The sequence below is a fragment of the Schistosoma haematobium genome, chromosome ZW (genome assembly GCF_000699445.3).
Source record: "Schistosoma haematobium chromosome ZW, whole genome shotgun sequence".
Taxonomy (NCBI): domain Eukaryota; kingdom Metazoa; phylum Platyhelminthes; class Trematoda; order Strigeidida; family Schistosomatidae; genus Schistosoma; species Schistosoma haematobium.
The window spans coordinates 37,107,539-37,179,627 of NC_067195.1; the positions used below are offsets into that span (position 1 = coordinate 37,107,539).

The window sequence follows — 72,089 nt, forward strand, 5'->3', positions numbered from 1 at the left end:
TGCAGTAGTTTTATTCTTAAGGTTATATGCTGGTTTTTGTTAGACATACTGCTGTATCAGTGCTTAGTAGGATACATTACTCTTTGTACTGTGAAGCCTAGTGAAGTTAGGTAGTTTATCTACAATGAACAAAAAAGTTTAACCACAAAGTGGTTCTCCAACATACTGTAGTGAAGGAGAACACAGATGAGGACAACTGAATTATATTTAGCACAAAATTACAGAGTTACTTGGTAAAATAGAAAAACCATACTATACTACTTAATTCGCAAAACTTTCAATAATTGTCTCGAACTTCGTTGTTCTTGCATTTCCATACTAATTTCTTTTGTATTCCCGCTCTTCCTTTCTTGATCTTCCCCATCTTCTGCTGCCAGACATTACATTCCTGATTTGTGTCATACACTACTTATATCAATATAAGTAGCACGCACCATAATACTAGGCTTCATTAAAACAACTAAAACCGGAATGATTTAACTGTTCTTAATGACGTTTATTCAGATGGTAGTAAGTTGGCATCTTTTATTTGTTCCTGTTGAGTCACTTCACATACTACGTCAGTTCATCTGAGAGAAGTAATAAACATGAGTAACAGAGCACAATGTTGCAAGAAGAAAGTAAAATATATGCGCATCGGTATTTAACAAACTGCTATTACAACTTACGAGGTACCAAATGCAATGTAATCTGGCAAGGCATAATGTAAAAACTATCATATTCTTATCAAAACTTCGTTTGCCATACGTTTGTCCGGTGTGTGACACTAGGCATGGTAGATAAAATATTGTGAATCTAAAGCTTATGGAAGACGTATCTGACATGAAGATTAGGTTTGAAAATTATGATTCTCATCTTCTTACATCAGCAGGTCAGGTATAAAAAGCTTCTAAGTACAAAACAATAAGTCTATTTCCTAATCCTTTTGCTAACCACAAGCAAGTGAGAAACTGTCACATAAATTGTTGTTTCTACAACAGAAGGTTTCTGCTTAGCAATGTGCAAGCTCCTAACCGTACGAACAGCATTTTTCTTAAATAAACTCGTCTTGAGAACTTAAACAGTCAAACCTTACCTTTTGTCTTTCATATTAGTCTCAGGCACCATATTACACACCAAGATGACCAACGACAACTTTTGTTGTCGACGTAAGTAAATTGCTTACAAGATTACTGAGATATTAAGTTATTGGCTACAGCAGATTTTACTACTTTCCAGTCTGTGCGATTACATTCTTATGTTTTTTTCGCGTATGACATGCTAATATACCTAAAAGCAAATAAAAAAGGTTTTAAAAATGCAAAATAATGATTTTTAGGCCTGCTACTAATATTTTTATTACGTTCTTTAAGCTTTTTGAGCCAACTGCATGTTACTTGCAATTCTTAATCTTTTATAGTTCCATAGTGATATGGCTGACAAAGCTGTTAGTTGTACTGAAAATTAATGTAAACTATTCATTCAGAATGTGAAACCGATCTAAAATGGGTCGTCATAATGGCGATAGAAGAACAATAATTCAAAAAGAAAAACATTTTGCATTATCATGTCCTTAATGCCGTGTGCCCAGTTTTATCATTAAGTCAATAATCTGGGCTATGGTTAAACTAAGTTCACTTGGCTAGACTGTCTCCCTTGATGGATGACTTGGTCTAATATGGATACAACATAAAATTAAAACAATTGTATACGTTTTCAAAACTTTTTAAACAAATTTAGGAACGTAAGACGTGCCTACAAACTACAGTAGTGATCATTTTGAGTTTATCATTAAGACAAACTAGCAGACCTCGTTAGTGAAACTGGATACAGCCCAGATGAAGGCACTCAGTCGTGCATCCGCACCAGATGACGAATGGGTACACCGTGTTACACATCTATTGCAACTACTATCTAGATTAAACCGAATGCCTCTCAACATTTCGACGACCATCTAAATATATCTTATAACTCATTCATTCCTGACTTATGATCTGACTGAGTTAGCATCCCTCGATTAAAAAGATGTTGCAGACAGAAGCGTTGTCAACTCTGGACATATAAGGTATCGTTAACAAGTTAACTTCACACATGTAACATAACGCAGCTGAACATATAGCAGGAAAAAAATTGTCAAATCGTGTAACTTCTTGGGATAAGTTGTGCAGCATATTACAAATGATTCTTTGAATTTCCCCCTTCAACTTTAGAGAGGATAGAAAAGTGCATGGTGTACAGTTTACATGACAACATGTGATATACCTCAACTAGCACACGTCCATGTCGACCGGTTAATCTTTGCCGCTACTTTTAAATGCTTCTCAATTCTAAAAATGTCTTGATTTGACCGCTTCTGAAAATTTTCACGAATTGTCGATGTGATGCACCAGTCATCTTGCGACAGTTTGACCTTCAAGTGCTCGCAACCTTTATGGGTGGACGATACCCCTGAAGCGTTGCCTTGTATGATTCCCAGTTTGGGTTTTGAGTGTAAGCAAATCCAAACAGTCTTATTGACGTTCAACCCTTGCTAGTTCTGTTGTTTACTTCCTTGTAGATTGTTTACCTGTGATCATAAGACCACTTCAGTTGCTGACCGTTTACCTATCAAACAGTTTTCTTACAATTCTGCTAACACCACGACCTAAAATCTTTCAAGTAGCTGAAACTTCTAAAAATTACCAGTCAAATATTAATTTTTAGCAATCATACACGTTCCATCATGCCTAACCCACTGAAAACTCTTTGCACAGTGTTTATGTTCTATTGTTTCTCAATATGCCTTACATTTTTCAACAGCCGTTGTATAAAAGTGCGAAATTTCATCGAATAATTTTAAAAGTTAGGTGTTCCCATATCCACTCTCAATCACTTTACTGCACATGATCATTAAATTCTTATTGTCATGGTTCGTAAGGTGTTCACTATCGTGGTTGTATAACTGTCCAAGAATAGAGCTTCCGTGGGCGAAGTATGTGAGGGTTGTTGCTGTCTCTGGGATCTCTAGGTACAATTTAAAGGCTTGTAAATATTTTGTTAACAAGTGCCCTAGATATTGGTTGTTCAAATTGGAGTTTTGAGTTCATTACAGTATCATTGTATGTTCTTTTGCAAACGGTAATCTTAAAAACTCAGGTACACAATGACAAAATCTACCAGCGTCATTTTTATTGTGATGTTTTCTGTTTTATTAAAACAGGAGAAAAAGGTAGGTTGGTGTGATTCAAATAAACTTTTAGCAACCATCCTTAGCCATCATTGTCGTTCTGATTACCTGTGGGCTTTTTATGTTTTCATATGAGTCTACACAGTTCAATTACATAGGATTCCTTCTTGTTCTCGCAGCGTCATTCCTAAGTGGAATTCGATGGTCTTTCACCCAGCTTGTCTTACAAGGACAATGTTATGGTAAGTTCTCGTACGCTTTATTTTTTCAAGTTTGTTAAGTGATGGCTCTTCAAAAGCGATTATCGACTCACTAAGATCGTTTTTGGGAGTCTCAATAAATTTAAACTAAGGAATCAGACAATCGTAAGATTCAATCTGATAACCGCTTTTGCCTATTATAGTAATAAAATTGGTTGTTTCGTTAGTTACCTTATCAAGTAAACGCAGTTTAAACATTTCCCTTGACTAATGCTTCGCCGGAGAAAACATACAATTTTGATCTAAATTACCGATTTTTGTCCACGATCTGCATCTCTGATATCCAGAGCAACTTGATATCCTTTGACTAGGTACTCCTTCGGGAATTTAAGGCAGTCCTGGGTTGTCATCCATACAATATAAACGGCTGCTGGTATATTAAAGGATATTTTCTCTAAAACCAGCCTAAATGCCCACAGTTTTCTTAAGTTTTCAACATTGTGTTATAATCCAACTCCTTGTCCTCTTACTTCATCCTTTAATATATACCCTAATATCTGTATTCCTATCGTTATCTGTTCTCCGTATTCAAACGAAAGTGTAGCTAATTGTTTCATTCGTTTACAATTGGTCTCATCCTGTGGCATTGGCCGCCCGCCAATGATTTCCAATCAGTCAGTCAGCAACAACGTAGAACTTCGTACGTACGTACATCAGTTCGAGTTGCCATACTACATTAGCACAGAGATGCAGTTATCGACTCAAATCCCCTAGTGGTAGAGGTAGTAAGAGTATAAGCAGTAATCGGAAAGATTAGGGTTCGAAGATTTTATTCAAGGAGTATAATCCAGTGAGATAAATTTGGAAAGAGAAAAAAGGGGACATGAAGAATTCAGACTAGAATTTGGGAGAACACAAAGAGTGGATGCACCTGCACCATTGCAAACGATTTTGAGCCATGTCATTCTGGGTCTCTAACCATCGGTTGCTATCATCTCGTGGTCCCCAACCAGGTAGTCTACACCTACCAACATGGCTCAGTCCACTTGTCAGTGACTTCATGGATTTGTGCCATGTTTTGGTCTGGCCGCCCCTAGCTTTCTTCCAACATACTCCTATACAACAAAACATCGCACATCGAGGCAGTCGGTTGTTGGGCATACGTAACACGTGTCCCAGCCATCTCAACTGATGAAGTTTCACTACGTCATCAATTGATTTGCCATCCTTACCTGGTACCCGTTTCCTAACAACTGAGTTACTTACTCGATGGTCCCAGGATATACGAGCAATGTTTCGGAGACATCTATGATCGAATACTAGTAACCTACGAATATCCTCTACTCTTACCCGCCATGTTTCACTGCCATAAAGTAGGACGGAACGAACTGCTGCGCAGTAAACACGTCCTTTGGTTGATAGACGGATATCTCGACTACGCCATAAATGACGCAAGTTGGCAAAAGCTGGTCGAGCCCTCTGTATCCGTGCTGAGATTCCGTCACACACCAGACCACAAAGGCTGATGAAACTCCCAAGATAAGTGAAGCAGTCGACACGCTCAACTACTTCACCTCTGCACCATGTCAGTAATGCAGAGGTTCGGCATCGTGTGTTCGGGCGCAGAGACGATAGTTCAATTGGTGTCACCATCTTGAAACACCGACTTCGGTGGCTTGGACATGTTCTCCGAATGTCGTCCCAGAGAATTCCACGTCGTGCATTATTTGCCGACGCTGGGACTGGTTGAAAAAAGTGGAGAGGTGGTCAGTATATGACATGGCGTCGTGGTATGAAAGGAAGCTGCAAAGGACTGGCTTCTGTCGGTCCTTCACGACTTCCTGGTTGGGGTCTGAGAGATGGTGCAACACAGTGGCTAGAGACGTTATCAGATATGGCTCAGAATAGAAGCCAGTGGCGATCCTACTGTAATCTTTTACTTTCTTCATAAAAAGTGGTTGTATGTTCCTTAACTGAAAGATTTCTTCTGATTGTACCTTTGCGTTCCCTTATTACTACCACACTACCTTACACCAATCTCTTCGTTATTGTTTTTTTTTCTATTTCTCTTCGAATTTTCATTGTTTTGTGTGGCGCATATATATTGGCGCTCTCTTGTACCAATATTTATGTGTTCAAATAAATAAAAAAATAAATTCGTTATGAGATTCCGTCACACACCAGACCACAAAGGCTGATGAGACTCCCAAGATAAGTGAAGCAGTCGACACGCTCAACTATTTCACTCCCTATCATTAGTTCGGGTGTCGATGGAACCCAATCCTCAAGCAACATTTTGCATTTCGAGGGGGAGAATCGCATCTCAAACATGCTTGCATTGTTGCTTACAGTGGTCAGAAGACTCTGCATTTTGTCAGCGTCTTCACCAAACAGAACTATGTCATCGGCATATTCCAAGTCAACAAGTGGATCTCCCGGTAGAAGTTCAACCCCTGGAAAGTCAGATGCGGAAAGTGTTGTCTTTAAAGGCACGTCAACTACAAAGTTGAACAAGAATGGGGAGAGTGGACAGCCCTGACGAACACCACTTGAGGTAATCAATTCTGATGACAGTTCGCCATAAGCCCTCGCTCGGCCAGTTGTATTCGAGTAGAGAGCCTTTACAAGGTTAATGTACTTCTTTGGTACTCCTTTCAGTGACAAACACTGCCATAGAACCTCACGATCAACAGAGTTGGATGCTGCCTTGAGGTCGAGAAATACTACCATTGTAGGGCTTCTGAATGTGTGTCTGTGTTCTAGAACCTGACATAGTGTGAATATCTGGTCTATACAACCACGTCCAGGTCGAAAACCAGCCTGATTTTCTCTAGTCTGCTCTTCACGAGCCTCGGTTAGGCGTCGAAGTACTATTGAAGCTGGTATTTTAGACACTATGTTAGTCAAACTGATTCCTCTATGATTGTCACAAGAGGACTTTTGTCCTTTCTTATAGACTGGCACAATCAGTGATTGAGACCAGTCAAAGAGGATTACGTCCAGCTCCCAGATTCTACCCAAGACCTCAGTCAATCTGACTACTAACACTGAACCGCCATCCTTAAAAGGCTTAGACGTAAACCTGTCAGGGCCTGCTGCCCTCCCTTGCTTCAGATTTCTTATAGCGTTTTCAACTTCGTAAAGAGTTGGAGGACCTACATCAACTTACCATCCAGGTCGACTGGAGATCGTGGGGAACCGAAGTGTGGCTGAAGACCAGTTGAACTGATCCATAAAGTGTTCTTCCCTCTTCAATTTCTATTATCCCTCGTACATCAACTTTCAACGCTAAACTTCCTTTTTCGGCTTCCCCCTCAAGTGTCACCATAGCCAACGATTCTAGCGCTCAAAACACTGTCCTAGGTCTACTGAAACCCCGCAACATTTTGCATTTCGAGGGGGAGAATCGCATCTCAAACATGCTTGCATTGTTGCTTACAGTGGTCAGAAGACTCTGCATTTTGTCAGCGTCTTCACCAAACAGAACTATGTCATCGGCATATTCCAAGTCAACAAGTGGATCTCCCGGTAGAAGTTCAACCCCTGGAAAGTCAGATGCGGAAAGTGTTATCTTTAAAGGCACGTCAACTACAAAGTTGAACAAGAATGGGGAGAGTGGACAGCCCTGACGAACACCACTTGAGGTAATCAATTCTGATGACAGTTCGCCATAAGCCCTCGCTCGGCCAGTTGTATTCGAGTAGAGAGCCTTTACAAGGTTAATGTACTTCTTTGGTACTCCTTTCAGTGACAAACACTGCCATAGAACCTCACGATCAACAGAGTTGGATGCTGCCTTGAGGTCGAGAAATACTACCATTGTAGGGCTTCTGAATGTGTGTCTGTGTTCTAGAACCTGACATAGTGTGAATATCTGGTCTATACAACCACGTCCAGGTCGAAAACCAGCCTGATTTTCTCTAGTCTGCTCTTCACGAGCCTCGGTTAGGCGTCGAAGTACTATTGAAGCTGGTATTTTAGACACTATGTTAGTCAAACTGATTCCTCTATGATTGTCACAAGAGGACTTTTGTCCTTTCTTATAGACTGGCACAATCAGTGATTGAGACCAGTCAAAGAGGATTACGTCCAGCTCCCAGATTCTACCCAAGACCTCAGTCAATCTGACTACTAACACTGAACCGCCATCCTTAAAAGGCTTAGACGTAAACCTGTCAGGGCCTGCTGCCCTCCCTTGCTTCAGATTTCTTATAGCGTTTTCAACTTCGTAAAGAGTTGGAGGACCTACATCAACTTACCATCCAGGTCGACTGGAGATCGTGGGGAACCGAAGTGTGGCTGAAGACCAGTTGAACTGATCCATAAAGTGTTCTTCCCTCTTCAATTTCTATTATCCCTCGTACATCAACTTTCAACGCTAAACTTCCTTTTTCGGCTTCCCCCTCAAGTGTCACCATAGCCAACGATTCTAGCGCTCAAAACACTGTCCTAGGTCTACTGAAACCCCGCAACATTTTGCATTTCGAGGGGAGAATCGTATCTCAAACATGCTTGCATTGTTGCTTACAGTGGTCAGAAGACTCTGCATTTTGTCAGCGTCTTCACCAAACAGAACTATGTCATCGGCATATTCCAAGTCAACAAGTGGATCTCCCGGTAGAAGTTCAACCCCTGGAAAGTCAGATGCGGAAAGTGTTATCTTTAAAGGCACGTCAACTACAAAGTTGAACAAGAATGGGGAGAGTGGACAGCCCTGACGAACACCACTTGAGGTAATCAATTCTGATGACAGTTCGCCATAAGCCCTCGCTCGGCCAGTTGTATTCGAGTAGAGAGCCTTTACAAGGTTAATGTACTTCTTTGGTACTCCTTTCAGTGACAAACACTGCCATAGAACCTCACGATCAACAGAGTTGGATGCTGCCTTGAGGTCGAGAAATACTACCATTGTAGGGCTTCTGAATGTGTGTCTGTGTTCTAGAACCTGACGTAGTGTGAATATCTGGTCTATACAACCACGTCCAGGTCGAAAACCAGCCTGATTTTCTCTAGTCTGCTCTTCACGAGCCTCGGTTAGGCGTCGAAGTACTATTGAAGCTGGTATTTTAGACACTATGTTAGTCAAACTGATTCCTCTATGATTGTCACAAGAGGACTTTTGTCCTTTCTTATAGACTGGCACAATCAGTGATTGAGACCAGTCAAAGAGGATTACGTCCAGCTCCCAGATTCTACCCAAGACCTCAGTCAATCTGACTACTAACACTGAACCGCCATCCTTAAAAGGCTTAGACGTAAACCTGTCAGGGCCTGCTGCCCTCCCTTGCTTCAGATTTCTTATAGCGTTTTCAACTTCGTAAAGAGTTGGAGGACCTACATCAACTTACCATCCAGGTCGACTGGAGATCGTGGGGAACCGAAGTGTGGCTGAAGACCAGTTGAACTGATCCATAAAGTGTTCTTCCCTCTTCAATTTCTATTATCCCTCGTACATCAACTTTCAACGCTAAACTTCCTTTTTCGGCTTCCCCCTCAAGTGTCACCATAGCCAACGATTCTAGCGCTCAAAACACTGTCCTAGGTCTACTGAAACCCCGCAACATTTTGCATTTCGAGGGGGAGAATCGCATCTCAAACATGCTTGCATTGTTGCTTACAGTGGTCAGAAGACTCTGCATTTTGTCAGCGTCTTCACCAAACAGAACTATGTCATCGGCATATTCCAAGTCAACAAGTGGATCTCCCGGTAGAAGTTCAACCCCTGGAAAGTCAGATGCGGAAAGTGTTATCTTTAAAGGCACGTCAACTACAAAGTTGAACAAGAATGGGGAGAGTGGACAGCCCTGACGAACACCACTTGAGGTAATCAATTCTGATGACAGTTCGCCATAAGCCCTCGCTCGGCCAGTTGTATTCGAGTAGAGAGCCTTTACAAGGTTAATGTACTTCTTTGGTACTCCTTTCAGTGACAAACACTGCCATAGAACCTCACGATCAACAGAGTTGGATGCTGCCTTGAGGTCGAGAAATACTACCATTGTAGGGCTTCTGAATGTGTGTCTGTGTTCTAGAACCTGACGTAGTGTGAATATCTGGTCTATACAACCACGTCCAGGTCGAAAACCAGCCTGATTTTCTCTAGTCTGCTCTTCACGAGCCTCGGTTAGGCGTCGAAGTACTATTGAAGCTGGTATTTTAGACACTATGTTAGTCAAACTGATTCCTCTATGATTGTCACAAGAGGACTTTTGTCCTTTCTTATAGACTGGCACAATCAGTGATTGAGACCAGTCAAAGAGGATTACGTCCAGCTCCCAGATTCTACCCAAGACCTCAGTCAATCTGACTACTAACACTGAACCGCCATCCTTAAAAGGCTTAGACGTAAACCTGTCAGGGCCTGCTGCCCTCCCTTGCTTCAGATTTCTTATAGCGTTTTCAACTTCGTAAAGAGTTGGAGGACCTACATCAACTTACCATCCAGGTCGACTGGAGATCGTGGGGAACCGAAGTGTGGCTGAAGACCAGTTGAACTGATCCATAAAGTGTTCTTCCCTCTTCAATTTCTATTATCCCTCGTACATCAACTTTCAACGCTAAACTTCCTTTTCGGCTTCCCCTCAAGTGTCACCATAGCCAACGATTCTAGCGCTCAAAACACTGTCCTAGGTCTACTGAAACCCCGCAACATTTTGCATTTCGAGGGGGAGAATCGCATCTCAAACATGCTTGCATTGTTGCTTACAGTGGTCAGAAGACTCTGCATTTTGTCAGCGTCTTCACCAAACAGAACTATGTCATCGGCATATTCCAAGTCAACAAGTGGATCTCCCGGTAGAAGTTCAACCCCTGGAAAGTCAGATGCGGAAAGTGTTATCTTTAAAGGCACGTCAACTACAAAGTTGAACAAGAATGGGGAGAGTGGACAGCCCTGACGAACACCACTTGAGGTAATCAATTCTGATGACAGTTCGCCATAAGCCCTCGCTCGGCCAGTTGTATTCGAGTAGAGAGCCTTTACAAGGTTAATGTACTTCTTTGGTACTCCTTTCAGTGACAAACACTGCCATAGAACCTCACGATCAACAGAGTTGGATGCTGCCTTGAGGTCGAGAAATACTACCATTGTAGGGCTTCTGAATGTGTGTCTGTGTTCTAGAACCTGACGTAGTGTGAATATCTGGTCTATACAACCACGTCCAGGTCGAAAACCAGCCTGATTTTCTCTAGTCTGCTCTTCACGAGCCTCGGTTAGGCGTCGAAGTACTATTGAAGCTGGTATTTTAGACACTATGTTAGTCAAACTGATTCCTCTATGATTGTCACAAGAGGACTTTTGTCCTTTCTTATAGACTGGCACAATCAGTGATTGAGACCAGTCAAAGAGGATTACGTCCAGCTCCCAGATTCTACCCAAGACCTCAGTCAATCTGACTACTAACACTGAACCGCCATCCTTAAAAGGCTTAGACGTAAACCTGTCAGGGCCTGCTGCCCTCCCTTGCTTCAGATTTCTTATAGCGTTTTCAACTTCGTAAAGAGTTGGAGGACCTACATCAACTTACCATCCAGGTCGACTGGAGATCATGGGGAACCGAAGTGTGGCTGAAGACCAGTTGAACTGATCCATAAAGTGTTCTTCCCTCTTCAATTTCTATTATCCCTCGTACATCAACTTTCAACGCTAAACTTCCTTTTTCGGCTTCCCCCTCAAGTGTCACCATAGCCAACGATTCTAGCGCTCAAAACACTGTCCTAGGTCTACTGAAACCCCGCAACATTTTGCATTTCGAGGGGGAGAATCGCATCTCAAACATGCTTGCATTGTTGCTTACAGTGGTCAGAAGACTCTGCATTTTGTCAGCGTCTTCACCAAACAGAACTATGTCATCGGCATATTCCAAGTCAACAAGTGGATCTCCCGGTAGAAGTTCAACCCCTGGAAAGTCAGATGCGGAAAGTGTTATCATTAAAGGCACGTCAACTACAAAGTTGAACAAGAATGGGGAGAGTGGACAGCCCTGACGAACACCACTTGAGGTAATCAATTCTGATGACAGTTCGCCATAAGCCCTCGCTCGGCCAGTTGTATTCGAGTAGAGAGCCTTTACAAGGTTAATGTACTTCTTTGGTACTCCTTTCAGTGACAAACACTGCCATAGAACCTCACGATCAACAGAGTTGGATGCTGCCTTGAGGTCGAGAAATACTACCATTGTAGGGCTTCTGAATGTGTGTCTGTGTTCTAGAACCTGACGTAGTGTGAATATCTGGTCTATACAACCACGTCCAGGTCGAAAACCAGCCTGATTTTCTCTAGTCTGCTCTTCACGAGCCTCGGTTAGGCGTCGAAGTACTATTGAAGCTGGTATTTTAGACACTATGTTAGTCAAACTGATTCCTCTATGATTGTCACAAGAGGACTTTTGTCCTTTCTTATAGACTGGCACAATCAGTGATTGAGACCAGTCAAAGAGGATTACGTCCAGCTCCCAGATTCTACCCAAGACCTCAGTCAATCTGACTACTAACACTGAACCGCCATCCTTAAAAGGCTTAGACGTAAACCTGTCAGGGCCTGCTGCCCTCCCTTGCTTCAGATTTCTTATAGCGTTTTCAACTTCGTAAAGAGTTGGAGGACCTACATCAACTTACCATCCAGGTCGACTGGAGATCGTGGGGAACCGAAGTGTGGCTGAAGACCAGTTGAACTGATCCATAAAGTGTTCTTCCCTCTTCAATTTCTATTATCCCTCGTACATCAACTTTCAACGCTAAACTTCCTTTTTCGGCTTCCCTCAAGTGTCACCATAGCCAACGATTCTAGCGCTCAAAACACTGTCCTAGGTCTACTGAAACCCCGCAACATTTTGCATTTCGAGGGGAGAATCGCATCTCAAACATGCTTGCATTGTTGCTTACAGTGGTCAGAAGACTCTGCATTTTGTCAGCGTCTTCACCAAACAGAACTATGTCATCGGCATATTCCAAGTCAACAAGTGGATCTCCCGGTAGAAGTTCAACCCCTGGAAAGTCAGATGCGGAAAGTGTTATCTTTAAAGGCACGTCAACTACAAAGTTGAACAAGAATGGGGAGAGTGGACAGCCCTGACGAACACCACTTGAGGTAATCAATTCTGATGACAGTTCGCCATAAGCCCTCGCTCGGCCAGTTGTATTCGAGTAGAGAGCCTTTACAAGGTTAATGTACTTCTTTGGTACTCCTTTCAGTGACAAACACTGCCATAGAACCTCACGATCAACAGAGTTGGATGCTGCCTTGAGGTCGAGAAATACTACCATTGTAGGGCTTCTGAATGTGTGTCTGTGTTCTAGAACCTGACGTAGTGTGAATATCTGGTCTATACAACCACGTCCAGGTCGAAAACCAGCCTGATTTTCTCTAGTCTGCTCTTCACGAGCCTCGGTTAGGCGTCGAAGTACTATTGAAGCTGGTATTTTAGACACTATGTTAGTCAAACTGATTCCTCTATGATTGTCACAAGAGGACTTTTGTCCTTTCTTATAGACTGGCACAATCAGTGATTGAGACCAGTCAAAGAGGATTACGTCCAGCTCCCAGATTCTACCCAAGACCTCAGTCAATCTGACTACTAACACTGAACCGCCATCCTTAAAAGGCTTAGACGTAAACCTGTCAGGGCCTGCTGCCCTCCCTTGCTTCAGATTTCTTATAGCGTTTTCAACTTCGTAAAGAGTTGGAGGACCTACATCAACTTACCATCCAGGTCGACTGGAGATCGTGGGGAACCGAAGTGTGGCTGAAGACCAGTTGAACTGATCCATAAAGTGTTCTTCCCTCTTCAATTTCTATTATCCCTCGTACATCAACTTTCAACGCTAAACTTCCTTTTTCGGCTTCCCCCTCAAGTGTCACCATAGCCAACGATTCTAGCGCTCAAAACACTGTCCTAGGTCTACTGAAACCCCGCAACATTTTGCATTTCGAGGGGGAGAATCGCATCTCAAACATGCTTGCATTGTTGCTTACAGTGGTCAGAAGACTCTGCATTTTGTCAGCGTCTTCACCAAACAGAACTATGTCATCGGCATATTCCAAGTCAACAAGTGGATCTCCCGGTAGAAGTTCAACCCCTGGAAAGTCAGATGCGGAAAGTGTTATCTTTAAAGGCACGTCAACTACAAAGTTGAACAAGAATGGGGAGAGTGGACAGCCCTGACGAACACCACTTGAGGTAATCAATTCTGATGACAGTTCGCCATAAGCCCTCGCTCGGCCAGTTGTATTCGAGTAGAGAGCCTTTACAAGGTTAATGTACTTCTTTGGTACTCCTTTCAGTGACAAACACTGCCATAGAACCTCACGATCAACAGAGTTGGATGCTGCCTTGAGGTCGAGAAATACTACCATTGTAGGGCTTCTGAATGTGTGTCTGTGTTCTAGAACCTGACGTAGTGTGAATATCTGGTCTATACAACCACGTCCAGGTCGAAAACCAGCCTGATTTTCTCTAGTCTGCTCTTCACGAGCCTCGGTTAGGCGTCGAAGTACTATTGAAGCTGGTATTTTAGACACTATGTTAGTCAAACTGATTCCTCTATGATTGTCACAAGAGGACTTTTGTCCTTTCTTATAGACTGGCACAATCAGTGATTGAGACCAGTCAAAGAGGATTACGTCCAGCTCCCAGATTCTACCCAAGACCTCAGTCAATCTGACTACTAACACTGAACCGCCATCCTTAAAAGGCTTAGACGTAAACCTGTCAGGGCCTGCTGCCCTCCCTTGCTTCAGATTTCTTATAGCGTTTTCAACTTCGTAAAGAGTTGGAGGACCTACATCAACTTACCATCCAGGTCGACTGGAGATCGTGGGGAACCGAAGTGTGGCTGAAGACCAGTTGAACTGATCCATAAAGTGTTCTTCCCTCTTCAATTTCTATTATCCCTCGTACATCAACTTTCAACGCTAAACTTCCTTTTTCGGCTTCCCCCTCAAGTGTCACCATAGCCAACGATTCTAGCGCTCAAAACACTGTCCTAGGTCTACTGAAACCCCGCAACATTTTGCATTTCGAGGGGGAGAATCGCATCTCAAACATGCTTGCATTGTTGCTTACAGTGGTCAGAAGACTCTGCATTTTGTCAGCGTCTTCACCAAACAGAACTATGTCATCGGCATATTCCAAGTCAACAAGTGGATCTCCCGGTAGAAGTTCAACCCCTGGAAAGTCAGATGCGGAAAGTGTTATCTTTAAAGGCACGTCAACTACAAAGTTGAACAAGAATGGGGAGAGTGGACAGCCCTGACGAACACCACTTGAGGTAATCAATTCTGATGACAGTTCGCCATAAGCCCTCGCTCGGCCAGTTGTATTCGAGTAGAGAGCCTTTACAAGGTTAATGTACTTCTTTGGTACTCCTTTCAGTGACAAACACTGCCATAGAACCTCACGATCAACAGAGTTGGATGCTGCCTTGAGGTCGAGAAATACTACCATTGTAGGGCTTCTGAATGTGTGTCTGTGTTCTAGAACCTGACGTAGTGTGAATATCTGGTCTATACAACCACGTCCAGGTCGAAAACCAGCCTGATTTTCTCTAGTCTGCTCTTCACGAGCCTCGGTTAGGCGTCGAAGTACTATTGAAGCTGGTATTTTAGACACTATGTTAGTCAAACTGATTCCTCTATGATTGTCACAAGAGGACTTTTGTCCTTTCTTATAGACTGGCACAATCAGTGATTGAGACCAGTCAAAGAGGATTACGTCCAGCTCCCAGATTCTACCCAAGACCTCAGTCAATCTGACTACTAACACTGAACCGCCATCCTTAAAAGGCTTAGACGTAAACCTGTCAGGGCCTGCTGCCCTCCCTTGCTTCAGATTTCTTATAGCGTTTTCAACTTCGTAAAGAGTTGGAGGACCTACATCAACTTACCATCCAGGTCGACTGGAGATCGTGGGGAACCGAAGTGTGGCTGAAGACCAGTTGAACTGATCCATAAAGTGTTCTTCCCTCTTCAATTTCTATTATCCCTCGTACATCAACTTTCAACGCTAAACTTCCTTTTTCGGCTTCCCCCTCAAGTGTCACCATAGCCAACGATTCTAGCGCTCAAAACACTGTCCTAGGTCTACTGAAACCCCGCAACATTTTGCATTTCGAGGGGGAGAATCGCATCTCAAACATGCTTGCATTGTTGCTTACAGTGGTCAGAAGACTCTGCATTTTGTCAGCGTCTTCACCAAACAGAACTATGTCATCGGCATATTCCAAGTCAACAAGTGGATCTCCCGGTAGAAGTTCAACCCCTGGAAAGTCAGATGCGGAAAGTGTTATCATTAAAGGCACGTCAACTACAAAGTTGAACAAGAATGGGGAGAGTGGACAGCCCTGACGAACACCACTTGAGGTAATCAATTCTGATGACAGTTCGCCATAAGCCCTCGCTCGGCCAGTTGTATTCGAGTAGAGAGCCTTTACAAGGTTAATGTACTTCTTTGGTACTCCTTTCAGTGACAAACACTGCCATAGAACCTCACGATCAACAGAGTTGGATGCTGCCTTGAGGTCGAGAAATACTACCATTGTAGGGCTTCTGAATGTGTGTCTGTGTTCTAGAACCTGACGTAGTGTGAATATCTGGTCTATACAACCACGTCCAGGTCGAAAACCAGCCTGATTTTCTCTAGTCTGCTCTTCACGAGCCTCGGTTAGGCGTCGAAGTACTATTGAAGCTGGTATTTTAGACACTATGTTAGTCAAACTGATTCCTCTATGATTGTCACAAGAGGACTTTTGTCCTTTCTTATAGACTGGCACAATCAGTGATTGAGACCAGTCAAAGAGGATTACGTCCAGCTCCCAGATTCTACCCAAGACCTCAGTCAATCTGACTACTAACACTGAACCGCCATCCTTAAAAGGCTTAGACGTAAACCTGTCAGGGCCTGCTGCCCTCCCTTGCTTCAGATTTCTTATAGCGTTTTCAACTTCGTAAAGAGTTGGAGGACCTACATCAACTTACCATCCAGGTCGACTGGAGATCGTGGGGAACCGAAGTGTGGCTGAAGACCAGTTGAACTGATCCATAAAGTGTTCTTCCCTCTTCAATTTCTATTATCCCTCGTACATCAACTTTCAACGCTAAACTTCCTTTTTCGGCTTCCCCCTCAAGTGTCACCATAGCCAACGATTCTAGCGCTCAAAACACTGTCCTAGGTCTACTGAAACCCCGCAACATTTTGCATTTCGAGGGGAGAATCGCATCTCAAACATGCTTGCATTGTTGCTTACAGTGGTCAGAAGACTCTGCATTTTGTCAGCGTCTTCACCAAACAGAACTATGTCATCGGCATATTCCAAGTCAACAAGTGGATCTCCCGGTAGAAGTTCAACCCCTGGAAAGTCAGATGCGGAAAGTGTTATCTTTAAAGGCACGTCAACTACAAAGTTGAACAAGAATGGGGAGAGTGGACAGCCCTGACGAACACCACTTGAGGTAATCAATTCTGATGACAGTTCGCCATAAGCCCTCGCTCGGCCAGTTGTATTCGAGTAGAGAGCCTTTACAAGGTTAATGTACTTCTTTGGTACTCCTTTCAGTGACAAACACTGCCATAGAACCTCACGATCAACAGAGTTGGATGCTGCCTTGAGGTCGAGAAATACTACCATTGTAGGGCTTCTGAATGTGTGTCTGTGTTCTAGAACCTGACGTAGTGTGAATATCTGGTCTATACAACCACGTCCAGGTCGAAAACCAGCCTGATTTTCTCTAGTCTGCTCTTCACGAGCCTCGGTTAGGCGTCGAAGTACTATTGAAGCTGGTATTTTAGACACTATGTTAGTCAAACTGATTCCTCTATGATTGTCACAAGAGGACTTTTGTCCTTTCTTATAGACTGGCACAATCAGTGATTGAGACCAGTCAAAGAGGATTACGTCCAGCTCCCAGATTCTACCCAAGACCTCAGTCAATCTGACTACTAACACTGAACCGCCATCCTTAAAAGGCTTAGACGTAAACCTGTCAGGGCCTGCTGCCCTCCCTTGCTTCAGATTTCTTATAGCGTTTTCAACTTCGTAAAGAGTTGGAGGACCTACATCAACTTACCATCCAGGTCGACTGGAGATCGTGGGGAACCGAAGTGTGGCTGAAGACCAGTTGAACTGATCCATAAAGTGTTCTTCCCTCTTCAATTTCTATTATCCCTCGTACATCAACTTTCAACGCTAAACTTCCTTTTTCGGCTTCCCCCTCAAGTGTCACCATAGCCAACGATTCTAGCGCTCAAAACACTGTCCTAGGTCTACTGAAACCCCGCAACATTTTGCATTTCGAGGGGGAGAATCGCATCTCAAACATGCTTGCATTGTTGCTTACAGTGGTCAGAAGACTCTGCATTTTGTCAGCGTCTTCACCAAACAGAACTATGTCATCGGCATATTCCAAGTCAACAAGTGGATCTCCCGGTAGAAGTTCAACCCCTGGAAAGTCAGATGCGGAAAGTGTTATCTTTAAAGGCACGTCAACTACAAAGTTGAACAAGAATGGGGAGAGTGGACAGCCCTGACGAACACCACTTGAGGTAATCAATTCTGATGACAGTTCGCCATAAGCCCTCGCTCGGCCAGTTGTATTCGAGTAGAGAGCCTTTACAAGGTTAATGTACTTCTTTGGTACTCCTTTCAGTGACAAACACTGCCATAGAACCTCACGATCAACAGAGTTGGATGCTGCCTTGAGGTCGAGAAATACTACCATTGTAGGGCTTCTGAATGTGTGTCTGTGTTCTAGAACCTGACGTAGTGTGAATATCTGGTCTATACAACCACGTCCAGGTCGAAAACCAGCCTGATTTTCTCTAGTCTGCTCTTCACGAGCCTCGGTTAGGCGTCGAAGTACTATTGAAGCTGGTATTTTAGACACTATGTTAGTCAAACTGATTCCTCTATGATTGTCACAAGAGGACTTTTGTCCTTTCTTATAGACTGGCACAATCAGTGATTGAGACCAGTCAAAGAGGATTACGTCCAGCTCCCAGATTCTACCCAAGACCTCAGTCAATCTGACTACTAACACTGAACCGCCATCCTTAAAAGGCTTAGACGTAAACCTGTCAGGGCCTGCTGCCCTCCCTTGCTTCAGATTTCTTATAGCGTTTTCAACTTCGTAAAGAGTTGGAGGACCTACATCAACTTACCATCCAGGTCGACTGGAGATCGTGGGGAACCGAAGTGTGGCTGAAGACCAGTTGAACTGATCCATAAAGTGTTCTTCCCTCTTCAATTTCTATTATCCCTCGTACATCAACTTTCAACGCTAAACTTCCTTTTTCGGCTTCCCCCTCAAGTGTCACCATAGCCAACGATTCTAGCGCTCAAAACACTGTCCTAGGTCTACTGAAACCCCGCAACATTTTGCATTTCGAGGGGGAGAATCGCATCTCAAACATGCTTGCATTGTTGCTTACAGTGGTCAGAAGACTCTGCATTTTGTCAGCGTCTTCACCAAACAGAACTATGTCATCGGCATATTCCAAGTCAACAAGTGGATCTCCCGGTAGAAGTTCAACCCCTGGAAAGTCAGATGCGGAAAGTGTTGTCTTTAAAGGCACGTCAACTACAAAGTTGAACAAGAATGGGGAGAGTGGACAGCCCTGACGAACACCACTTGAGGTAATCAATTCTGATGACAGTTCGCCATAAGCCCTCGCTCGGCCAGTTGTATTCGAGTAGAGAGCCTTTACAAGGTTAATGTACTTCTTTGGTACTCCTTTCAGTGACAAACACTGCCATAGAACCTCACGATCAACAGAGTTGGATGCTGCCTTGAGGTCGAGAAATACTACCATTGTAGGGCTTCTGAATGTGTGTCTGTGTTCTAGAACCTGACGTAGTGTGAATATCTGGTCTATACAACCACGTCCAGGTCGAAAACCAGCCTGATTTTCTCTAGTCTGCTCTTCACGAGCCTCAGTTAGGCGTCGAAGTACTATTGAAGCTGGTATTTTAGACACTATGTTAGTCAAACTGATTCCTCTATGATTGTCACAAGAGGACTTTTGTCCTTTCTTATAGACTGGCACAATCAGTGATTGAGACCAGTCAAAGAGGATTACGTCCAGTTCCCAAATTTTACCTAAGATCTCAGTTAAGCTCACTGCTTATACTGGACCACCATCCTTAAAAATCTCAGGAGTAAACCTGTCAGGGCCTGCTGCTCTCCCTCGCTTCAGATTTCCTATAGCTTTTTTAATTTCGTAAAGAGTTGGTAGATGTTCATCAACTCGCCATTCAGGTCGACTGGAGATCGTGGGGAACCGAAGTGTGGCTGAAGACCAGTTGAACTGATCCATAAAGTGTTCTTCCCATCGATGCAATCTCCTGAATTGACTTACTTACTTACGCCTGTTACTCTTCGTGGAGGGGCATAGGCCACCCATCAGCACTCCATCCAACCCTGTCCTGGGCAATCCTTTCCAGCTCTTTCCAGTTGTTATTCATCCTTTTAATATCTACTTCTATTTCCCGACGTAACGTGTTCTTTGTCCTTCCTATTTTCCGCTTCGCTTCAGGATTACAAGTTAGGATTGCGTCGTGATGCAGTTAGGTGATTTCCGTAATGTATTTTCTATCCACTTCCAACGTCTTTTCCTAATTTCCCCCTTAGCTGAAAGTTGGTTTGTCCTCTCTCACAGTAGACTGTTGCTGATGGCATCTGGCAAACGGATATTGAGTATCTTGCGTAGGCAACTGTCTATAAATGCTTGTACGTTTTTGATGACAGTTGAAGTAGTTCTCCAAATTTCAGCTCCTTACAATAGAAATATCCTGACGTCCGTAATGGAGATTCTGACTTTGACATTGGTTGACAGTTGGTTTAAGTTTTAGGAATGTGGCCCTTAATTTGCCAATCCTTGCTTATACGTCTACATCAGATCCTCCTTGTTCATCGATTATGCTTCCCATGTACGTGAAGGATCCTACATCTTCCAGGGTTTCTCAAGTAATTGTGATTGGGTGTTCTCTGTGTTGCATTTGAGGACCTTGGTTTCCCCTTGTGTATGTTGAGGCCTACTGATGCAGAGGTTACTGCCGCACTAGTTGTTTACATATGCATTTGTTCGTGTGTATGCGATGGGAGAGCTAGGTTATCTGCGTAGTCCAAATCGTCTAATTGGTTCTGAGCTGTCCATTGTATGCCGTGTTTTCCCTCAGAAGTCCATGTCTTCACAATCCAGTCGACCACCAGAAGAGGAAGGGAGCATTGTCGGACTCCGCTCCTTTCTTGAAATGCATCTATCAGCTGTCCTCCATCCACCACTTTGCACTGTAGTCCGTCGTATGAGTTCCGGATAATGTTGACAATCTTCTCAGGAACTCCGTATTGTCGAAGGTGTTTCCATAAGGTTCTTCTATCCACACTGTCAAATGTTTGGTGACGAATTCCATTCAATTGATTGTTCAACGATGATCCGTAGTGTCGCAATTTGGTCTGTACACGACCAATCCTTAAGGAATCCAGCTTGTTGATCTCGAAGTTGGGCGTCTACTGCATCCTTCATCCGGTTCAGCAACAATCTGTTGAAGACTTTCCCTGGTATTGACAGTAGTGTAATGCCTCTGTAGTTTTCACATTTGCTCAGATCTCCTTTCTTTGGAATCTTGACGAGGTGTCCTTCTTTCCAGTCCATCGGGACTTGTTCCTCCTCCCAAATCTTTTTGAATAGAAGATAAAGCATGCTTGTGGTTGCTTCGATGTCTGATTTCAGTGCTTCAGCTGGTATGTTGTCGGGTCCTGATGCTTTCCCGCTCTTAATTTGCCCGGTGGCTATCCTGATTTCTTCGGTTGTTGGTGGAGTGACATCTATAAGAAGGTCTGTGTGTGCCGTTTCAAAGTTCGAGGGATTAAATGGAGCTGGCCTATTCAAGAGTTCTTCAAAATACTCTAACCATCTGTTCCTCTGTTCTTGAATTTCAGTGATTGGCCTACCTTCTTTGTCCTTGACCGTCCTCTCTGGTTTATTACATCTTCATGCTAGTTTCTCCACAGCGTCGTATAGTTGTTTCATATATTCTTCTCTTGCAGCTTTTTACGCTGTCACTGCTAGGTCTTCCATGTATTTCTTCTTGTCGGCGCTAATGCTCTTCTTCACTTGCTTGTTTGCTTCGGTGTATTCATCTTGTGCCCTGACTTTCTCTGTTTTTGTTCGGCTGTTGTTAATTGCTGTCTTCCTGAATTTTGTGCAGGGTTTCCATAGAGATCCATTCCTTATGATGATGCTTCTTTCGGCCCAGGACCTCCTGACACGTTAAAGTTAATGCTTCCTTGAAACCTTTCCAGTTGTCCTTCATATTAGTTTGTTCTTTCAGTAGATCCTGTAAGGCCTGGAACCTGTTGTTGAGAGCTATCTTGAATTCGCCGAGTTTGTCAGTATCTCGAAGGAAGGCTGTATTGAACCTTTATAGTGCTGTTTGTCCAGTGCTTCTTTAGCTACAGTTTTAAATTGGCCACAACTAGGTGGTGATCTGAAGCTATATCAGATTCTCTCTTGGTTCTCACATCCTCTATTTTCCTTCGGAATTTTTTATTGACGCGAATATGATCTATCTGGTTCTCTGTGTTGTGGTCTGGTGAGATCCAAGTAGCTTTGTGTATACGTTTGTGTGGAAATATTGTGCCGCCTATGACCAATTTGTTGAATGCACATAGATTTGCAAATCTTTCCTCATTTTCGTTTCTCTCTCACAGTCCATGTCGTCCCATGATATGTTCATATCCGTTGTTGTCTATCCCGAATTTGGCGTTTAGGTCTCCCATCAGAATGGTGAGTTCCTTTCTTGGGCACTTTGCTATGATTGATTGCAGCCTATCGTAGAACTGATATTTATCGTCGTCGTTGCTATCATTGGTGGGTGCATAACACTAGATAACATTCATTGTAATAACCTCCTTTGTATTGAATGATGCTTTGATGATTCTGGATCCGTGAGATTCCCATCCTACAAGTGCATTTCGTGCTACTTTGGACAGCATCAGAGCAACTCCCTGAGTATGTGGAGCATTTTCTTCTTCGTGACACGAGTACATCAGCATCTCTGCCGAACCTAACCTTTTCTATCCAGTGAGTTTTACCGATTCCGGGCACCGTAAAATTGTATCTCCTTGTTTCCGTAGCTATTTGATTAGATCTCCCGGTCTCTCACATTGTCCGAACATTCCGTGCACCGATAAAAATTGTTGCTCTGGTTGTTAGAAGGGGCATCGGTCTCGTGACATCCGAAGAATATCGGCTTTTACCATGAGGCGTCATAATTCTTCCAAATGAAGATCCTTCAACTCCTGGGGGAGAGTTTAAATGGTTTGAATTATTTTTTCTGATTAGCGTTTTTTAGCGAGTTAATTTCCTATGGGATTGGGTCGCTAACCCGATGCCCAGCCCTTCTCCTTTACCCGGGCACGGCAGTAACTCTAGAACAGCTACAAGTGGAGTTAGTCAATTACACATCACACTAAATTACTGGGATGAAATTAAACATTGTGATACCATTATATTTACTTAAAAAGTTGCTATTATAATGTACCATAAATTCGAATTACATGTTTAACGGAGGAATATACAGGCAACTGGATGGAGTAGCAACATGTTCGCCAATGAGTCATAAACTAGCCGATATTTTCTCAGCTTAACTGAAAAACGGGCCACTTGTATAACTTACTGATAATTTTTCATTTTACCGTCGATACATAGATGATATGTTAATTTTTTGTAAAGATTGTGACAACTAGTTGGACTTTCAAGAGACTAAGTGATGTTGACTCGTCTGTTAAATTCACATACGAGAAATAAAGCACAGAGAGGAAAGCTTTTCTAGATCTCCAACTGATGAAGAAGTAGATGGATCACTCAAAAGGTACCTTAACAATAAAAGGACTTGGACAACTCAATACCCGAATTCTTAGCTTTTTTTCCTCTACAATGTAAAATAGATACGAAGACTATCGTAGAATAAGGACTATATGTACTCCGGATACAGTTGGGTAAGGAATATGTTGAGTAATACTCAAAACGAAAATGGTAGCTCGGGGACGTTCATGGTAAGCAAAGAATTTTTTTTAGGCGACCATAACTTAGGGGTGACACACCCAGTGAAATGCTAATGATGCGATTATGCTGAACGCTTCACAGAACGCTCAATACGGGAAAACTGCAACTAATATTTTCTAAGCGTCAGATGACAACTATGAGATTGATGGAAAAATTACCTAGACCAGTCATATCTTCGTACCAAACAGTACAACTGGTCTTATGGGGTAAGCTAAATATCCCGATGCCCAACCCTTCTCGTTTACCCGGGCTCGCTATCGACAGGAACTCTAGAAGAGCTACAGGCAGAGTTCTCCTGGATTGAGAATGAATAATATGTCCATCTTTTTGGGAGATAGTTTCGCTAACAGTTGGATTCCTAATACCGGTTTCCTTGACAAGTCTGTACAGTTGTCTGATATTACCTATTGCCGCTTCCTATTATATCTCATGCTTTCGCTACCCACCACTGTTCGCCAAGTTTGGAGCTAGATGGGATGAGTTTTCGAGCATCTATCAGTGCGTCAGATGCCTAACTGTTTTTCTAGTTGCTCCTGAAATATATTCTTAGCTTGGCTATCATTATGTAAGACCCTAAGAAGTTTCCTTGCAGCGTCTTTCCTACGTCCAGTAAGACGCAAACAAATACGTGCTAGCACCAGAGTATGATCTAAATCAAAACATGTGTTTCAGAACGAGCGACAGTCTTCTATTGAGCCCCTCCATCGATAGCTAATAACGATGTGATCTATTTGTGTCCAACGTTGGGACGAATTAGGGGTCGCCATGTCAAAAGATGTTTTTCCTTATGCTTAAAGTTAGTATTTGCTAGGAACAAGCGGTTATCTGAGCATAGCTGCAACAGACGGTCGCCATTATCTGTTCTTTGAGTCACTACGCTATAAGATCCACCCAAATGTCTTTACCTTTCGCTTAGTTTACCTACTTGAGCGTTGAAGTTACCAGCCACTATTACTACATCAGAGCGCCTAGCTTTTCGGCGAATGTCGGAAAGCTTTCTGTAAAAATCATCTTTTACATCATGTGAGCTACAGTCAGTGAGAGAGTAGGCAGAGACAACGAAGAGGCAACGACGAGTGTCCCTATCTTTCCGAGTCCTTAATGTTCCGTTTAATCGGACAGCGCTCAAACGACTATCTACTGGGATCCAGTTTAAGAGGGCTAGTTCTGCCCTACGACTCAATGCTATACCTACACCAGCGAGGCCACTGGAAGCAGCATCGGAACTTCCAGACACACGAAGCGTGAATCGAGTTGGTTCTTTATTTTGATATGGTGAGGCCAAATGAATGACGCTTCTCAGGTCCTGTATACGTGTTTCGGAGATGCAGCATACATTGATGAAGCGGGATTCTAAATCCTAGTTAAGAAAGCCTGTTGTCCTATTTGGCACAGTTTTCGGACGTCAAAAGCTCCTACATGTAGTTTGGAGCATGGTTTCATGAGACCAGGAATAACGTCCGCGTACTTGAATTGTTTACCCTGGCGGTGCGAGGTGATAAAGGGACGTGAGAAGGGATAGTCGTGGAGATAAGAGATGTGTTTGGAGGTGTAGGAAGGATTTGAACGTGACCGACTTGGTCTTGTGTGCTGTTACGGGTATGAAGGCTGATATCACTTCCCGGCTGCCTACACCGTGGGAGGGTATTTCTTGAGGAATTTGAAAAGGAAGTCGGATTAGTGTTGGTCTTAACGACCTGGGAGGGTGACCACAGAGCACATGGGACAACTAATTGAGGTCGGTCGCGCACTTCCTTTTATCGGGAGGTCTTTAATGTGTTAGCTCCGTTTTTTAAAGGGCATTACCGCCGGAGACGGAAATCCGTGAGGTGTGGCATTTTTAGGGTCGACCTTTTCTAACCCATCCTTTCTTGTGAGAAGGCAGCATCGCTGCAGATGCTGGTTGTCCGAGGGAAACACCTTACTGCTGTCACACCTCTCTACAGTCAACAGTACGTCTTCGCCCCCAGACCTTGATTTGCTACTTTTAGTCTTACCGTTCTCCAACCGACCAGGCTGGCATGGTAGGACCTACAGGAACATACATTCCAGCCACTATAGGCAAACCCAACCACCACGTCAAGGTAGCGGCTATGTACTAGGCCTTCCTAAGCGCTGTTCATTGCCTTAGTCTCTACCTCCGATTACCAACCCCATATGTTCTTTGGTCTGACTCTTTTTTTCTTGCCGTGGGGATTCCAACTTACGGCCCAATTTGTAATACAGTGTGACGGTTTTCGAAGTGTCTATCCGCTTTCAGAATCTTTACCTAATTTCCTTTTTGGTTGACCGCTGCTCTTTTCCCCGTCAGAATAGTAAAACTGAAGTATCTTGCGTAGATAGCTGCCTACAAATGCCTGTGCCTTTTTGATGGTGGCTGTGGTAGTTACCTGAGTTTCAACTCCATACAGTAGAACTGTTTTGATGTTATCGGTAAAGATTCTGATTTTGGTGTTGAGCGACAGTTCATTGGAGTTCCATATATTCATCAATTCAGGAATGCTCCTCTTGCTCTGTCAGTTTATCCTCCCATATATGCACCAAACACGCCTTGTTTGTCTTTAATGTTACCCACGTGCATCAAGACTTCCATCTATCCTAGAACTTTCACAAATGTAATTTGGTTGGCAACCGTGGTGTTATACTTCGTGATCCTGCCCTTTTTCCTTGTGAATGCTGAAGTCTAGTTCCACGAGAGGCACCGCCACATTGTCTGTATTCTGCACTTGTTTCTGTGTATATGATGGCAGATCCAAGTCATCAACAGAGTCCGAATCATCCAGATTCGTCCAAGACGTCTTCTTTATTCTCCGCTTTTCCGGATATATAAAAGTCTTCATAACTCAATTGGCAGCTTGTAAGTAGAGAAAAGGCAAGAGTAGACAGCCTTATTTGACACCAGTCTTCACTTGGAATGTATCTGTGAGTTGTCTTCCATTCATGGTTTTGCAGTGGAGTTCCTCATAGACGTTCGTATAATGGTGACGATCTTCACGGGGTTTTTCTATCTACATTATGAAACGCTTTCCCATAATCGAGGAACTTGTTGCATAGTGATGAGTACTATTCATTTGGTTGCTCAACAATGATTAGCAGTGTCGCGATCCAGTCTATGGATGGGCGGTTATTAAGAAAGCCAGCATTTCGATCTAGAAGTTGGACGACTACTGAATCTTTAATTCGGTTCAGTAACACTCTTGAAACATTAGTATGATCCATTCATAGTTTTGTAACTTTTTAAAATGATTTACCACTTTCCAAATCATGTTAAGAGAGCTTGTGTATATACACTTGACTGGAGTTACCTGCTTTAGATCCCAAGTTATACGTTTATCCAATCGAAATTGAACTCATAAGTCTATGGGTTTGGTTGGAAACTTGTGTATCCGTAATTAGTTTCGACCGTAGTCATATTTTATGTAGTGCACTGTAACAATTGTGCCGTTGGAACGAAGAATAATGGTTATTCTTGGATTTTTGCTAGAGGCCTAGTCATACTTTAATGCTTCTGAATTATCCCTATTTCATAGGTCTTTCTCATCCTATTGATTTTATGTTCCACTCACAACCATGGATGGCACTGGCTATTTTGCCCCTTTCTCTTTACATCGAAGGTAAGTTACTTTACGATTGGATCCATTATATCACTTTTCTTGTTGTGTAATCCCAATAATTTCTAGACAATTTTAAGTTCGTTAAAAACAAACTAAATTTATCTTTGTAATGACTGAAGTTTTCAGTACTGTGTGGTGGGCAATATTTATTGTTAATGATTTCTGTGCTACTTATTCTGAAATATATAAAATGTCTCCTTATCCCAAGTAGTTGTGGAGTTTTGAACGTGGAGTCGTAAGGCCAATAATCCTATCTTTATTGATGTGATTTGCAGCTCAGTATGTTGTAGAACATATAAAATCACTGCATCATTTCGACTAACCACTGCCCCCAACCGGATAGAAACATCTGTAAGAAGGATAATAGCTCTGGAACGGACAAGGAAAAGATGTCTCAAAAAATTACTATCTGGAAGTGCTTTGTTGTATTGCTTTTTATTTATATTAGTTACGTCACAGGTTTTGAGACTGTTTTTAAACCGGTTTTACTATCAAAGCTAACTCGACCCCTTATACATGGAAAGCACTGGATACAATGATCCGATTATCTGACTTTAAACCAATGAATGAAAATTATTCCTGAAGATCTAACCATTATTTGACAACTGTAGAATTCTCGGGAAATGCGCGAAATTTTTATGCTCCCTTAAAAATTTTTTTTTCATAGCAACATCTAACAAGATTATGTCGTTTTTCGTCGTAGTTTTTTTTAAGGATCCTTCGACAAATAAATAATCCAAGATAATCAACAAACATTAAGAATATAAGGAATTGTCATTCTTTTGGAATACCTCTGATTTAAACAGTTAAAAAAAGTCATTTGTTTATTTAACCACACATAGCACTGTCAGCATCAAAAACGTTTGCCACACTCTTTATCGGCGTATTCATTTTCAAAGCTGTACAATCGCAAATACATATACTTATTTTTACAGGATGATAATAATACTGATAATAAACTTCTGTTATACATGGTGACAGTAAGGTTAATTTTGGTGGTGTTTTGTTCTCTGAGCTGGATGGTTTGGTCGTGGAGCTTTCATCGTTCTTCTGAACGACATCATCAGCACAAACTTCAGATAGAAGTAAGGTTAAATAAACAAAGGTATTAAAAAAATTTAAAACAAGGAAAGTTTAATAATCGTTTGATTGTTAATGGCTTAAGTATTCATCAAAAGATAGATAGGTAAATTATCATTGGGAAAGGGTGGTTCAGCATGATAAGATAAAATGTTGAAACAGAGATTAAATGTAATCGGAATGATCGTGGAAATAAAAACAAGCCAGTTGGGGGTAGAAGATTTAAGGGGAAGATGGAAGGTGAAGCAGGTGGCTGTAAAGGAACTAGAGTATGAAAAAGAGAAAAAGTTTAATACATTAAGACCATGGTAAAAGAAGAGGTTGTATCAGTCTCTTTTGCACGCACAATCCTGGTTTTTCCAGATATATGGCTATTGCTTCGGCAATGCAAAGAAGATGCAGTCTAATTGTCTTAGGAAGACTTCTACTCACCTTGTAGATGACTTTGAACGCAGTCTGTCTTGATTGAGTGATCTGTGTTCACAAGGTGTTCGATTATAGAACTTCTTATTGAGCCGTTGCCTCCTCTTTTTAGCCACGCCGGACAATGTTCTTGAATTCTTCTGGATAAAGTACACATCGAACGACCTATATACCTAGCTCCACAAGAGCAGGTAAATTGGTAAATGCACATTGAGTTCGTCAGATACGATAATTTATCTTTCAGATTATTGGTGAGCAATGATCGGCTGGAGAATAATATTCTCAATGTTGCTGCGAAGATTGTTCTTTTTAAGGAATCCGAAATTCTCCTCTTTAAGATGTATGTGGCTCTATCACCCTTGAAGTCGATATTCATGTGTAAAGTTTTCTTTTCTACTGCAATTTTTTGTGTTTTTAGCGTTTTCGACCTCATGTTCTTATCAATGAATATCGAAGAATACCCGTTTTTGATAAGTATCTCCTTAAAGAGGCCCAATTCTTCATATACTACTTGGGAGCTACAGATTCTTCGTATTCTTGTAGCGAGTGTTATTATTAAGTTTCTTTTTCGGCTGATGGGAACCCAGCTGTGGAAACTTGATAGTTGGCCATTCCACATGGGCTTCCTGTAGATAGATCTTTTTGAAGTACCGTTTTTCTTTCTTGTCCTTTCCACATCAAGAAAATGAATATTTTGTTTGTTTCCAACTTTAAGTGTGAATTTTATTGATTGATGACAATTATTAAATGTCTTTAGGGGATATTTTAAGTCATATTTGTTGTCACAAATGATAAAGATATCATCTACGTACCTTTTATACAAGTGGAGGTTTTCCATAATTGTTTTGAGTTGGTTATTTTCTAAACTGGCCATGAAGCAATCTGCCAGTAATGGACCAAGTGGGGGTCCCATTGCTATGCCATCCTTCTGTCTTTAAATTACGTCGTTGAATGTGAACTGTACATTGCAAGTGCGACGTAGTAATAGTCCCTTCAAATGATCTTGATCATTCCGATTACATTTAATCTCTGTTTCAACATTTTATCTTATCATGCTGAACCACCCTTTCCCAATGATAATTTACCTATCTATCTTTTGATGAATACTTAAGCCATTAACAATCAAACGATTATTAAACTTTCCTTGTTTTAAATTTTTTAATACCTTTGTTTATTTAACCTTACTTCTATCTGAAGTTTGTGCTGATGATGTCGTTCAGAAGAACGATGAAAGCTCCACGACCAAACCATCCAGCTCAGAGAACAAAACACCACCAAAATTAACCTTACTGTCACCATGTATAACAGAAGTTTATTATCAGTATTATTATCATCCTGTAAAAATAAGTATATGTATTTGCGATTGTACAGCTTTGAAAATGAATTCGCCGAAAAGAGAACTCTTTGCTGGACTAATCTTTTTTATTCAATGTCTTAATGAGTGTATTCCGTTTACACTTTTTATCTTCAAATATTATATGGTAACCTACCTACCAACTAAACAAGACGCTTTTTAGGCTGGTCAGCTACAGTACGTTTTGTGACTGAAAATAAATCTGTACATGCTATATGATGCCGTTCTTTTGTGTAACATATATTACTTGTTAACTTGCTGGTATCAAGTACGGGGTGCAGGTGTTCAGATTTTACCATGAAGTCATCACTATTCTATTATAAAGCTCCACTGACTGCAAAATGTTCTGTCATCGGTCTTATAATTGTCGGTTTATTTAAGCGCTCGAATAAATCAGTATATATTACTACATTGGTTACTCCATCTATTAGGGTAAATTTCTTCAAGAAAATCAGGTTGAATTTCCCTTTTTGTGCGACTTAAATGGTAGTATCATGACATCGAATTGTTTTTGAAATGAGATGCAATTTTGGAACGTCTACTATCCTATTTTAACTGAAATAAGTTAATACGTCAATTGGAGTTGTGTGATTAGTAATCATTGTAAAAATTAGGTAATATAAGGTGACGGAAGTAATAATGTAACTTCTATATAGAGTTTAAGATGAAGTAATTCCCAATTAAATTCCTCATGTATTCGAAGGTCTATTATATTAAAAAGAAATGTGAATAATAACATCGGTTATGCTTGAGTAGGTTATATCTAACATATGGAGACAAAGAGGAGAGCTATTTTTTGCTTTATTTGAGTTTGTTCATCCTACAGTTAGGATACACGTTGGCTTCTGTGGCTTGAGCTTTTACATGATAAAAAAAGGTGAACCTATTTCTTTTGTATACAAAGCACCGGTTGTCAACGCGCATGAGTACTGTTTATTTTTTTAGATGAAGGTAGGTCGCAAATACTTTGATAAACAACTACTAACACTACAAATCACTGTAAACTTGTTCACGCTGACTGTATCGTTAGTAACAATTAGACGAGGATAGGACTGTTGGCTATTTTAAATAGATTTTTTAACCATCCTGAGGTGTGTTTGTTAACACGGGAATGTGAATATCTAGGATATTTAGCTTACCCCATAAGACCAGTTGTACTGTTTGGTACGAAGATATGACTGGTCTAGGTAATTTTTCCATCAATCTCATAGTTGTCATCTGACGCTTAGAAAATATTAGTTGCAGTTTTCCCGTATTGAGCGTTCTGTGAAGCGTTCAGCATAATCGCATCATTAGCATTTCACTGGGTGTGTCACCCCTAAGTTATGGTCGCCTAAAAAAAATTCTTTGCTTACCATGAACGTCCCCGAGCTACCATTTTCGTTTTGAGTATTACTCAACATATTCCTTACCCAACTGTATCCGGAGAACATACAGCCTTCCTTCGAGATACTGACAAACTCGGCGAATTCAAGATAGCTCTCAACAACAGGTTCCAGGCCTTACAGGATCTACTGAAAGAACAAACTAATATGAAGGACAACTGGAAAGGTTTCAAGGAAGCATTAACTTTAACGTGTCAGGAGGTCCTGGGCCGAAAGAAGCATCATCATAAGGAATGGATCTCTATGGAAACCCTGCACAAAATTCAGGAAGACAGCAATTAACAACAGCCGAACAAAAACAGAGAAAGTCAGGGCACAAGATGAATACACCGAAGCAAACAAGCAAGTGAAGAAGAGCATTAGCGCCGACAAGAAGAAATACATGGAAGATCTAGCAGTGACAGCGTAAAAAGCTGCAAGAGAAGAATATATGAAACAACTGTATGACGTTGTGACGAAAGTGGTAGGGATCAAGAGACTGGTCGTGCGCAGATCAAATTGAAATACTACGCATCATCGTTGAACAATTACTGTAGTGAGACTCAGCATTTTACAACAACTTCATCGACTATGAGAAGGCGTTTAATAGTGTGGACAGGAGGATCTTTTGGAAACTTCTTCTGCACTATGATTTGATTTAGATCGTTAACATAGCCCGGATTTAATACGACGGACCCCACTGCAAAGTGGTGCATGGGGGACGGTTGACAGCCGCATTCCATGTGAGGACTGGAGTCAGACAAGACTCTTTCTGCTGCTGAGTGACTGGATTATGAAGATCTCGATATCCGAAGGGAAGCACGGAATATTGTGCACGGGGATTCGGAAGCTGACATCAAAAGAAATAATAGCAACCGGAAAGGATAACACAGTGCAGGGTTCGATTGAGAATCCTGGTGAGTGTTTTATGCTCCTCCACGTTTAGTAACAGAAGTAAGCAATGATTATTTAATGTTTCCATGGATAAAACATCTGTTATTTGTTATGTCGCACCCAAAGATGAAGTAGCGTGTTCTCGGGTGCTTCAATCTTTGGTTGTCTGAGAACTGAAATACTTTTCTGCACTTTGCTTGACAATCTGTTTACGGGGTGGTTTCAAAGTGATCTCTAGTCATTTCTATTTATTTAGATTTCCAAAATTAATGTTAGTATCCAACTTTTTTCTTTAGTTTAGTAATCGAGATGTTATAAACATACTTTTCAGGTCCTCTTAGAAAATGTTTTTCACTTTTTTACCATATTCCTTCGGGGCATAATTTAAAATTATAGAACTTGGTGACTATTTGTGAAAATATTGTTCGTTCATATACCTGTGTTTCCAATATTCTGGGAATTTTCAGTCGAATAATACTGCAATTTATTTTATCATAACTTTCCTAGGTTTTGAACTCATAACAGCAAAGAATCTTTTTCGCACTGATGCATTTGATCAGTTAATAGGCGACTTAGTCCAACTAGGTACTGGAGCTTTGTTAGCATTCGGTCTTGAAATATCAGAGTATCTAGTTGTTGGTGCTACTTCAAGTTTGACTTTATCAGTTGCTGGTATATTTAAGGTTAGTTCCTAATATTTATTTGTAGAAACGTTTTATTGCGTTGTTTCTCCATGTACTTTTCCAAGACTATTCAGATGTGGAAATTATTTATTTATTTGAACACATAAATATTGGTACAAGAGAGAGCCAGTATATATGCGCCACGCAAAACAATGAGAATTCGAAGAGAAAGAAAGAAAAAAAGGTAAGGAGCGTGAAAAAAATAGAACAATAACGAAGAGATTGGTGTAGGGTAGTGTAATAATAGTAATAATGAGGGAACGGAAAGGTACAATCAGAAGAAATCTTTCAGTTAAGGGAGACACAACCACTTTTTATGAAGAAAGTAAAAGAAGATTACAGTAGGATCGCCACTGGCTTCTATTCTGAGCCATATCTGATAACGTCTCTAGCCACTGTGTCCCACCATCTCTCGGACCCCAACCAGAGAGTCGTGAAGGACAGTGACTAGAGAACGTTTAGATAGAGTCGAATTTCCACCAAAGACGAGTCGCTGTATAAGTAGATAGAGGGTGAATAATGTGGTTAATAATAATAATAATAATAATAATAATAATAATAATAATAATAATAATAATAATAATAATAATAATAATAATGACAACAGTAATATTAGTAATAATAACCATTTGAATTATTTGATTGTTATTCGAAGCGAGATAAGTAGTCTCCATAGATATAGAGAATTCATCATTTGCGTGTGGGCTGCGATACTGTCCGGGTGCCCAGACCGAAGCAAGTGGTTATCTTAGGGGCCACACCCCGAGCCTTTGACCTAAAGGTCTAACCCACATGGCAGTGGAGCATCGTAAGGAAATGCAGTCCCATGGAAGCCGGTGACCAACGATTGGTTCGTACGCCATTTGTTCCAGCAGGATACTGGAGCCCATGTGCACCATTGGTTTGGAATCCGGTCAAAGTGCCGGACATTCGCTTTTCGTCCTCTCATTTTCGTAAACAACACGAAGGCACGAGAAGGCAACAAGTAGGACTTCCCTGGCAGAGGCTGTATACGCGTGGCCGTATGAGAGTATTTCGAGAGGGATAGCGGACTCTCCCCACTCTCGGCCGTACCAGGGCATTTGGGGGTGATGTGGAAATTATTAATGACTAACCGTATTTCCTTATTTTCGTTATCAAAGCTCATACTCAGGTAATCCATAATTCTATTTCTTCTGATTTAATACTTTCTGGGCAAATGTTCAATAATCTCTAGTTAAGTTTGTGTCCTATTATTTTGTTTAGGACAAAAACGGTTTGCAATATAAGATAAATCTTCCTAAATTTATGATATCTCACAATTTCCAAACTACATGTCTTAACTAATAATAATAATAATAATAATAATAATAATAATAATAATAATAATAATAATAATAATAATAATATATTATTATTATTATTATTATTATTATTATTATTATTATTATTATTATTATAATGACAACAGTAATATTAGTAATTATAACCATTTGAATTATTTGATTGTTATTCGAAGCGAGATAAGTAGTCTCCATAGATATAGAGAATTCATCATTTGCGTGTGGGCTGCGATACTGTCCGGGTGCCCAGACCGAAGCAAGTGGTTATCTTAGGGGCCACACCCCGAGCCTTTGACCTAAAGGTCTAACCCACATGGCAGTGGAGCATCGTAAGGAAATGCAGTCCCATGGAAGCCGGTGACCAACGATTGGTTCGTACGCCATTTGTTCCAGCAGGATACTGGAGCCCATGTGCACCATTGGTTTGGAATCCGGTCAAAGTGCCGGACATTCGCTTTTCGTCCTCTCATTTTCGTAAACAACACGAAGGCACGAGAAGGCAACAAGTAGGACTTCCCTGGCAGAGGCTGTATACGCGTGGCCGTATGAGAGTATTTCGAGAGGGATAGCGGACTCTCCCCACTCTCGGCCGTACCAGGGCATTTGGGGGTGATGTGGAAATTATTAATGACTAACCGTATTTCCTTATTTTCGTTATCAAAGCTCATACTCAGGTAATCCATAATTCTATTTCTTCTGATTTAATACTTTCTGGGCAAATGTTCAATAATCTCTAGTTAAGTTTGTGTCCTATTATTTTGTTTAGGACAAAAAACGGTTTGCAATATAAGATAAATCTTCCTAAATTTATGATATCTCACAATTTCCAAACTACATGTCTTAACTAATAATAATAATAATAATAATAATAATAATAATAATAATATAATAATAATAATAATAATAATGATAATAATAATAATGACAACAGTAATATTAGTAATAATAACCATTTGAATTATTTGATTGTTATTCGAAGCGAGATAAGTAGTCTCCATAGATATAGAGAATTCATCATTTGCGTGTGGGCTGCGATACTGTCCGGGTGCCCAGACCGAAGCAAGTGGTTATCTTAGGGGCCACACCCCGAGCCTTTGACCTAAAGGTCTAACCCACATGGCAGTGGAGCATCGTAAGGAAATGCAGTCCCATGGAAGCCGGTGACCAACGATTGGTTCGTACGCCATTTGTTCCAGCAGGATACTGGAGCCCATGTGCACCATTGGTTTGGAATCCGGTCAAAGTGCCGGACATTCGCTTTTCGTCCTCTCATAGAAAGAAAGAGAGATAGCATTGTTGTGACTTAGCTTCGTTAATCAAATCACCTTGATAACCGTTATTAAATAAATTTCAACCATGTTTAAAAATCAGAAGGCAATAAGAAGCGACAACTACAGTTTATTAAAGGATAGCAAAGATAACAAAGTTGCAAACACATCGATCGAATTTATTATTATTAGTGGCTTTATTCAGTATTATAGTTTTGGTACAATATACAATTCTCAACATATAATATTTCAACAAGTTTCCTCTTCTTATTTCTTGATCGATCTTGACGATAAATATTGAATGGTCACCTGTCAGATGTTAACAGTTCAGAAATCACTATCTGAGTAATGTATATCGTTTTCTGTGCATATTGTCAGCAATCACGATGTCTCCGATTGGGCTGTTTTATAACTTGTATAGTGAAATGTCGTAAACTGTTGACAAATACACTTGAATGATTTATGCGACTGATAGGCATAATGATGTGTTAAAATAAAGGAGAAAATAGATAATTTGTTGAAATATTTAGATGGCAGGAATAGGTAGCTCAGATATTCAAGCAGGCCGCCTTCTTTGGAGCAGAGAGGCGTATATATGTGTATGCGAGCGAATACATAAGCGAATTTATGGTCAAATCGAATAACGTGCAACTAGGCAAGGCAAAGGCTAATAATAGGATTCGAGTACATATATACACGGGAAAGAGAATGGTTCATTGAGTAATATTTAAGTTATTAACATTTAGGCTAGAAAGAGATATATGAGTAGGCTGTCACATGTGATCAAGTGTACTTATTTATACAGACAAGATAGTGATCATAATAGTACAAAAACATGAGGATTGTTACTTTTCGAATAACGTTTTCTGTTTAGTAAGTTAATAAAAGGGCTTAACAAAAATCAACCATAACTGAAGTTGGTTGTACGATATATATATATTTGTAATGATAGAATAAAATGGAACTTGTTATGGTTACGAAAAGTTGATCAACAGAAAACACGTACATAATTTTTGGAATAAACATTCTTTCTGTTATGTATTATCATTTAACAATCTAGTTGAAGGTTCATCTATATCAGAAAGATTATTTCAACCAAAAAATTTAAAGTGATAAATTCTTAACATATATTTTTAAGCTTATTCAGATGATTCTTCAGTGGCTAATGAGTTTTCTTTAATGTTCACAAATAAAGCAATAAAGTTCTTAGTCTATATGATTGAGGAAGTAATTATTTATAACTTTGTGAGAATTAGCTAAGTTCTTAATTATTATATATTGATATAACAACTATTATTATCAACCATTATAAACAGATATTATGGTGACTAGAAGTGGAATCCAGAACTCGAGTTTCATCTTATTTAATGCTTGTGAATTAAGGCAATATCTAAGCAATTTGTACAGTATACACATAGGTCAATAAGAGACTGATCAATTGCAGTCCTAAGCATCGATAGGAAGATTCAAAAACTAATACAAAAATATTTTATTAACAAGCTTTTTATAGTTTATTTTACTCTGATAGTTAACTTAAAATGAAACTTTTTATTGATGGATATCATTAAGACTATCAGAGAACATCTATAGTATCTTTTTCTATTGCCTGAACTTCGTTACACGTTGTGGGTTGAAGACTTGGTGATAGATTTAAAATAAGAACACTACATACCGTAGTGAGAATAGTACCACGAAAATATTAAAGTGGGATCTGATTCTAATTGATTTACTGATAATAATCTTTCGGTAGTACCATGTGTCCAATACAGTTAATACCAGTATCTATGATGATAATAGGACTATGGAAAGATTTAGTATTTAAAGATTCGTAATTATTTGACTCCAATTTGATCGTATGTTGATTATCATTTTCGACTTATACATATCGTTAATCCTCGTATATAATCATCGACTTAAATCATGTTAGTGAAAAAACGGAACTAAGTAAATCAAAGATGAGAATGGATTTCGAATACGCATATTTCATGCAATGATTGATCCAAACAGACGATGAAAGAAATGAAGCGAAATGAAATGACATCCGGTGGAAAAGGAGTGTGAACCAACTCTATTTAACCAAGTGTCACACAAAAAGTAAGTTACATAAATGTGATGAGTAAAGTAAGAAATGAACACAATTACACTTATATAAAAACAATCAAAGTTAATAAGCGAATAAGTGACAGGGTAGTAATGTGGCTTAAGAAGAATGAATAGGTCGATCTTCCCAAAAGCTAGAATAACCTATGCGGGCTTGACATAATATCAACCCCTAGAAGTAAAAAAATATTTTAATAGTTGGATTCATGAATCAATTAAATCTAGATCATCAAGGAAAACCTGGAAACACTGGACGGCTGTTTCGTCCCAGTATGCAACTCAGCAGGATTCGAACCAAGGTTCTATCGGTCTCGCGTGCGAGTGCTTAACCTCTAGACCACTGAGTCAACCAGTATCCAACGCTGTTAATGTCTAACTTCAACTAACCCATAAAATAGAGCCATCATCCACCATTGTCATCAGTGAGTTACTATCACACAATAAACACGGCTGGACTCCACTGGTCACCACTTCTCACTAGAACTCCAGGAAACACCTCTTGAAGCCAGTCACTGATAAGCACATGATGATTATAATCAGAGAGGTGTTGAAATCATGAGTCATTTGAAGCTAGATCACCATGGTAAACCTGGAAGTATATTATTATCATCATCAACAATCACTTTTGCTAATTAAATATTATACAAAGTGGTTAATTCAAATTTTATTAAAATATATAATAATAATAATACTGATATGTTAATATTCATTCTATTGTTTCACTTTATAATTTTTTTATATTCTAGCATATTTGTTCAGATTCATTGGCAAAATATGTAAATCCTTCTAATAAATCAATACTAAAAACAGGATCATCTCATGATAAAGTATCTTCATTTATACATAAAATGATATTACCGCATTTTTTAATTACTGGTCATAAAATTACAGATGGTTCTATACAACTTGGTTTAATTATGGGACATTTAACATTGAAATCATTAAGTAGTATTTTTCAATCAATTAATCCTAATTGTGAACAAAAAATTTATTACAATCTAATCAAACTACATCATTATCAAATACAAAATATCCATTAAAAAATGAAAATAATTATACTGTTTATAATCGTATTAGTAGTGCTAATAGTGGTAATAGTAGTAGTAGTATTACTATAAAATCAGATATTATAAGAAAAAAATAATAAAGTATTTAATGAAATTACATTTACGAAAAAAATGAATTTATTAAAAAAGGAAAATTCCATTTTGTTCGACAACTTGGTCGTTATTTACCATTTATGGTACAAATTAAAGAAGAAGTAAGTGATACAAAGATATTTGGTTTTTTTATTCTATGAAATAAATAAGTTCTCATTGTTATTTAGGACTACAATTGATCAATTTCATGTTGACATGTGTACATCCTGTACGTCCTGAATTCCACTGATAGTTACTATTCATCTTTGTTTAAAAGCTTGTGACTTAAGTCCATATCGAGGCAATTTGCACAGGATGTAAATCTGCTAACATGTGACTGATCAATTGCAATCCTAAATATCATTGGGAAGATACAAGTAAAACAACACCAAGAGAATGTAAACTTTACCTCATTGTACAAGCAGGTGGTTATCAGGACTCAGTAGCTAAGTGGATAACGTGATGGCGTTTGGAGCGAACGGTACAGGGTTCTAGTCCCGTAGAGAACATCAACTCTGGGATGTAGGCTTGTTCAGCTGACGAGTCCCAAATAGGACGAAACACGCGTCCTGGATCTTTGCTTAAAAAACTTTGGTTTTCTTGAATTTTGACATTAGATGCTAGATCAGTGGTCTAGAGATTGAGCGTAAGCGCATGAAACCGGAGGTCCTGGGTTCGAATCCCATATGCGAGGGTCGTGAATATGTACTTCTGAGGAGTCCCATACTAGAACGAAATGGCTATCCCGTGATTCCGGGTTTTAAATGTTTGCTTCATGATTTTGATGTTATTCAACATTCTGAACAACCAAAATTGAGAATGGCCTACTAACTTGAATCATTGCACATTTGTGACAAGCTTCACGTTGATTGTAACTGACTGACTAAACCTATTTTACAATCAAAAGCCAATCAGGATAAAAGTAGAGAGTACCAGTTTTTATTCAAAATCTTAAATGTAATATTAATTGGCATTTACTTTGTAAAATCTTTATAAAAGCGATTTGTATATAGAGTTTAAATTGTTCAAAAATGATAAAATATTATCTATTGTGCAATCATAATAGTTAAAATGACATGAGTAGATAATTATGTTTCAAGATTAAGGATAAACTGTTTTCTAGAATGAATTAGGTTTCACGGAGAATGTAGTTTACTTAATGATGGAGAAATCTAGTTATAAATCCTTGGTGAACTATCATCGCATAGAACAGCTACATATATTTCTTTACTCAATTTGTTTCTTTGATATGCAATTAAGTCCTTTTACATTGTAGGGATAGTTTTTGAGTTTGAACGATCATTTAGTTCACTAACTAATAGACGACATAAAATTGTTATGGTCATCTCTGGGATCGTTGAACGTAACCATGATAATATATATAAATATATACATGGCGTGAACATAGTTATATTGGAAGTATGACCAATGTTTAATATCTCTACTTCAGGGGTGCCTTGATATTCATCTACCAAGGGATGAGACAAAATTGTATATGAAACACAAATAAAACTACACAAAAGGACAATTACATCTATAAGTTTATTTTTAATCATTATATTGGTAACAAACCACAATTTATTCAACCATAAATTTTATTAATGAACGATTACTTTGGAGTCTAGTAGATTCGAGCCCCTTTTTGTATCATCAGTGTGAACTGGTTAAAACATTTACTCAGTATAAGAGTTCATGAAGTTTTACCGGAAGCGTAATGTTCGAATTATTTTCATTTATATGTCAAGATCTGGAATAAAAATTGAATTAACTAAAATCACTTAGAAAAATAGATGATAATTTGCTTATATATATTTTAAACTTTCAACTTTGTATCAGGTAAAGGATACAGATATGATAGTGGTTGGAGGTAGTCAACAAGAATCTCTGGACCCAGTTTTCGTGCTATTTGACACTTGTCAGCAAGGTGTACCTGTAATCTTGAGGGAACTGATGCTTCCTGACATATTCGATCCCGTGTCATCCAGCTTCCTGTTGACTACCTCCAACCACCATATTGTCTCAACATAATACATGCAATGTCGAGTCACCTAGACTAGTGGCCACACTGCAACATAGTCGATAGGATTCGATCTGCACTAAGAATGACCTGACATACATGACATTGATCACCACTCAATGGTCATTGAATTGTGAAAGGATATAGATGTTGACACTTGATTGTTAACATTTACAAAATGCCAGTATTTACTCCTCTAAATCCTACAGAAGGAACCAACATTTTTAAAATGTACTTCATCAGTTTTATTTAGTACATTCTAGAGGTTGAATTATTTATATTTCTTCTTAATATGATAAGTTAAACTCACGGTTACCAATCTAAATATGTAATCTATAGCTTTTTAAAATCTGAAAGTCCTAGACAATCATGCAAAAACCATTTGAATTTTGTATCAGAAATAAGATTGATTTTAAGCTCTTACTTGATTTTAATCTTTTGATTCGCATAAACTTCACAATTTGTAAAATATTTTTAATCAGCACATCTAGTTCAAGATGAGTATGTATTCTTATGTTTTATTATAGAAATGTGCATTACATTACTTCATAAATTTGTACATTTATTTCAGGTGGATAACGCTATTGATGATTTTGATGATGTAATTAATTTACGTGAAGAAATAGTTGATTGTATTATTGAATATATGGGACTTCCAGTAACCGATGAAAGTGATGTATGTTTAAAAATTTATTTAATAATTAACTTTATCCTCTGAAATTATCAAATAATATTGTAAAATTTTGATATATATTAAACGTTAATATTGAATACAAGAATATATGAATCTATCAAGGTATGCATTCATGAGTCGCTGTAAGCTGGATCATTCTTGAAAACCTAGAATCACTCAACAACCGTTTCGTTCTAATATGAGACTTCCAAACAATGCACATCTACAACACCAAACATGGGGCTCGAATCCAAAACTCCCGGTACCGTACACCTTCGCTTAATCTCCAGAACACTGATCCACCATACAACACTGTTAATATCTAACTTCAATCGATCTATGATTTTGAGCAACACTTCATCGATTGTTTGAAGTGGTTAACTGTCTCACACTCGACACGGATTGAACTCTACTGGTTACGACTTCTCACTAGAACTGTAGGAAATCCATCTTGAATCTAGTCACTAGTGAGCATATAATGATTATAATTAGAATCGGGATTTGTGGAATTGTAGTGATTTTAATAGGGAATTCATGTGTCCAGTGCTTCCAGGTTTTCAATGGTAGTCTATCTTACATCGAATCATGAATCCAACTATTAAATTCACTACAACCTCCACAACCCTTCATTCTGAATATATACATAAATGTTTATTTCAGGGCTTTATTCCATATTATATTTTTGGTACAATATACAATTCTCAACATATAATATTTCAACAAGTTTCCTCTTCTTATTTCTTGATCGATCTTGACGATAAATATTGAATGGTCACCTGTCAGATGTTAACAGTTCAGAAATCACTATCTGAGTAATGTATATCGTTTTCTGTGCATATTGTCAGCAATCACGATGTCTCCGATTGGGCTGTTTTATAACTTGTATAGTGAAATGTCGTAAACTGTTGACAAATACACTTGAATGATTTATGCGACTGATAGGCATAATGATGTGTTAAAATAAAGGAGAAAATAGATAATTTGTTGAAATATTTAGATGGCAGGAATAGGTAGCTCAGATATTCAAGTAGGCCGCCTTGGTCTTACGACATAATATTTTTGTGATGGACTCATTCTATGATAATATTTATTGAAGTATACAAGTACGTCTTAATAAATTACACAAGAAATAATACACGTATGATTAGAGCAGTTTCACATAATATAATTTGATAAAAACATTATTAGTAATGATCATGTTCAATTTTAGAAAAATTTGTTATATGTTCATAAGATCATTGTCTGTTAACTTGAGAACCTAAATGACATCATGGTACATATATATATGCTTATTGAATTAATAATTATTGGTTGTCAATTCGATTCATATATATTTGTTTTATTTAAACTATGTGATCATTATAAGCAAAGATGGATAGTGGCTAACAGTGAAATCCATTACGCGTGTTTCGTCTTATTTGGGACTCGTCAGCTGGATGTACATGCATCTCAGAGTTGATATCTACTCTAAGACTCGAATCTAGTACCATTCACTTCAAACGCCATCGCATTTGTAACTTCAGGCAATATATCAAGATGCACATATAACAACAAGGGATTGATCAATTGTAGTGCTAAATAACAATGTAAAGATACAAGTAAATAACATCAAGTGAATATATGCTTATTGTTTACTAAGGTTAATAATATTATTTACACTTTATTTTAAATACTTTCAATGATAATATTATTCTTTTACATGTACTTTAGAAAAGCTTATTATGTAAAACATTATATGAACGAACTGTTGATCGAATGGAAAGATATCATTTATTAATCTGTTTTAATGCATATCTTAGAGAGCAAGTAAGTTTATTTATTCAATTAATTAATTAATTAATTAATTAAATATTTAGATGCAATTAAGATTTAGTGAAAATTTTTCAACATGGATGAAACATCAACCACGTCTTTATCAAATTATGGATTTTTAGATATATCTGAATGGCATACATCAATAGATATGTTAAAATATGAACATCGTGTATTAGTAAGTTAATTAATGATTAACTTATCATTTTTAAAATATGAAACAAGAAAACTATTTCAAACTAAAGAAGAAATGAATTGAGCGAAGAAACTTCTTCACAATTAGTTTCTCATCATGATTTACAATAATGAAATACTACTCATCGAGTGGATACGTTACGTAATAATTATATAATGACATTATATAATGATTATAAATTAACGTTGAGTAATTGAAAAAGAGAGGATTGATAATAATCAAAGTAATTATTTGAAAACCAAGAAGTTGCTACGTTGTATAATATAGGACGAAACGGCCGTCCAGTGCTTCCAGGTTTTCCATGGTGGTCTAGCTTCAATTGACTCATGATCTTAACCATTGAAATTACTATAATATCCACAAACCCCTTCTGATACTTATATATATATATATATATATATATATATATATATATATATAATATTTTGATGAATGGTCAGTAGAATAGTAGTTATCAGAATGGGTTTTGTGGAGAGTTTTAGAAATTTCACAGGTTGAAATCATGAGTCAGTTGAAGCTAGACCACCATTGAAACCTGAAAGCACTGGACGGCTGTTTCATTCTACTGTGTGACTCCTCAGCAGTGCGCATCCACGATCCCGCACCCCGTGAGATTCTAACCCAGGATCTATCAGTCTCGCGCCAGGCGCTCAACCAACTAGACCACTGAGCATTTGATCATAGATGAGCACTGCTGAGGAGTCGCCTACTAGGACGTAACGGCTGTCCAGTGCTTCCAGGTTTTTCATGGTGGTCTAGCTTCACTTGACTCATGATTTCAATCGGTGAAATTTCCAAAAATTTCCATAAAATCTCTTCTGAAAAACTAATTGAAAAGAAATTTCTTCGCTCGATTTGTTCTTTCTATACTTGCCAAATGCCAAAATTGGAATTTTCATTATTTCAAACTGTTTTCATCTTACCGATTATTTTTTTGAAATTATTGATAAAGTTTTCTACTTCACATTCATAAGATCAATGTTTGAATTTATTTTTCACTTAAATAGGTAACAGATAGTTCACTTCATGTAGATGAATTAAGTACACAACGAATTACTGGTCTTGGTAATTTTCGTCAGTTAGCTGGTGTACCAATTTGTGGTTCAAGTCAACCAGATACAAATGGTATTATTAATATACATAATGTATTAACAAAAGCATATTGGAATATATCACTAAAAATATAAGACCAGTTGTACATGAATTAAATACTAGTAAAAAGGTTCAGAGAAATCATCAAATGGTAAAGAGGTAAATAGTTATGCAGTTATAATACCCCAAATGATATGGATATGTCTACGTGATGATTATGTAGTTAAATATTCAGGTGAAACATGTAGTTGGAGAGAAAAATATAAACCAGAAGATTCAATAACATTACGTGGAGCTAATGGAATGGAACTTGAGGTTTGGTTTTAAACATTATTATTGTATATTATTAATTATATCTTTATAATTAGAAAAAAATTATAAGGGCAATATGTTTATTTTTGATAAAAGTTCTTAGATATTTTTAAATTTGTTAAAAACAGCGTTTTGAGAAAAATCAAATCAAATTTCCATTCATGTTTATCATTCAACCGTTTTGTGATATGTCCATAGATACTGCTTCAGATATAAGTTGATCTACTTTCACAATCCCTATACCAGTAATTAACATGTGCTCACTAGTGACTAACTTCGTGAGGGAATTCTCGGAGTTCTAGTGAGAAGCCGTGATCAGTGGAGCTAATTCATGTCAAGTAGAGACAAGTATCTACCTCAGTACAATGGAAGATGGTCGCGCAATTTCTTGGATTGGTTGATGTTAGACACTATCATCATTGGATACCGGCTCAGTGGTCCATCAGATTAAGTGTTCGCGCGCGAGGCTGAAGGCCGTGGGTTCGAATACCACGAGAGTGATCGTGGATGCGCACTGCTGACGAGTCCTACAATAGGAAGAAACGGCCGTCAAGTGCTTCCAGATTTTCAATGGTGGTCTAACATCAATCAGTTCATGATCTCAATCAAAAACTTATTAATCTCCACAACCCCTATACTAGATATAAATATAGTTGCTTCAAGTTTTGACAATTTATTTCAACTTGTTAATTATATTATATAGATCGACATGAGCTTATTCATTAAATAATAATAAACAATATGAAAATGAATGAGTAGAAGAATATAGTTTGTTTTACTGAAATTTGTTAATATTAATGGATGGCTTATAGGATATTCGGTAATTCGACCCAATCCACACATTAAAAGTTTTAATTAATTAATATAAAAAGGAGTTTTTGTGGATATTATAGTAATTCCAATAGTTGAAATCATGGGTCAATTGAAGCTAGACCATCATGGAAAACCTGAAAGCACTGGATGGCCGTTTTGTTGTATTGTGGGACTCCTCATCAGTGTACATCCACGATCCCGTCTCGCACGATTCGAACCCAGGACCTACTTACGCGAGATAGTAACTCACTGAAGACAATGGTAGATGTGTCGTTCAATTTCGTGGATTAATTAATGTTAGACATTAACACAGTTAGATGCCGGCTCAATAATCTAGGGGTTAAGCGTTCGCGCGCAAGACAGATAGGTCCCTGGTTCGAATTTCGCGAGGTGGGATCGTGGATACATACCGTTGATGAGTTACACAGTAGAATAAAACGGCCATTCAGTGCTTTCAGGTTTTCATAGTGGTCTAGCTTCAATTAACTCATGATCTCAACTATTGAAATTTTAATTGTTTAATAATTAATTTGAAAATTTTTATTGCTTTTTTAATGAAATTACAAATTAATTTACTAAAAGCGAGTTCTCGAAATTTGTATGAATAGTGCATATTCGTTTGTCCTTAAAGGAATGTAAAAGATTCTCCATTTTTCTTCTTGGCCAAACGAATTCACTTATAGAAATTTATAAAATGAAAACTTTATGAATATAATTTTACACAAATTCATTTGATCTTTTCTTAAGCAAAATATATACTAAAAGAAAATTTATGATCCCATGTAATTCCAGGGTAAATGTAACTGATTAGTAACAGCAGTTTGAATTCTGTAGGATCTTCCTATGTTAACTATCATCTATTGAAATTAAAAGAAAGATAAGAAGCCATTATTTATTCGTTTAGGTGAATCAAATGCATTTAAATTGTCAAATCAGACATTTTTAATACACAATGAGTTTCTAAGAATGGAATAAAATTAGAATCGAACTATGCACTAATATTATTTAAATAGTAATCGTCCAACTTACTTAGCTACTTACTTACTTACTTACTAACGCCTTTTACCAATCACAGAAGAACAAAGACCACCCAAAACATTCTCCATCAAACACTGACATGACCAATCATTCCCACTTCTTTCCACTTGCTATTCATCATTTTCATGTCTGCTTACAATTCACAAACAGTGTGTTATTCAACCTTCCTCATTCCCGTTTCCATTCAACATTCCAAGTTACAGCTTGCCTCGTGATGCACATTGATGGTATTCTCAATGTGTGTCCTATCCACTACCAACGCATCTTCCTAATTTCCTCTTCAGCTGCAAGCTAGTTTGTCCTCTCCCACAGTAGGCTGTTCCTGATGCTATTCGGTCAACGGATATTGAGTGTCTTGCGTAGACAACTGTTTATAAATATTTGTACACTTTTGATGGTGGTTGTGGTATTTGTCTAAGTTGCATCTCCGTACAGTAGAATTATCTGTCTTGACGTTCGTATTGAAGATTGTGACTTTGACATTGATTGACAGTTGTTTCGAGTTCCATGAGTTCTTCAACTGTAGGAGTGATGCCCTTGATTTGCCAATCCTCTCCTTCACGTCAACACTGAATCCTCCTTGTTCATCGATGATGCTACACGAATACCTGAATGTTTCCTTCTCTTCCATGGATTCTCAATCCAGTGTGATTGTATTGGTGTTCTCTGAGTTGTATTTCAGGATCTTGTCTTTTCCCTTGTGCACGTTGAGGCCCACTGACGTAGAGCCTGCTTCTATACCGTTTGTCTTGACTTGCATTTGTTGGTGCTTATGAGGTAGAAGGGTGAGGTCATATGCGAAGTCCAAATTGTCTAATTGCATCCAACCTGTCCACTGTATTCCATGATTTCCGCCAGATGTGGACGTCTTCATAATCCAGTTGACCACCATGGAGAAGAGGAAGAGAGAGTAAGCATCGTTGTCTGACTCTGGTCGTTACTTAGAATGCATCTGTCAACTGTTCTTCATGCACGATTTTGCACTGTAGTCCGTCGTAAATTGTTCAACTACATTGAAGCTATTACATTAGACAGAACTGTGTTCAATTTTCAATACTTTTTGTTCTTGTTGTTCATTTATCAATATTTAACTATTATTTATTCATATACAGATATGTATATATTTATTTGTGTTTAAATAATGTTAATTTTCGGATATGATTTTCTTTTTTGATATTTTCTACACAGGAAATGGAACAAAAATTTGCTAATTCAATCAGTAAAATAAAACCTCCATGTAAATTATTCAAATTAAATGATAATGGGAAATTATCAATAATTAATATTGAGTCAACTGATCAACAACTTGAATTATTAAGTTTAAAACAAATGTTTAAACAAGCATTTAATATGGTGAATACAATAAATTCATCAGTATCATCGTCGTCTAATAATATTAATAATAATAATAATATGGAGGTATCATCAATTCACAGCACACTGATTGATAAAGTACCTAATTCCTATGCAATTTATTTGAATGAACATGCTAAATATCACCGTGTTCCGTTGCCAAATTATGGTCATCCACCTCCACCGGTAATTTTATCATTCAATATTTTATATTCTTCATTAAATTGATTTATATATATTAAATTCATGAAAGTATATTTTTAAGCAAAGATGGATAGTGGCTAGCAGTGGAATCCTGGTTGCGCGTTTAGTCCTATTTGTAACTCGTCAGCTGGATGTACCTGTATCTCAGATTTGATATTCACTCTGAGACTCGAACCCAATACCGTTCGCTTCAAACGCCATCATGTTAACCATTTAGGTACTGAATCCTGATAGCCACCTGCATGTGCAATGTGGTGAAGTTTAAATTCACTTGGTGTTGTTTTATTTGTTTTATTTGGTACCTATGTAAGGAGAAAATACGTAATCATGCAGAGGCAATATATGTGTTTTTATAAGTAATAATCAATATCGTATACATTGAAGAAATGAATTATTATTGTAATTTAATATGTTAGTCTAGTAAATAATATTCTGATGAGTGAATAATGGTATATTCATTCGATTTCTCGAAATTTTTCAATCAAAATGCTATAATAAACTGAGCTATTTATCATTTTACTTCTTTGACAAATTTCATAGATGCCCATTTTTTTATAAGAACAGTGAAAATCAAATATCACTGTGATGTAACCAATAATCTATTGTTTTTGGTAACAATTATTTTGTTTATCAAGAAGCTTCTATCATCGAATGAAAATTAAACCTTTCATCCTACTTACAAATTCCAATTCTAATCAGAATCATCATATGCTCACTAGTGACTAGATTCAAGATGGATTTCCTACAGTTCTAGTGAGAAGTCGTAACCAGTAGAGTTCAATCCGTGTCGAGTGTGAGACAGTTAACCACTTCAAACAATCGATGAAGTGTTGCTCAAAATCATAGATCGATTGAAGTTAGATATTAACAGTGTTGTATGGTGGATCAGTGTTCTGGAGATTAAGCGAAGGTGTACGGTACCGGGAGTTTTGGATTCGAGCCCCATGTTTGGTGTTGTAGATGTGCATTGTTTGGAAGTCTCATATTAGAACGAAACGGTTGTTGAGTGATTCTAGGTTTTCAAGGATGATCTGGCTAACATCGACTCGTGAATTCAATTGTGAAAAATACTTCATACTTTGTGAACAAACGATTAGATATGAGTGTTATTTTAGTAATGAGATCTCTTTACATACATTCATTATTTATCTTTTTCTTAAGCTATTCAGTTGCTCTATTGTGATAGACAAATAATTTCTCTCATTTCCACAACCCAGAAAGTAACAGTAATTATTGAACCTACTATCCAAAGACTTTTGAACGGACTCGTTATATTTAAATTGTAATTAAACTCTGTTTTTTAATAAAGGTTGAAAATTAGGTGACCTATGAGTGAAATTTTGCCTGAATTCTTCTATATTATCCAGTACAAAATAACTACCGAAATTATTTTTCCTAAGAAATAACTTTCAATATTGTGGTTCATCTAATAAACTTACACAATAATCATTTTACTGATAAAAACGAATCGTAATGTACAAAATGATTAATAAAAACAAACTTTAAACGTGACGTTTTGTGAAAACGTTTCCGCATGGACTCACAGTGAATTTATATTTGAAATACTGATATAAATCACATAGTCTGCTAAATAATTGTTATGTAATTTAATTATGGACGACATAGACTTGAAGAAAGGAAAGAAAATGGAGAGAGATTCACAAACCTATGTGCATTCAACAGAATAGTTATAGGCATAACAATATCCCCCAACAAACGCATATGCAAAACTATATGGGTCTCACTGGACCACACCACGGAGAACCAGATAGGTCATATTTGCATCATTCAAAAATTCACAAGGTCAATGGGAAAAAGGAGCTTCAATTGAAGAGCTGACATAGCTTCAGATCACCATCTGGTTGTGTCCAAGATGAAACTGAAGCTAAAGAAGCACTGAACAGCTAGAAGAACAGCATTACAAAGGTTCAATACATCCTTTCTTCGACATGCTGGCAAACTCAACGAAGTCAAAACGGCTCTCAACAACAGGTTTCAAGCCTTACAAGGTCCACTCAAAGAAGAAGAAACTACTGTGGAGGACAACTGGAAAAAGATCAAAGAAGCACTAACTTCAACCTGTCAGGAGGTTCTAGGTTGCAAGAAGCATTATCATAAGGAGTGGATCCCTATCGAAAACCTGGACAGCATTCGGGAAAGAAAGAAAAGGAGACACCATCTAACAACAGCTGAACAAGAACAGAGGAAATCAAGGGACAAGCTGAATACACAGAAGCAAACAAGCAAGTGAAGAAGAGAATTAGGGCTGACAAGCAGGAATACGAGGAAAAGCTAACAACGACAGCGGAAAAAGCTACATGAGAGTGAAACATGAAACAACTATATGATATAGCGAAGAAACTGTTAAGGTAATATAGCAATTTGGACTTCGCATATGACCTCACCCTTCTACCTCATAAGCACCAACAAATGCAAGTCAAGACAAACGGTATAGAAGCAGGCTCTACGTCAGTGGGCCTCAACGTGCACAAGGGAAAAGACAAGATCCTGAAATACAACTCAGAGAACACCAATACAATCACACTGGATTGAGAATCCATGGAAGAGAAGGAAACATTCAGGTATTCGTGTAGCATCATCGATGAACAAGGAGGATTCAGTGTTGACGTGAAGGAGAGGATTGGCAAATCAAGGGCATCACTCCTACAGTTGAAGAACTCATGGAACTCGAAACAACTGTCAATCAATGTCAAAGTCACAATCTTCAATACGAACGTCAAGACAGATAATTCTACTGTACGGAGATGCAACTTAGACAAATACCACAACCACCATCAAAAGTGTACAAATATTTATAAACAGTTGTCTACGCAAGACACTCAATATCCGTTGACCGAATAGCATCAGGAACAGCCTACTGTGGGAGAGGACAAACTAGCTTGCAGCTGAAGAGGAAATTAGGAAGATGCGTTGGTAGTGGATAGGACACACATTGAGAATACCATCAATGTGCATCACGAGGCAAGCTGTAACTTGGAATGTTGAATGGAAACGGGAATGAGGAAGGTTGAATAACACACTGTTTGTGAATTGTAAGCAGACATGAAAATGATGAATAGCAAGTGGAAAGAAGTGGGAATGATTGGTCATGTCAGTGTTTGATGGAGAATGTTTTGGGTGGTCTTTGTTCTTCTGTGATTGGTATCAGGCGTAAGTAAGTATTTCAACTCCCATGGAACTTTATATTAGTCTCTAACTAGAATCCCAATTGAATTAAATATCCTAGCAACCTGAAATTTCCTCAAAAACAACCGGATCAGATAATATTAAAATAATTTAATTTCGTTTCATTCATACAAATCGATTGAATTGTTTTGGTGATATTTTCATATGATAACAAATTAAATTTAACCGGTTTCTCAAATACTTTTATTTAACTGGGCGTGAATTATATTGCCATTTGATCAATTAAATGTTTATACATTAATATAAAACTCGATATTAGGATGTTGGGTAAATTAATGCGAAACATCTAAAACCAATATCCTCGGGCTTATTTTTTCTGAGTAGTCGAAAATGGAAATCTTCGAATGCAAATTATGTATTCAGTTTATTCTTTTTGAATTTGGAGGTAAACTTTATCGCATACTGACTTCAACTGACGAATCTTCAAAAGCCAATGAACATAGGAAGACTGTTTAGTCATGGTTTGATCCGTTTCAGAAGTGCTCAAACCATAACTTTCAGACATTGTGGCTAATGAATTATTTACAGATTGATTATCAAGAAATTAAATTCATCGCGCTAATTCGTAATATAGACTGTCGCACATCCATTACCACCGATTATTTGTTTTAATTGTTACCAGATTGCTCAGCTCCACAGCTTACGATATCTCACTGTAAAATATGTGTCAAATTTAATCACCATTGTCCACATGATTATTATTTGGTTTGTTCAACAGATTATTTTTATTTCAAAGTAGTTTTCTCAATCGACTGAACTCAGTTAATAAATCGTTAAAAATTGTAATTCGCTGATAAGCTGCTTTGTGCTTATTCTGGATTGTACATGATTGTACATACACGATGATGTAATTATCATTTTGAAAACAAAAAAGGGTAAAGAGGGTAAAACTACTTACTTACTTACGCCTGTTACCCCTAATGGAGCATAGGCCGCCGATCACCATTCTCCAACCCACTCTGTCCTGTGCCTTCTTTTCTAGTTCCATCCAATTCTTCTTCATCTTTCCCATGTTTATCTCCATTTACCGGCGTAATGTGTTCTTTGGTCTTCCTCTTTCCCTTTGGCCTTGAGGATTCCATGTGAGGGCTGCCAATGTGTCCCATACTAGGACGAAACGGTCATCCAGTGCTTCCAGGTTTTCCATGGTGGTCTAGCTTCAATTGACTCATGATTTCAACCTGTGAAATAAATGTTTCTTATATAAGGAAAGCGAGAGTAGAATGTGCATTTGGTATTTAATATGGTAAGTATGTACGACTGGCATACAAAATTTGAATTTCATCGATTGCCTATGGTATCTTACAAATTTTAGGAAGAAGTAATTTCATTACTTAGTAAATTAATTATATTTCTCGGTTATAGATATTTAATATTACAATTTTCTGAATTTATTTTCACATTGTAAGTTATTGATTACATAATGTTAATTGCTTTTCCATTTGATTTATACAAATCTAACTGTTGATCAATGTAAATAAATCATATATTAATCAGCATATTCAAAGTTCATTTGACTTATTTTTTTGGTGTATGATAAATCTTCATTTATCTTTTTCATGTCCTTATTTGTATTGTGCAATTTTCTGTTTCCAGCCACAAATGCCAGTTTTCCACAATTGCGTCCAAATGCCCTGGTAAGGCCGAGAGTGGGGAGTCCGTTCTTCCTCTCGAAATGCTCTCACATGGCCACGCGTATACAGCCACTACCAGCCACTACTCACCGCCTTCTCGGGGTGGGGAGTTATTTACGAAATTGAGAGGACGGAAAGCGTATGTCCGGCTCTTTAACCGGATTGGTGGACACGCAGGGTTTACCTAGGGAGTTGGAAAACCCTGATTCCAGATTAATCGTGCACATGGGCTCCAGGATCCTAAGGGAATGAATGGCGTACCAACCAGTTGTTGGTCACCGGCTACCATGGGACTGTATCCCTCGACGTCGCTCCGCTGACTTGTGGATCAAATCTTTAGGTCGAAGGCTCCGGGTGTGGCCCTTAAGAAAACCACCTGCTTCAGTTTGGGCACCCGGGGAGTATCACACACCACACACAAATCAAGTGACTTTTGGCGCATATGTATTCAGTGCCCCTTTGTACCAGTGTTCATGTGTTCAAATAAATAAATAAACACTTATATCGGATTTTTTAATATAAATAAAAAAGATATCTTTATTCTTTTGGGTAATCACTCCTGACTTAGGATTCATTCATGAATAATTCGCTGTTTCAGTAAATGCATAATAATTACTCTGTTTCAGCTGGTGTTTAACAAATGTCTATCTCAGATGCATGTATTGAGTGAACATTTCAAAGACTATACTACAACATTTTCATCAGTAAACAATCAATATTTTTCTAAACTATCAACATAGTGACAAGATAATGTACTGATCAAGGTTGCAGTAATATTTAATTCCTTCAAGATAAAAATTGCCGAAGGTCTAGGGAACACCATATATATATATGACAGTCAAATCCGAATGTTTACATTTGCTAGTTATATGAAGTATATATTCATGTAGACAAGGTATACAACATTATTTACTTAATTTTGAAGGAGTTTTGTTCTCTCTAGCTCACAGAACAAAACTCCATCAAAATCATCCATCTGAGCTACAAATCTTCTCCACCATCTCACTATTTACTTAAGTTCTGTGTTAACAGCATTTTTGTACCTATTTTTCGAAAATCATAGCTTTGTTTAATTTATTTTGCTTTATAAACATGTTTTTACATTATGGACAGATTTTTGACGACATATTACGCCTAATGTTGAATAATGCTCGTGGTCTTTTAGCCAGTGCAAATACGTGTCTTTCATTAAAACACGCTTGCAGTGGTTTAAATCAACCAAATAAATCAGCAAGACAATCCATTTTTAATTCAACTAATAAAGATGACTTACAATTACCAAGTCCATCAGATACATTATTAAACAATGTGCCTGTAACAAATCTAATATTTTTTGTGAAAATGGTCGTGAACGAACAAGTTTGGCTATGGCTATAGCTGGGCTTATTCATTGCCATTTATTTGGATTTATGTTTGGCTATCGAGCTGAAGAAGAAGAACGTATTTCATTACGTGATGCAAAATACACCAAGGGCGAGTTTATTGTAAGTCTAAGTAAATTCTCATGAATTTTACTGAACAGATATTTTTAACGTAAAACCAAGTTACATTTTGAGATAATCTAGTTCAGGTGATGTAATAGCACTAATATATATATATATATATATATATATATATATATATATATAATTGACCATCTAACGACTATTCGAACCTTTTCATACTTCTAAGTAGAAATTCATAGTTCAGCCCATATTTCCAACTTCAGTTAACTTTTTACATAGCTCAACCACTATACAAAAGAATCAATGAAAACTGTATTATTTCCGATATGAGTATACTATGCCAACCAACACATCGCCAATACTTCTAGAATCCACCTATAACCTAGTTAGTATATGGTAATTAATTGTAATTAAGCTGGGATTATTTTATACGGTTCAATTTAAAGTCACTCTTTCCATTGCTCACTGTTTGACTTTCAACGACTTTTTCTCATCTGACCTCAATGCATCTCAGTTCCATCTGGTTATAAATAGTCAAAATTAAAAAGAATCCTATTTATTATCAACTGTTCAATAACTTTTCATTTCTAAAATGAATTTAAACAACTCATTAAATCATTATGTATAATAGTCAGATATTTTGAAACTGAACAGTAGAGTTGAAGTGCCATCTTAATACATAATAATGGACTTTTATTATATATATACATATATATATATGTTACAACTGTGACTGCAGGTTAGAGCGAAGCGTATTATCGATCCGACCAAAGACGCGTAAAACACGTAAGAACGACCTAGAGTCCTAATTGGCCCTGCTTCCCTGGCTAGCCCAACCAGTTGAGTCCAGAACAAAAATCTCAGCCTCTGCAATATGAATCATTATATTTCAAGCATACTGAATTTATATACCAAACAAACCGACCACAACGTACCAATAAAATATGAACAACATTTGTGCAGGAATTAGCCAGATGTGGCTGTGAATAAGGGAGGTAGCGATTAACAGATAGGGAATAATTCATGAATGGTAAATCGTATAATAATAGTTCATGGGTCAAAATAAAGCTTATAATAAAAGGAATATGAATATGAACAGTTTAGTTACATAACAATTATACGATAAAAATATACTCATAATATTGGTCCATAAATGGATCCCAAAAATTACCATTCATTATTCTTATCGGGATACAACAATATATAGATGCTTAACTATATAATTAAGTTGTTAAAATCTATCGCAATAGATTTATTCATTTCTTTATTATAATTAGTTTCCACTATGAATTCAAATCTTGGAATTGGAAGTTAACTAGTTCGTTAAATATAATTTTTTTGTACTAAGAGTTAATAAATATGACTTCGATAAATAACTAGTAACTAACTAACTGTAACATTGATTGACCTAAGGAACATTTATTCAATCTAATATTTAGAAAAAACTACTTCAGAAAGTAAATCTTATATATTTTAACTTCATGAACATGTTATGCCAATGATTGATCTAAATCGACTACTGATCATCATAATTTTTAAAATGATTTTTTCAAGACTTACCAAAAATCTATTTTCTCATAATAGAAATTATGTATTTATATTATTTTAAGGTTTGAATAGGTTTTTCTGGTTAGCGTTTTTTTAGCGAGTTATTTTTCTACGAAATGGGGACGCTAACCCCATGCCCAACCCTCCTCCTTTATCCAGGCTTGGGACCGGCAGTAGCCCCGGAGGGACTCCATGCGGAGTAGTGATTTACTGATAATTCATGAAATAGTCTAGTTATTTCTTTAATCTTAATATATGGAAGTAATAAATTAAATTTTGGAAATATTTTTGATCAAATGTATAAACCAAAATGTTTGAAATTACCCACAACGTATTTAATGGTCGTTACGTTGAATTCAAATTTTTATCAGTTGTTTTTCTGTACATTTATTGACTGAAAGCTGCAAATATGTGCATTTTTATCAGTATAGGGGTTGTGGAGATGATTAAGTTTTTGACTGAGATCAGTGGAGTTAATCCATGTCGGGTAGAGACAGGCGTCTACCTCAGTATAATGGAAGATGGTCGCGGAATTTCGTGGATTGGTTGAAGTTAGACATTAACACCAATGGATGCTGGCTCAGTGGTCCAGGAGATTGAAAGCCCTGGATTCGAATCCCGCGAACAAGATCGTGGATACGCACTGCTGAGGAGTCCCACAATAGGACGAAACGGCCATCCAATGCTTCCAGGTTCTCAATGGTAGTCTAACATCAATCGGTTCATGCATGATCTTTATCAAGTGCATTTTTGGTTAAGACTTTCATTTTAAATTGTAATCTTTACAACATTTGTATTCCTCATTCGTGATTTCAAATTATGTCATACTGGACATATTCATAGCAATCAGTTGTAAATAACTCCAGCCCCTTATACCATTATGCGAAAACTATTTAATGCACAACTCAAAGTGTAATCTACTGTACATGTAGTAAACATTGAATATATTACAGACAATTTCATTTAACGAAACTATTTCGATTGGAACTTATAAGTAATTAGGTGTCTAAATGGATTGTTTAACAATTATTACTTATTTTCGTTTCTATTCATTATCAATGATGTTATTTTAATTTCATTATTTTCTTTTAAATTACTAGATTATAAAAAAATTGATTCGTATGTTGCCAAGAGGTCATCAAATAAAACGTGAAGTTGATTATGTATTAGATAAATGTTATGAATCTATGTCAATGATGCATTTTCATACAAGAGAAGAAATTTACTTTACTTATGTTAAAGTATGATTTAATTATTTTGTAGTTATTATTTAATAAAAGAAAATATTTTATTAGATTTTTAATAGTTTACATTATTCCTTTCCTGTATTGTTCATAAACTTAAATAACTCCAGTAGTATTATTAGTTTAATGTATACTCAAAGGCATTTTTTTCGCACTGACATTTTCCTCTTTAAAAGCTAATGGTAAATATCTTGTTTGATATGTAGAAACTCAAAGGTCATTCGAATGGTTATGATAATGTTCCATAGCTTCATTAAATGGGTATTTCCATATGTTCTCATTAATACGTTTAAAATTTTGGAATAGTGAAGAATATTTATAGCTTACTGAGAGTTGATTAGGGTTGCAGTTTTCTAGATGAATATTTAAAAGAGCTCGCTTTAAGTCAAATTAAGTACTGATAATTTTGTGTAGAACGGTAAAGAAAGTTTCTCAAACAAACCTTATGGATAATAGAACACCATACCATCTTTTTAATTAACATCAACCCAGACTTTGTAACAAGACAATTTATTGACATATTTTCCTAAGTCCTTTGAGCCTCGATTTACCTATATAGACTTATGTAATTGTTATCATTTGAGCTAGTATCCAATATACATTGTGTATGCTAAGTGAATTATCAAAAGTTATTTGGTTAGAACATGACCAAATGAACTATATACATTGCTAGCTTTATGTAGAAACTCGGTCTTATTGAGAATACAATAGTCTCTTCAATAAATCATGTGTTAAGGATGAGCCAGTAGGTCTTCCTTCACCTAATAATGGTCCTGAATGACAGGTTTTAGAAGATCATGTTAGATGTTTTGTTTGATTAACAGATTTCCTGTATTTCTCAGACAGTATCTTTTCAGTTGCACTACGAAACTAGGTAAGTTGGTAAGAATTCTTTCCCCTCTGCATTATAAGATGATCATGGTGACTACTGTTATATATAGATATCCCGAATGAAGAACTTTCAGTAAACATAACTTTTAGAAAAGGTAAACATATGCATTTCTCTTTATGGTTGTACTGACAAAGTACTCCTGGTAACAAATTACGTAATTTAAATTCACGCTACTGAAAAGTATTTAAAGTAGTACGTTTCTCTACGAACTAGCTTTAAAGAAAATGATTAGTATAAACTCCTAGTGTACTGAAGTCATAGGTGGTTAATCAATTTATGGGATTGAGCAGAATCATAAAGAGCATTTATAAAATGTGAAAACAATACAATGAATACGCCACTTGAACATCATCATTGAATTGTCTTTTACAAGCTCCATCGTTCTTTCGTTATTGTTGTTACTTGGACTGCTTCTGTTTATTTTTTTTATTCTTCTCATATTCCTCTTCTGTCGGTCAGAATCACACTTACAATTCTTGACAAACACTACTTAAATCCGTAAGTACAAGTAACACACATCACATTAGTAGATAACTAAGATTTGAAATGCTAACTATATTAAGAATTTGTATATAGTGATGGATTTGATGAAATTCTCAACACAGACATCCGTGCACTAATAAACAAAGAAGAAATGTTTTTGGTGGAGTTTTGTTCACTGAGCTGGATGGTTTGGTCGTGGAGCTTTCATCGTTCTTCTGAACGACATCATCAGCACAAACTTCAGATAGAAGTGAAGTGTTTAAATTTCTCCATATGTATCTCAAAGCTTGTTCTGTGCACCTCGACGTTGATTGGTTCTTATTGACCTTAAATTTGTCGTTGTTTACTTCTTTGTTTCGGTTGTGTCTCCCATTGTTTTGATTTTTGTTCTTATGTTTGTGCATGATTTTTCTGATTGGTTGATAAATTGGATTGATTTCAATATGCTTGTTGATTGCTGATTGACCTGAGTGCCAGGCTTCTAAAAATTCTCTGGTGTTTTTGGAGTTTCCTCTGTCTAAGATTTCCACATTTTTCCAATCAAATGAGTGTCCGCAGTTGTCCACGTGTATTGATATAAGTGAAGAGATATCATGCCGTTTGACTGCTAATTGATGTTCATGTAGGCGAAGGTGAAGGGAGCGTCCACTTTGTCCGATGTAGTGTTTTTCACAGTTGGCACAATTTATCTTGTAGATGATGTTTGATTTGTTTTCCTTTGTTATTTCATCTTTTGGTTTGCAAACCAACTGCGGACAACTGCGGACACTCATTTGATTGGAAAATGTGGAAATCTTAGACAGAGGAAACTCCAAAACACCAGAGAATTTTTAGAAGCCTGGCACTCAGGTCAATCAGCAATCAACAAGCATATTGAAATCAATCCAATTTATCAACCAATCAGAAAAATCATGCACAAACATAAGAACAAAAATCAAAACAATGGGAGACACAACCGAAACAAAGAAGTAAACAACGACAAATTTAAGGTCAATAAGAACCAATCAACGTCGAGGTGCACAGAACAAGCTTTGAGATACATATGGAGAAATTTAAACACTTCACTTCTATCTGAAGTTTGTGTTGATGATGTCGTTCAGAAGAACGATGAAAGCTCCACGACCAAACCATCCAGCTCAGTGAACAAAACTCCACCAAAATCATCCACCTGAGCTACAAATCTTCTCCACCATCTCAGAAATGTTTTTAAAAACGATGACCAAATATCATGATGTTTGAATACAGTTTGAATTTGAAAAACACAAATAACTGATCAAATAAGTTATTTTCAACGAATTCTTATCAGATCCAAGAAGTTTACACATGTCTATATGATCAACAACAAAAATTCAAACTTGACAGAAATACTTTTCCCAATAAAATACGGAACATAGACAAGCAGTCGTAAATTTTCCAAAATTACAATTGCTGTTTATCAACTTTGATATGATTATTAATGTAACGATTACTTGAAGAGTGTTTTAGACGAGATAAATTTACTGATTTAGTTTAACCATATGAACTGTTGTCGAATTCCTCATGTTTGACTATATATTTACGTAATCATTCAAAAAGATGCTAATGAATGTGATGAAATGAATGTTTGGTATATCAGTTAGCTTAGTCAATGAATACCAATAAAAGCAGCTATTATGTTTAATTTGTCTTTTAATATCAATATCATCACCGTGTTCGCACAAATGGATTACTTATATACCCCTTTATAGTACTATATACACGCCTTCAATAATGTTTCCAAGTTAAATTAAGAAATATAACTGAGATATTATACTGAAACTAGTGTCAAACTAGTAAGTCATTATTTGGTAGTAAGAATATTCGTTTTAAATTACTATTAGAAACGTTTAAGTCCACAAAGTCAACTGATCTCCTGCAAACAGTAGAGATACCTTGAAAGGATAGGTTATAATAAGTACATGCATAATAAAGCATTAAACTACTACTGTCATTTTGAACAGGATGATTTAACTGTTACAGTACTACAGCTAACTTAAAAATATTTGCCACTGGTAACTTAACAGATATTATTTGTTACTATTAGGCAAGAGATGAAAATGATCCAGAAAAGAAATTAAAACTACGTAAAAGAAGTTTAGCCTATTTGGAACGATACTTCTTTCTAATTCTCTTCAATGCATACCTTCATGATCAACAAACCTAAACGGTGGAAAATTTCATTTGAAGTTTGGATTGAACACGTAAGTTGTTGGGTTTTTTTAATTTTCAAATTATGAATATTGTTTACTACAGTGATTAATTGGAGCCATTTACTAAACATCCGTTTTTGTGCAAATGAAACTAACATTTACAAGAAATGAAAATTCCCGTAAAACTTTCAAAATTATTTCACTTGATATTGTTTACTTGAATCTTCCCATTGATATTTAGGACTGCGATTGATCAGTCTCTTATTGGCATATGTACATAATCTGCGCATCGCCTCAACATTGTCTTAAGTCAAAAACTTTGTAAGCAAAGATGGATGGTGGTTAGCAGTAAAATCGAGGACGCGCATTTTGTCCTATTCGGAACTCGTCAGCTGGACGTACCTGCGTTCGAGTTGGTGTCCACTCTGGGGCTCGAACCCAGTACCATTCGCTTCAAACGCCACTTAGCTACTGAGTCACGTTAGCCATCTGCCTGTGCAATGGAGTGAATTTTAAATTCACTTGGTATTGTTGACTTGAATCTTCCCATTGATATTTAGGGCTCCAGTTGATCAGTCTCTTATTGGTATATGTGCATACTTTACGTCAATAAACGTAATTAGCTACCTACATATTTTTAATCTAGTGGATATCACTTATGTGCCTCTCCTGAAAGATGATAGGTTTACATTTCAGTTATATCATCATAGATTAAATGTACTGAAGTGCTTGAAGACATGAAATAAAATATTTATCCTAAAGTTCAACTGCTATCACTGAATACATAACATATTTATGTGGTGACAGATTTAATATACTATTTATTGTGTCAATCTTTAATATAAATCTGATTTCCATAGTCAGTATAGGGTTGTGGAGATTAGTAAATTTTTGATTGAGATCATGAATTGATTGATGTTAGACTACCATTGAAAACCTGGAAGCACTGGGTGGCCGTTTCGTCCTATTGTGGGGCCTCAGAAGTGCTCAGTAATTAATACAATAAATTTATCACAGTTACTAATACCTGATTATCTTTTTAAAAATATTTTTCTCACATTCTTACGCATTAATTCAAGAATTTGTTTAGTTTAATTATGTTACAGAAGTAAAAGACCAAATATAACAGTAAATAATAAATAACAATATTGTGATACAAACTATACTTTTTGTATCGGTATATTTTTCAAGTATTTTATTACATATTTCCTTCATTGAAATGTAAACGTCGTTAATTTCTGAAAGGTTGATTGTTATTCAACTCAATGCATTAAAACATTTGGTTGTTATACTCGAATAGGATTAGATGCAATACCTAAACCTTTATAGTTTTATTTGATAAACTGTTTTTAATGAAAGCTTTCTATTATAGAGCTTAAAATTTAACTTATCAGATTAACTCTAAGAAGTATAAAACTACAGAGGTAAATCTTCTGATAATTGATTACTATTGAACAATTATAAAAAGTAGTAGTAGTAGTAGTAGTATCTGTTAGATACATGAAATGAAATTCATAAATCTAAAGTGAATGTAATTGAAGATGAACAAATTGAAAAGTAAATTAATCAACAACAAAAAAAGGATAGAATGTTATATTACGCTTTCTAGATAATATTCTGTACACTGAAAGGTATATCATCCTTTAATTTTAATGTATAGCCATAATTATTAAAACTATAAACCAAACAAATATTTTATCTGTTCATGAATCTATCAGAAGTAAAGCAAAGAAATCTGATATATATTCATCACTGAACTCTGGTTTATTTAAGTTTAACAAAGGGAAGTTAATTACATAAACTTTTAGATTTCTTCTATTGACTTGACAACTGAAGAGTTTTTTTCTATTTAATTTTTAAATTAATTAGATATTTGTATTTTCTTTTGTTTTTCTGGTAATTTTGTTATTGATAATGCCATTATTATTATTATTATTATTATTTGTAGGCTACACATCAAGTATACTTTATGGATATATTAGATAATTTTGGTTTTCCTGAATTTGAAGAACCAGATAAACTCAGACGTATTCGTGAACGTTGGCGACCAGATGGTTCAAAACATCCTGCTTTAATTGGAGATTTTACTTAATTCAGTATTTTAATAACTAACAGCATACACTTTATAAATAATAACCATATACATATCTATAAAACTTTATTAAATACATGTATTCATACATCTCTATTCTAACTTACAGAATGTTTTTTTAGATTATTTCTCAGTTTCTCTGTTATTTAAGTGTAGTAAAAGAAAACATGAATGTCTTATTATTTCTGTACTGTGTTTCTGTTCAAATAAAATACTGAATATATATATTCATTGAAGTATCTATTTAAACCAGCCCACAAAAGAATCTAATGCGTTTGTGTTGAATGCACAAATATCCAGTTCATAAGAAAGAATATGCACCATTTAATTAAGTTTATTTCAACCTTGGTTAGGTTACATATCTACTTACTTATTTATTTACTTACGCCTGTTACTCCTAATGAAGCATAGGCCACCCACCAGCATTCTCCAACACAATCTGTCCTGGGCCTTCCTTTCCAGTTCTGTTCAATGTTTGTTCATTCTTCTCATGTCTGTCTCCATTTCTTGGAGTAATGTGATCTCTGGTTTTCTTCTTCTCCTTTGGCATTAAGGATTCCAAGTGAGGGCTTGCCTTGTGACGCAGGTGGATGCTTTTCTCAATGTGTGTCCTATCCACTCCCAGCACTTCTTCCTCTAATGGGATCTGGTTTGTTCTCTCCCATAGTAGGTTGTTGCTGACAGTGTCTGGCCAATGGATCCGAAGTATTTTGCGCAGACAATTGTTAATAAACAATTGTATCTTCTGGATGATGGCTTTCGTAGTTCTCCAAGTTTCCGCCCCATACAGTAGAACTGTTTTAACATTTGTATTGAAAATTCTGACTTTGGTGTTGACTGACAGTTGTTTTGAGTTCCAGATGTTCTTCAATTGTAGAGATGCTGCTCTTGCTTTGCCGATCCTTGCCTTCAAATCTTCATCAGATCCATCGTGCTCATCAGTGATACTTCCCAGATATGTAAGGGATTTTACATCTATCTTGCTTATATTTAATTTTATTTAATATACCATTTCGGTACAGAACTTTTAATGTTTGTGTTCTTGGTATACTTAATTTAAAATATAATATTTCTTTTATTTATCTAAACAAGAAAATGATCATGCATTGAATGCTAGATGAATTGAGTTAATATTGTAATCGTTGAGTAACATGGCTCAGAATAAGTCAAAATGGATCTGATTCATCTTGTAAATCTTGAACTTCTGCATTCCTTTATACACCTTACCACCCATCTTTTGGAATTATATTCTCAGTGTTTAGTCTTTTTTATTACCATTACTTCTATATTATTTCAACCAATTTGCTATCCGTTTTGTCATTTTCATCTCGGCATATACTAGTTATTCTGTACCAACCTGAGCTAACTCAAATCTATATCAAGCTCAAGGTTGATGATTTCTGTCTATTTGTAAGACATCGTATTGTTTTCTGAAGACATGAAAACCTAGGTCAGGACAATCGATATTCAACATATAAACGTATGAGTATATCTAATCTCATGTAATGATGAAAACCCTAAGAGGAATTGAAACATTTCAGCTTATCTAAGGTCCTGTATATGTGTATATTATAATTATATTAGATGCTATAAAACCCGGATTTAGAACATCATATTGTTTAAGTTCATTAATCCAAAAGAAAATATGCCCAGATATACAACTAAAACAATTTTTCATACTTTTATATAATAATATTATTCAAACTAGAATACTTTCAAGAGTATAATCTATAATGTACTCTCTATAGATTTTAGACTAGTCTTATGTAAAATACATAAAAATTTAGTAAGTTTCGATTATTTTCACTAATAGATGATGTGAAATAAATTCATGTACAATGAGTTTAGGTAAAAAAGAACAAAAGATTTACAGTGAGAATATGAACAATCAGACATATTGATCTTTAGTAACCTTCACGTTTAACATAAGCATAATGTGTTGATTCCCAAATGCCCAATTTTCGATTATTCCACCATTCCAGTTAATAAATAACCACGATAAAAATCAGCATCTGTTATATTTGTAGTTAAAAATAAACAAAATGTTGCATCTTTTGTTGTTTACCAGCTGAATCTTGTTTAAATTTCCCAGTGATAAACATTGAACCTTCTAATTTAGTAAATGTAACATGTCCAATAGTTTCATATCTTTTGTTCCTCCACTAGTCATCTACAGCATAAAGATAAAATAATAAAGAATGATTTATTAATTATTTAAGTTCTAAGTATCTAATCACTTCTGATTTCTAGACGGTTATATACCAGCACACTAGGTGATTTGAATAATTTAGTGTTATTAAAGATAATGGACTCTATTTGCTAATCAAAGAAGAATATATTAGAGTTTTCACTTTTAATTGTTTACACCCAAAACTGATTCCAATCGATTTGTTGACTAATCCCAACAACGGCTACTGATGTCATATCAGAAAAATAAAGAATAATAATCGGTTACATTTATGAGTACAAGATGTAATCTAATACAATGAAAGTTGTTGTCATCATTCATCTTCAGCTTATTGTTCAATTAATGTTGTAAATTGATATCTTCCAGTTAATAGAACTAAAAATTTTGTTTTATAAAAATGGTTATATTAGAATTAATAACGTTTTCGAAAGAAATAACAGTCATTATTTACTCTGACCTTTACTGATATCATCAGATGTTGTTTACTATTTAGTATTCATTTATTTCAACACAAATATTGGTACAAAGGGGTACTGAATACATATGCGCCACACAATTCACTTTATTTGTAAGTGGGTTGTGATATTGCCCGTGCCCAAACTGGAACAAGTGGTTTTCTTAGAGGGCCACACCTGACATAAAGGTCTGATCCACAAGGCAGTGGAGCGACGTCGAGAGATGCAGTCCCATGGTAGCCGGCGACCAATAATTGGTTCATACATCATTTGTTCCCTCAGAGTCCTGGAGCCCATGTGCACAATTGGTTTGGAATCATGATTTTCCAACTCCCCATGATAGATATTCCGTATCCACCAGACTGGTTAAAGCGCCGGACATCCAATTTTCGTCCTCTCAATTTCGTAAACAACAGTCCCATCGTAAGGAGGCGGTGAGTAGGAATTCCCTGGTAGTGGCTGTATACACGTGGCCATGTGAGAGCATTTCGAGAGGGAGAGCTGACTCTCCCACCCTCGACCGTACCAGGGCATGATTATGTACACAATATTTATGACCTTCAATAAATCATGCCATATGATTTATATCTATATTATGAAGTCTGTTTGTGAATTCTGACTAAAGGTCTATTTCCGTGATCAAATTCACTAAGTGATGAGTAAATATTTTTGTTAGATTACTCTAATGACGAACTAATGAGGAGTGATGAAGACGATAAGAGCTTATAAATAAATATCTTTGTGTAATCAATGTGACAAAGCATGGGATTCAACTTATAAAAAGTGTTTGTTCCTTATAGTGTGAATTTTATTTAAAGCTTAATGTATTATAAGTTTGTCCATGTTAAGCTTATTCAAAGTGAACTAATAATATGCTATCATTTATTCAGTAAATCATATGAATTCTAATATCCTAAAATTATCGTGAAACAGTCAGAAATTTTATCTATGCGATTCCTAAATCCTTACTTCGTATTATAGTTTCTAGAAACTTCCAGAAAGTTTGAACAATATTGAAAAGTCGTCCTATATCTCATTACTACCCTTTTATCACCCGGATTCTTCCATGATATTGTACGTTGACTAATGTTTTACACTGTTTCGTCAGTTTTTTGGTCTATGTCCTGTATTTTGTATGAAATCATTTGTTTTCCATGTTACTTATATCTCAAAATGATCTGAGTCAAACATCCATTGTGAATTAGGACCCACTGGATAGCTATTTCTACTTAGTACGAGACTCCTCAGAAGTGTACACTCATGACCTTATCGAGGATCGAACTCAGTAACTTTTGCCTCACAGAATATTATTAGCTTCTAAACTGTTGAATTAGCATCCAGTGGTGTACATGTCTAACTTCAATGAATTCATAACATCACGTATCTTCCAAACAATTTGAAAACAACGGCACTATACCTGACACATTTGAACCCTATTACTAAAATTGATTCACATATTAAAAATAAAAATAATTCACCAATCAAATATGAACAGATAAACACTTTTTTGCTTTTGATATTGAATATTCATATAAAAATAATTCTAATTTACTTGAATGACTTTACACCAATTTCTTAGAAATCGATTAAATATTAATAACCATTTTGATTCAGAACTTGGATACGGCCAATTTTCACATGCTTCCAATTGAACTATAATTTTTTCATACCATTACGTAATAAATGACTACAAGGTATTCCACGATTTTCATAATAAAAAAGTTGTACCATGAAATGGTTATTTTATTTCGATTAAATCTAATAATAGTTAAAATGTAAAGAATCAAAATATATTTTTAAACAATCTAGCATATACTGAAATAAAATAATCTCAAGCAATCAAATAAAAGAAAAAGAACAAAAGCATCTATTTGGCAAAGATAGATGGTAGCTATTAGTGGAGTCCAGGACGGGTATTTCATTTTATTTGGGACTCATCTGCTGAATGTACCTGCATCCTAGAGTTAATGTTCAGTCCAAGCCAACAAGAAAACAGAAATGTTAATTTCAATATTTAAGATCATGAGTCAACTGAAGCTAGACTGCCATGGGAAACCTGGAAGCACTGGACGGCCGTCTCATCTTACTGTGGGACTCCTCAGTAGTGCGCATCCACGCCCTCGCCTACCGGGTTTCGAGCCCAGGACCTACTGATCTCGCTCCCGAGCGCTTAACCACTAGACCAATAAGCCAGCAACCAACGGTGCTAATGTCTAACTTCAACTAATCCACGAAATTGAGCGACACATCCACCATTGTAATCAGTGAGTTACTATCTCACAACTTGACCCAGTTGAACCCCACTGGTTATTGCTTCTCACTAGAACTCCAGGATATACATCTTGAAGCCAGTCATGAATACGCACTGCTGAGGAGTCCCACAATAGGATGAAACGGTCGTTCAGTGCTTCAGGTTTTTCATGGTGGTCTAGCTTCAATTGACTCATGATCTCAACTGTTTAAATCACTAAAATCTCCACAAAGCCCTTCTGATAGAAATGTTAATGTCTAATGAATTTCATTTAATTATAATGCAAAATTCAAGACATCAATAAATTATTTTATGTTGTCTATTTTTAAAGATTTTTCAATGATTGAAAACATTGTTGGTTTCAAGGTGATTTCCAGTGACATTACAGTGACATTACTATCTCATGAAATTCTTTTCTTATAAGTATATTGAATCCTTTTATGATAAGAAGTTTAATATCTTGTCTCAGATTAAATAGGTTATGTATATAATAAAAGTTGAACTGATATTGATATTTTGAATATGATACTTTTAAGACATAGAAATCGTCTCATTTCCACAACATATGCAAATAATCTCAACTGTTACCATAATGGTCCTCAGGGTACATATTTAATTATCATACTTTTTTATAAACCTATTCGTAAATGGTAAGATCTATAAACAACAACTCAAAAGCCTAACTAGAGATTTCTATCCGCAACATAGTTTTCCGGTTTGTGACAAATCCCGGATGTACGAAAATGAATATCATATGACTTAGAAGTACCCTCTAAATAATACTAAGGTCATAATTAGGATTACTAAACCAACCCCAAAAGATAAATGATATGGAATCAAGCTCTATTATTCTTAATTTTCGCATTCATTTCTTTGAAAAACGAAAAGTAACTACAGCCAGTATACCTTAGTGCGTACAGAAACATAAAAATCGTAAATCTACACCGAATTATTCAAATACACTAGCTCACTTAATACCTCTTCATTGAATCCTATTTTGTTTCCTTGTAATTACCACAAAATTATTCCACAAGTTTTAGATTAAAAATAAAACTTAAATTCTTGGTTAATCTAGAGTACAGGTACAAATCAATCAGGCTCAAATAAAAGATTTCAAAAATGATGATGACTCAATTTTTACTAATTTCAATGAGAACATCTGAATATATAATAAGAAGATCTTGGATTGTTTAGGAAATGTTATACGATTGTGAACACCAAAATACATTCAAAGAGTTTAAATGTAATTGAGAAAGAAATATAGAATATCGAAAGGGTAACTGGTTTATTAAGCTAACTATAGTAGGGTTTCGGTGTATAAAACCTCCATTTGTCAGTTGCATGTCCACTCACACCTTGTTAACACTTATTTTCTTTAACCTATTAAAATGCTCTTTCTTAACAAATACCTTAATAAAAGAAAATTAGACTGAGCAATCATACCTTAAACATTCCTTCATGAATATTGGCTACTCTGCCTTTCGCCCTTTCTTTTGCTTGCTCTCTCTTTCAGCCCCCTTGTGATATGGAACGGGTGATTTCATCCTGCACCATCCTCAAAGCCTTAGACATTCCAAAGGGACATAAGGTTGCAACTTTTAGAAGCTCCCACCTTCAAAGGACCTATCCTTGACCATCAGTAGCACATTTGCAGCTCAACTTTCATGAATCGCGTCAACTGTGGTACTGATTAAAACCATCTACATTCATATCTTATAAATTATCAACCCAGCTAAGTAATTTACTACGGTGGATATTGCATCATTTGTAACAATTTAATCTTGCCTATAAACTGCCATGCCTCATGTAACAAACTGTTATTTGAGAATATATTATTATTATTAACTAAGCTTGAGAACTGCTTTCAGTTTGCAAGTCCTTGTTTAAAACGTGACTCGGATATCCTAGAAAAAGTACAGAGGGCAGATACCCGTGCAATTCCAGAACTCCGGGGTTTTTCATACAAAGAGCGGCTTCAAAAGTTGGACAACTTTACTCTCTTCTATCCCAGACTAAGGGGAGATCTAATTTTGATGTACAGAATACTGAGAAATGATTTTGGACCTTAATTATTCTCTCTCTTTCTTCCCACTAGATCGGGACACCTCAGAGGACATAGCAGGCGAGTAGAAAAGCCAAGAACGAACAAAATACCCATGGTATACAGGTTGTCACGCTGAGAAATTATTACTTGGAACCTGTTACTCAAAGCAGTAGTGTCCGCACCTTCATGTGACTCATTCGAGAGAAGACTGGACACTCACAGAAGCAGACTAGAAAAGGAATAACATAGTTCGTGGGTCTTCTGTCCCTACTACACAAATATGAATCTGTCTAGAAGCTATTCTTCATGGATGCACTCTTAACAGTTTTCTATTGAATTCATGAGGATAAGTGATATAAAAACGACGTAGACCATATTTTTGAAGTACAATACCCTGCGATTACTCCATGTTGTTACCTCAATACTTACTTTACTTACACCTGTTACTCCTCGTGAAGGAGCATAGGTCGCTCACCAGCATTCTCCATCCAACCCTGTCCTGGGCAATCCTTTCCAGCTCCTTCCAGTTGTAATTCATCCTTTTCATATCTGCTTCTATTATCCGACGTAACGTGTTCTTTGGCCTTCCTCTTTTCCGCTTCCCTTCAGGATTCCAAGTTAGAGCTTGCCTCGTGATGCAGTTTGACGATTTGCGTAATGTATGTCCTATCCATTTCCATCGTCTTTTCCTAATTTCCTCTTCAGCTGGAAGTTGGTTTGTTCTCTCCCACAGAAGGCTATTGCTGATGGTATCCGGCCAATGGATGTTGAGTATCTTGCGTAGACAGCTATTTATAAATACTTGTACTTTCTTGATTGTGGTTGTTGTAGTTCTCCAAGTTTCAGCTCCATACAGTAGAATTGCCTTGACGTTCGTATTGAAGATTCTCACTTTGATATTGGTTGAAAGTTGTTTTGAGTTCCATATGTTCTTCAATTGTAGGAATGCGGCCCTTGCTTTGCCAATCCTCGCCTTTACGTCTGCATCTGAACCTCCATGTCTATCGACGATGCTTCCCAGATATGTGAAGGATTCTACATCTTCCAGAGTTTCGCCATCAAGGGTGATTGGATTGCTGTTCTCCGCTTTGAATTTGAGGACCTTGGTTTTCCCTTTGTGTATACTGAGGCCTACTGATGCAGAGACTGCTGCTACATTGGCTGTCTTTATCTGAATCTGTTCACGTGTACGTGATAGGAGGGCTAGGTCATCTGCGAAGTCCAGATCGTCTAATTGGTTCTGAGCTGTCCATTGTATTCCGTGTTTTCCTTCAGATGTCGAGGTCTTCATAATCCAGTCGACCACCAGAAGAAAGAGGAAGGGAGAGAGTAAACAGCCTTGTCTGACTCCGGTCCTTACTTGGAATGCATCTGTCAGCTGTCCTCCATGCACTACTTTGCACTGTAGTCCGTCGTATGAGTTCCGGATAATATTGACAATCTTCTCGGGAACTCCGTAGTGTCGAAGAAGTTTCCATAAGGTCTTCCTATCTACACTGTCGAATGCCTTTTCATAATCAATGAAGTTGATGTATAGTGACGAGTTCCACTCAACTGATTGTTCGACGATGATCCGTAGTGTTGCAATTTGGTCTGTGCACGACCGATCCTTTCGGAATCCAGCTTGTTGATCTCGAAGTTGGGCATCTACTGCATCCTTCATCCGGTTCAGCAACACTCTGTTAAGACCTCCCCTGGTATTGACAGTAGTGTTATGCCTCTGTAGTTTTCACATTTGCTCAGATCTCCTTTCTTTGGAATCTTGATGAGGTGTCCTTCTTTCCAGTCCATTGGCACTTGTTCCTCCTCCCAAATCTTTCTGAATAGAGGGTAAAGCATGCTTGTGGTTACTTCGACGTCTGATTTCAGTGCTTCAGCTGGTATGTTGTCGGGTCCTGCTGCTTTCCCGTTCTTGATTTGTCTGACGGCCATTCTAATTTCTTCCGTCGTTGGTGGGTTGACATCTATAGGAAGATCTGTGTGTGCTGCTTCGATGTTCGGTGGATTCATTGGAGCCGGCCTATTCAGGAGTCCCTCGAAGTATTCTACCCATCTGTTTCGCTGTTGTTGAATTTCAGTGATTGGCTTGCCTTCTTTGTCTTTGACCGGCCTCTCTGGTTTACTGTATTTCCCTGATAGTTTCTTCGTTGTATCGTAGAGCTGTTTCATATTTCCTTCTCTAGCAGCTTTTTCTGCCGTCGTTGCTAATTCTTCCACGTATTTCTTCCTGTCGGCTCTAATGCTCCTCTTCACTTGCTTGTTTGCTTCTATGTATTCAGCTT

General features: G+C 37.4%; 2 protein-coding genes across 3 annotated transcripts; both read left to right on the forward strand.

Annotated features, from left to right (window-relative positions):
* Positions 1–2,167: 2,167 nt before the first annotated feature.
* Positions 2,168–33,341, forward strand: MS3_00003458 (uncharacterized protein). 2 transcript variants are annotated; one of them, XM_051211269.1, is made up of 9 exons: positions 2,168–2,469; positions 2,514–2,637; positions 2,683–2,791; positions 2,826–2,986; positions 3,024–3,077; positions 3,115–3,187; positions 3,219–3,387; positions 26,936–27,019; positions 32,642–33,341. In XM_051211269.1, exons 3-9 carry the CDS (start codon positions 2,702–2,704, stop codon positions 32,827–32,829), a joined length of 819 nt encoding a protein of 272 aa, XP_051071304.1. In that variant the 5' UTR covers positions 2,168–2,469; positions 2,514–2,637; positions 2,683–2,701; the 3' UTR covers positions 32,830–33,341. The 2 variants fall into 2 exon arrangements, with proteins under 2 accessions (XP_051071304.1, XP_051071305.1); XM_051211270.1 differs by having other exon boundaries at positions 2,379–2,469; positions 2,683–2,986.
* Positions 33,342–44,351: 11,010 nt separating this feature from the next.
* On the forward strand, positions 44,352–60,776 carry MS3_00001148 (uncharacterized protein). The gene is made up of 5 exons (XM_051208647.1): positions 44,352–44,751; positions 47,788–48,138; positions 54,111–54,481; positions 57,091–57,231; positions 60,672–60,776. Exons 1-3 carry the CDS (start codon positions 44,626–44,628, stop codon positions 54,372–54,374), a joined length of 741 nt encoding a protein of 246 aa, XP_051071306.1. The 5' UTR covers positions 44,352–44,625; the 3' UTR covers positions 54,375–54,481; positions 57,091–57,231; positions 60,672–60,776.
* The last annotated feature ends 11,313 nt before the right edge of the window (positions 60,777–72,089 follow it).

Coding starts and splice junctions, on each gene's coding strand:
- MS3_00003458 (XM_051211269.1), top strand. CDS start 2,702: ATGCCTAACCCACTGAAAACTCTTTGCACAGTGTTTATGTTCTATTGT. Junction 2,792..2,825: donor TCAACAGCCGTTGTATAAAA/GTGCGAAATTTC, acceptor TTTAAAAGTTAG/GTGTTCCCATATCCACTCTC. Junction 3,388..26,935: donor CTTACAAGGACAATGTTATG/GTAAGTTCTCGT, acceptor CCTATTTCATAG/GTCTTTCTCATCCTATTGAT.
- MS3_00001148 (XM_051208647.1), top strand. CDS start 44,626: ATGATATGGATATGTCTACGTGATGATTATGTAGTTAAATATTCAGGT. Junction 44,752..47,787: donor CTAATGGAATGGAACTTGAG/GTTTGGTTTTAA, acceptor TTTTCTACACAG/GAAATGGAACAAAAATTTGC. Junction 48,139..54,110: donor ATGGTCATCCACCTCCACCG/GTAATTTTATCA, acceptor CATTATGGACAG/ATTTTTGACGACATATTACG.